The sequence below is a fragment of the Mytilus trossulus genome, chromosome 6, assembly GCF_036588685.1.
Source record: "Mytilus trossulus isolate FHL-02 chromosome 6, PNRI_Mtr1.1.1.hap1, whole genome shotgun sequence".
NCBI lineage: Eukaryota > Metazoa > Mollusca > Bivalvia > Mytilida > Mytilidae > Mytilus > Mytilus trossulus.
The window spans coordinates 84,515,332-84,587,420 of NC_086378.1; the positions used below are offsets into that span (position 1 = coordinate 84,515,332).

General features: G+C 32.0%; 3 long non-coding RNA genes across 3 annotated transcripts; all 3 read left to right on the top strand.

The window, feature by feature from the left end:
• Positions 1-12,364: 12,364 nt before the first annotated feature.
• LOC134723831 (uncharacterized) lies at positions 12,365-15,752 on the top strand. The gene is made up of 4 exons (XR_010108191.1): positions 12,365-12,452; positions 13,223-13,316; positions 14,521-14,598; positions 15,682-15,752. It is a non-coding gene; the product is annotated as an uncharacterized LOC134723831 (long non-coding RNA).
• Positions 15,753-27,027: 11,275 nt separating this feature from the next.
• Positions 27,028-30,372, top strand: LOC134723832 (uncharacterized). Its single transcript, XR_010108192.1, has 3 exons — positions 27,028-27,117; positions 27,771-27,864; positions 30,320-30,372. It is a non-coding gene; the product is annotated as an uncharacterized LOC134723832 (long non-coding RNA).
• Positions 30,373-39,630: 9,258 nt separating this feature from the next.
• On the top strand, positions 39,631-42,619 carry LOC134723833 (uncharacterized). Its single transcript, XR_010108193.1, has 4 exons — positions 39,631-39,721; positions 40,638-40,746; positions 41,275-41,345; positions 42,551-42,619. It is a non-coding gene; the product is annotated as an uncharacterized LOC134723833 (long non-coding RNA).
• The last annotated feature ends 29,470 nt before the right edge of the window (positions 42,620-72,089 follow it).

Sequence of the window (72,089 nt, forward strand, 5' to 3'; positions counted from 1 at the left end):
AAAATATAGCGGCAGTAAGAGTTAACACTTTTTGTTGATATGACTCGAAATATATACTTTATTGTCAGGTCATTAAAGATTGCATATTTTGGCGTTAATATTGATTTACTTATAGGGTCTTTGCATCGGAACTAAACACATTTATTCAAAAAACAGTTTTTGGTATGACACGGGTTATGTTATTCTAATATATGTTATGATGGTATGATACTTAACCCCTAACGGGAAGGATTGTGTCTGATGTTCATATGATGAAATCATAATCTTTCAGTCAGTTTTATTGAAGTCTGGAGCTGGCATGTCAGTTAACTGCTAGTAGTCTATTTTTATGTATGTATTATTGTCATTTTGTTATTTTCTTTGGTTACATCTTCTTACATCAGACTCAGACTTCTCTTGAACTGAATTTTAATGTGTGTATTGTTATGCGTTTAATTTTCTACATTGGCTAGAGGTATAGGGGGAGGGTTGAGATCTAACAAACATATTTAACCCCACTGCATTTTTGCGCCTGTCCCAAGTCAGGAGCATCTGGCCTTTGTTAGTCTTGTATTATTTGAATGTTGGTGTCTTGTGTACAATTTGGAAATAAGAATGGCGTTCATTATCACTGAACTAGTATATATTTGTTTAGGGGCCAGCTGAAAGACGCCTCCGGGTGCGAGAATTTCTCGCTACATTGAAGACCTGTTGGTAAGCTTCTGGCGTGTGTTTTTCTTTGGTCGGGTTGTTGTCTCTTTGAAACATTCCCCATTTCCATTCTCAATTTTATTTCTTAGTACACTAGTTGTTAGCTTTTCAATCATTGTTACTTGATTTGAGAGTTATCTCATTGGCACTAATACTTCATTTTTGTATTCATATCATAATATTGAAAATAGAAAATGTGGAATGTCAAAGAGTTATCTACACACTCAAATGGCAGACATCAGCCGAAGGCCATACATGTATACTTTTTTGACTATGAATAACGTTTCTATCAAGAAAATTGAAACCGTCCCTTGAAAACGGATAGCCTAATGCAGGAACTGAGTAAATTGGTAGTTTGGATTAAGTAATTCAGTCTTATAACATTATGTCTTTGTCAGAGCAATTGGTATGTAAGGAACACTTTCCTTCTGTGTTAGAGGGTATATACGAATTCAACTACTTTATACAAGTTAGTGGTTTAGCTCGCAATAAAAACAATGGTTTATCCACCATTGTCTACATAAGAAAACGCCTTTACCAAGTCAGGAATATGACAGTCGTTATCTATTGAGTTGATAAGTTTGAGCTTTTGGTTTTTTCATTTGATTTATGACTTTCTGTTTTCAATTTTTCCCAGTGTTCGTTATTCTTTTTTTTTTTACTTTTAATGAAATTCAATTCAAGAATGTTAATTCTGTTTTTGCTTACTACATTTGTAACATGACATGTTCAATGACAACGTTCATAATTGTATATTGTACTATGCCGGATGTGTACTATGAAATCGGTAGGAATTAAGTAAATGATGTATACAACAAATATAAGCAACAGTAATATACCGCTTTTCAAGGGTTATAAATCGATTGAGAGAAAACAAAACTGAGTTACATACTAAAACTATTAGAGGAAAAGAACGGACAAACAGAAACACTGAAGTGGAGCAAACAGCACCGCCAACATACATAGAAACGAAATACTTGATAGCAGCTGCCATATTCTTAACATGATACAGGACATTTTAAGAAAAAAATTGTGGGTTGAACCTGGTTTTATGGCTAGTCAAACCTCACGTTTTTATGGCAATGTTAAATAAAATCGCTAGAATGGCATCACTACGCGAATGAAATACACAGACAAGTTAGAACACTCATCACAGAGAACGTTAAAAACAAATAACATAATAGTCGAAACAACACACAAACCCTAGAACAGCAACGAACTCTTCGATCAACGACATACAGCACATGACAGGACATTACAAACAGTGACGCACTTATGTAAAGAATATGTTTTCTTGATTTAATTATTTTCACAATACCAGCCTAAACAATTATCATGAAAATGACAGTATTGAAACGCTGTTTTATAATAATTTGGACTACGAACAATAAGATATAACACATTATTCAACAAAAACTTCAACAAAACACCAAAAGTTAAATCATGAATGTTGGATGTATAAAATACCGAGACAAGTCGTATATCAATACATTTCCACACTGGTAAACAGTCATATTCAGCAATAGGTCACGTTCGGTACTTAACAGACCGACGAAATAGATGATAAACCAAATACGAAGACGTGGAAAATATGTCGTCCTGTTTTTCAAAGATTTTAGTTTGAAATGCTCAATCTGTGTCCAAATTGAGGAAAAGATTAAGTTGTGAAGCAGTCCTTTTAGTATCAGTATTATCCCTAACTTCATATTCACCTGTACATATGGTTTGTAAGAGCTGACTGAACTATAGTTTTTTCAGTGAAAAGACATAACCATTATATATCAAAGTTAAATTCAAGAATTTCGCAAGATTCTTCTTCTTTTGGCTTTTAGAAGGTTCTTAATGACCTCTGCTTTATACAAGTACATAAACAAGTCGTCCAGAAGGAATACACAATTAGTACTTTTTTGGAATACCGATTGTCTGTTGAAATATTAATTCTCCAAACTCAACAAATATATTGTTGATTAAAAAGTCTAGCATTTTGCTTATACCATCTTCATTGTATTTTCTGAAAGAATCAGTGTGGTTCTTCACACAACAAAATTATTATAATTCAATACAAGAAAATTGTATCTACGATTTCCATTTATATAGAAAAAGCTCTGTTTTATGAGATGGTGAAGTCCATTCAATTCAGCATAGTAGTGTAAGAGTAGAAAAAATCAAAAGTTGTTGTAATGTTGCTGCAAAATTGCAGTGTTTGTGATATAACATTAAACAATAGATCTTTCGTTGCTGTAAATATGTGATATCAAATTCAAAGATTTGAATAATCATCTATAGTTTTGTTACAAATAAATCCTACATGTATTGACAAAAATGTATCAACTTTTTCATAAATGTCTATACGCACATCAATGTATCTTTGATCCAAGATTACTTATCAGATTTGTGTGTTTAAATAAATATGATTAGGGTTTTTGTTAATGCATGTTACTGCTGAGAAATGGAAAGATGAAAATTGGAAAGTAAAATGCATTCTATTAGTACTAGATTTTGCTCTCCAGTATTCAATATTCGTCAAGATTAATAAAAAGATGTCGCGAGATACAACGCAGACACCCTCTAGCTTTGGTAGCCGCTTAATCATTAAGATCTATCAAAATCCTGACAGGTCTATATCATATCATTAAAAAAGGATACCAAGGGGCCAACTAAACATGTGAGTTGAAAAAAAACGTATATCATTACTATAAAAAAAACACCATGTCATGAAACACTACACAATCCGTAATATTCAGCAACACGAAAAAGACAGGCAAAAAATAACAGAGATATGAAAATTATATTCATGCATCAAAACAAAAACGACATGATATGTTAAAAGTTAGAGTACAGTATAGAAAATGATACAGATATCACAATATCAATAATCAACCGTAATTAAAGGTACTTTCTCTGTCAGAAATATGAATTAATATTTAATAAAGAAAAAAAATTTTTCCGCAACAGTGATCAGCATTTTTGCCTTCGTGCACAGATTATAAATTTGTATAAAATAGAAGTCTTCAGTTTTGAACCAAAGAAATAAGTATAAATCTGCTATTTTGTTTTGTGAAATAATTTTCTTGTCAGAAGGGTAGTTTGCCAGAAGTGTGAATTTAACGTGACTGTAAATCTTTTTGTTTTCCAATTAGGTTATTCTTTCACCTCTTATATGCAATTGTAACCCATTCAAGATGAATTATGAGAATTTCATTTCATTTATTGTGGAATGATAGATAACAATAAATTATGAACAGTTTTTCAAATAATGAACAATAGTATGTACACAATGAATTTATCTTGTTTTCACAATTTCTGCAGGACTTTTGACAAACTCAACCTTCTTAATCACATTAAACAATTTTTACATTACTAATAATATTGTTAAACCGTAACATAATGTATTCAGATCGAAAGCAATATATTAAGTGCGATTTATTTGTATAATTATAATTTCATTCGTTTAAACGGGCAGTGCATTAGAGTGAAATTAATTTCTCCTGGGTGTTTCATCATATGTAGCATAGAGGGCGTAATGTTTTCCCGCTTCAAAATTATTTTCGCGGTATTTTACTGCCTATGTTATCATTCAGCACGACATCGTCAATCTGAGCAGTCGAATTTTCTTGGTACGCTGCCTATCTTGAATTTGACAATGAACCCAGATTCTCCATTACTTGAGGAATCTCCTGCATGGTGTTTCACAACAGGACATTTTCAACACTAGTAAACAACAATTAAAGTTCCAACAGCAGCCCTTTCGAGAACCTCATCCCGGTTGTATATGCCGTTTTCCCGTTATATTGCAACATGTCCAGCATGAGCGGAAGTCAGTCTTAAGTTTCAGGAAGGAGCCTGCTATGGTTGTGGATAACCAATATTTGAGGAATAGATGCCTATTCAACTCGAAAGCAGTCTATGGTCCAAATCAGGAATTATTTATATAAGATGAGTATTTAAATATTTATATTAGTAGTCAATCGAGTGCACACATTTCTCACACACGACTACATTAAATATGAACATGGTCAGTCTAAAATTATCGTCAGAGATAGATTATAGAGATATATTGATTTTTGGTATAACATTGGTTGTCATGATTTCATTACCGACAATTTTAATACCGATACCATTTTACACGCATATAAATACTCTTTTGTTAAAAATTGTACTACACGGCTGTCCGTTTGTTTACAAAACATTATTCTGCTATTACATACAGTGATCTTGTTTTATAAGCTATTGCAGATCTTTTGTTTAGAGGACTTATTATTGAATGTACTGATGTAAACCATTGGTTTGCTTATTCACTTGCCACCACTTGCTACCTCTGTTCTAAACAATGGTAATCAAAGTTTTAATTTTAGATATATATTGTAGGTCATGTCATTTAAATCTATGGAAAACACCTTTGTGAAATTTGAAGATATCTTGGTAGATATGCAATCTAATTAAACATATTTTTATTGTTTTACGTTTAACATTCAGCTTATCGCCAGATAGGTATATATACGATCTGCATTCTGATCATCTTGGTTTTTACTGAACATATGACGAGGTATAATAGTTAAGACTACTTATCATTGGATGGAAGTTCATATATATTTTTATTCTCGTTCTCCTTTTTGGGATGAAGTTTTGCTTAATATATATTTACTGAAGTTACGTGAACACTAATTAAATTGATGTGAATGATAAGAAATTTAAATTTTATGTATATAGATTTATGGATTTGTCACCGATTCTGATATTAACGTGTGTACAGATTTTGCCACCTGAGTTAGACAAGACCTTATTGATCAAAGTGGTTGTATCCACATGGTCTCCCAGTTATACATTGACATATTTGGTTACTAAAGTATTTCATTGATACAGACAAAGCTATCATAAGCATAACCGGATGAGAGACTCATAACTGTTTGACACATAGTTAATTTATCTTCAGAATATTGAGGGTAATTTTATGGGAGAACTGTAGCTTCCGTTGGTCAAATTATATCCATTTCGTATATATGTCATAGGAATGTGGCTATACTATGATTGAATCATTAGTTTTGATGTTATATCAGCCTATATGAATCTAATATTGGACTTTCAGTTCAGTAAGATTATTGCTCAAGGTATGTGTCATGAATACGATGTATACCATAGTTCTATTTGGAAGAACTTGCAGCTGTTAAATATATATGGCTTCTTGGACGGATTTTATGAGAGATAAACGCATTGATGGTTTACGGATAACCAAAACTTTTTGTTATTGTTTATATAAGGGCAGTATGAAGCCTTATTTGCAGATATTGCGTATGTCATTTTTGTGACTTGTTAGAAGCACAATTAAGTCTTGTTATTAGAGGTTGAATGGATACCTAGGGCATAGATAAAATTGCAGACTATATAAGTTGTATCATAAATACTGATGACTGCCGTTTTGCAGTACATAATTTTGAATATTTGGATTCCCTGTTTGGGTCCTCATGAAATTAACTGGTTTGTTAGTGATCATAACCATCGATTACCTGTATTTTACTCCAGGTATTGGAATGTACATTCATATTTATTGATGCGTTCACTATCTATTGGCAAGGTTTTAAATGGGTGGTATGTTCCCACAGTTTGCCTATTATTGAAAGTCCTTATGTATACATGCAGCAGTGTAAGGCATATTTTACTATTATTTTACCATTTGAGGAGATCGGCGTATTATTAGCCGTTTTTATGTATCAAAGGAGATAGAATAATTTATCAGAAGGTATAAATGGGTGGTATGCTCCCCCAGTTTGCCTATTATTGAAAGTCCTTATGTATACATGTACAAGGCATATAGAACTATTATTTTACCTTTGTGGAGATCGGCGTTTTACTGGCCGTTTTTATGTCCCAAAGAAGATAGATTAATTGATCAGAAGGTATAAATGGGTGGTATGTTCCCCCAGTTTGCCTATTATTGAAAGTCCTTATGTATACATGTACAAGGCATATAGAACTTTTATTTTACCTTTGTGGAGATCGGCATTTTACTGGTCGTTTTTATGTCCCAAAGGAGATATATTTATTGATCAGGTGTTGGGTTTACATTACCTACTAACAAAGCTAATTTTTATTTGGTAGAGGGAATAAATCGGCTTTTGGTATATGGATTTACCATTTACGGTGTTGGCTATTAGAATGGATTTTAGGGTGACATTAAATTAACTAGTATTAACTTGGTGATAGTTTTCATGTATTGGGATAATTTTTATTGCATATGCTTTATTGTAATTTTTCATTTTATTGGTGTATAATGTATTGTATTGATGAACTATTTGAAAACTTGGAAGGAACCACATATCAATTTAAATTTATGTTATTTAATATGTTTTTTCCAGGTGTTCAGAAACGATATTGCTTTGTCTAGTCATGTATGTATCTGCATACTATAGTATAGAGGGGTGCACTCGATTACTGATGTAGATTCTACAACAGATTCTCAATTAGTGAAATATGTTTTTGAGGATGTTGAAAAGAAATTAGGCCCACAAATCTGGAAGGAAGAGCCGATGAGTTATTACAGGATGCGTATAATAAGTTATTTTGTGTATATAATCGGTTTACCCAACGTACCATTGGTGCGTGTATATTGGGATATCTATGTTTTAAGTGTATCAGAATTGTTGAATCTGCGTTATCATGCAATTATAATTGCAAGTCAATACACATTTCAATTTGTATCGGAAAAACGGATATTTACAGAGATGGAAACTGGTTTATTGTTGTGAAAAACGCGCAAATTTGCGTCCAGTCCTAATTTGGTATTATATATGCATAGAGTAGCATTTAATCTGATTAAAATTTGTATTCATTCGGGAATTGTCACAAGTGAAAGAACTTTTTGTTTTTCGTTCAACAAATTAGCCTTTAAACTATACAAGGATGAGGGAATTTACTTTGATGCAATTTGCTCCATTTGTTACCGATATAAAAGCATACGGATTATATAGTTTACGATCTTGTGGTGCTATAACCGCTGCAAGGTTTGGTTTTTCAGATAGACTTTTTAAACGTCATGGACGTTAGAAGTCGGACACTTCACTTCAAAGGATGGCTATGTGAAAGAAGATTTATCAGAACGTAGGATTGTTTCTCAGAATTTGGGAAATGAATATCTTTTTTGTTTTATTTACATTTTGGACTCTATAATATTCCATACATAGTACTAAATAGCTTCCCGTTCTTTGGGTTCAGCATCGGCGTTGTCGTGCGACTATCCACTTTACAAAGTCTTTGGTATTTATTATAGCCTTTTATGGCGTTTATATGCAGAGTGTGTACATATATATACTTGGATATTTGGTACAAGTATTGGTTATACTTGGATATTTGGTACAAGTATTGATTATACTTGGATATTTGGTACAAGTATTGATTATACTTGTTTATTTCGTGCAAGTATTGGTTTTATGTCTACATTGATGGGTGGTTTATACCAGGAGAATTATAATTTCATTCGTTTAAACGGGCAGTGCATTAGAGTGAAATTAATTTCTCCTGGGTGTTTCATCATATGTAGCATAGAGGGCGTAATGTTTTCCCGCTTCAAAATTATTTTCGCGGTATTTTACTGCCTATGTTATCATTCAGCACGACATCGTCAATCTGAGCAGTCGAATTTTCTTGGTAAATTTCAATTCTGGTTTAAGTTTGTTAAGCTTTTTATTTGGAGAGTTTTTTGTGTCGATACTGATGTTTGAGTTATATATTATATGTGTAGATATATATGTATGTATTGAGATTATTTATCATTAAATATAGAGCATCGGCGTTGTCGTGCGACTATCCACTTTACAAAGTCTTTGGTATTTATTATAGCCTTTTATGGCGTTTGTATGCAGAGTGTGTACATATATATACTTGGATATTTGGTACAAGTATTGGTTATACTTGGATATTTGGTACAAGTATTGATTATACTTGGATACTTGGTACAAGTATTGATTATACTTGTTTATTTCGTGCAAGTATTGGTTTTATGTCTACATTGATGGGTGGTTTATACCAGGAGAATATACAGATACATATTCTAATTATCACTAGGTTAAACCGTATAGCAATATCCTGATAATTAATGCTGTTAATTCTAAAGCTCAAAATCAAGAGTGCCTGCAATTTTTATTTCATTTTCTGTTGTAGTTTTACCAGCAGAATTTATATTTAAAATTTTCAAGTATTCAATTTGAAACATTTCTCGTTAAGCATGTTGATGATGACATGAAGTAAGCGATGAATCGTGTTTACGGTGTATTCAATATTTATTTATTTAGTCCATTTATCTTGAAATTTGTTATTTAAAACATTGTATGTTTCCTTGATCCTGGATTTAAATTGAAACTTTGTTACCCATACTGCTACCACAGTTCCTTCTAGTTTTTACTTCATGACTAATCTAATAAGTAATATATCACGTGTAAAATACTATTTTGTTCAAATTTATGTTATTACTAAGTAACTTATTCTCGTGAAATCATGTATCATTAAGTGTATTCTTTTACGTGTAATATGGATATAAATATCCCAACCATGGTCAAAAAAAGATTAGTAAATGACTTTCGTAACGACAGTTGATGTCTACTGAACATTTACTTTAAACAAAACAAGAAAAAAAACTGTGCACGACTACAAATTATCAAGAACAACCAAACAGAATGTCTTTGACTGCTTAAGATAAGACAAATGAATAATAAAACAACAACTTTATTTTGTACACAGCATCTACCCTTCAATAACACAGGTCTTGTCAACAGTACAGTAAAATTTATAATTACACTGAACATTTACGTTTCATAAAAGAAAAATAATACTGTCAACTGCTACACATTATCATTGATAAACAAACAGAGTGGGTTTGACTTCTTATGATCAATTAAACAACGGGCTAATTGTGTACAAAACATCTACCCTTCAATAAAACAGTTCTTGTTCATAACACATTTAAAAGATGCATAATTACAAGCACAGCTAGAGCGCCAAAATCATCTATTAACAATTCTGCACCAACAAATGATTTTATTTAAAGCGAAACAACAGATAAGCTTTTCCTTCGCGAACTTTCATATTATTGACCCTGTTCAAACTTAGAATCCTTTTTTGGTCATGACGTTGTCAGTTTGTTTACGATTTTTTTAGTTTGAATGTCCCTTTAGTATCTTTCGCCATCTTTTTAACAGTTATTGCATATTGCTATTTCTTAATTTGGTTATTTCGTTTTGATGGCAGGTCTTTTTCAACAAATAAAGGCAACAATAGTATACCGCTGTTAGAAAAACAAAAATCAATAGAGAGAAAAACCAAATTCGGGTTACAATCTAAAACCAAGGGCAACACATCAGCTATAGGAGGTAAACAAAGGAACAACAGAAACTCTGAAGTGCAACAAAAACAAAATCCATCATACATAGAAACGAAATATTTGATAACAACTTCCATTTTCCTGACTTGGTTTAGGCCTTTTATTAAAAAAAATGGTGGGTTGAACCTCCTTTTATGGGGCGTGACAAACCTTCCGCTTTATGACAATGTTAAAATATAAAAACACTACGTGACAGAAATGTAGCACACATAATAAACATATATATTCAAATTCTTCAACACATCAGGTACATTATATCCTGTCATACCAACAATGTGGTTTGAACTTATCTTGTTTTGTAGCTTTGTGTGGTACTTTCTCAGGCCAATCGTTTCTGGCAATGTAATTGTATCATCAAAACCATCATTTTCATTTAGTATTAGGATAAATAAATGCTACATTCTGTGAGAAAAGAAGTCAACGTTTAAACACTGCTTACGTCAATTACCTTTCTGATAATCAATATAGTAGCAAGTCATTTCAAACGATGATCATTTCATATCCAAGATAAATAAATCATTACGTGCCTTCTTTATAAAAAACAGGGACACGGACCTGTCATTTTTCTTCTTTTATGTCCGTTATATATATGTGTTTACAAACATAATATGTAGCAGTCTTTTAAAAAAGGCATGTCATCTTAAAAAACGGATGCGAACATCCTTAATTATTAGAACTCTGGTTTTATATTTTACAATATTTTTTTTTATCTTGCATCAATTTGTAGCAGCGTTTAGAAAGGCATGTAATTCAAAACAAAAAAAAGAGAAGCAAAATCCTTAATTATCAGAAATTCTGTTTTATTTTTTATAAAACAATTTCTTCATACATGTATATAAATGAAGGGATGTTTTATTGTTAAACATTTAGTTCAGTTACATCTCAAGGTAAGTCTACGCGTACAATTTAAAGTGAATGAAGCTCATGTCAGCAAATAAATGCAGAATAAAAAGAACTTACATTCATAATACATTTGTAATTATAAAGTAAAGTAGATTCGTTCAAAACTTTGCAGATGATTTTCTAAAGTTTGTATTTGTTTGTATTCTTCACGTTTTATCACATGAGTGTCGATTTTGTTTTGGCGTTATATGCATGAAAATACCAGCTCATGTTTTAGTAGTTTGATATATCTCGCTTGTCCGGCAGGGTAGACATAGTTATCAAAGAAACCAGGATTATAATTTAGTACGCCAGACGCGCGTTTCGTCTATATAAGACTCATCAGTGACGCTCATATCAAAATATTTATAAAGCTAAACAAGTACCAAGTTAAAGGGCATTGAGGATCATGTGGTCTACCTAAAAATCAAAAACCTGCTATAAAGTTATTCAAAAAAGGCATTTTAAAATAGTGAAATTAATTACGTTCGAAGTGTAAAAAATTAGTTAGAAGTACTTGATGGATGACATTGTAGACGTTATAAATCTATATATATGTGTAAGGTATTTTGTGCAATTTCGTCAGCCAGTATGTAGTTGAAACTTTCATTGTATTTGTTTCTGCTTGTATAGAGGTAGCTTACAGATTTTATTTGTTACAGAAAATGAAATCAGTTTAAAAGTTAGTGAAATTCATGATTTCGTTTTGTAGAACATCAATGTAAAACTAACGTCAAACGATGATAGTATTGACAGCCGTATCAGCCGGAACGACAACTATTCCGTTGGCGAGTTCGTTCAGCTTGTATTTGTTAAAAGGGTTTTATGGTTGTTGTTAGGAGTAAAATGGGTTTTTTTAAAGTTTAAATACGTTTTATCCATTTTAAGTACAGAGTGAGTCGTGTATAATGTAACGACACTTATGTTCTCCTCTTATATTTAATGCGTTTCCCTCGGTTTTAGTTTGTTACCCCGATTTTGTTTTTTGTCCATGGATTTATGAGTTTTGAACAGCGGTATACTACTGTTGCCTTTATATAACAATTAATAATTGAAAGGGAGCGATATTTAGGTCCTTTACTGAAAAATGATTTAAACTGAATATTTGTCAAAAAAAGAAATTATCCTCAAAGCGATCAATTTTAGAAAACAGCTTAGAATAACAATATTGAATTATGATTTTAACGACTTTAACTATTTTGTCATTCTTAGTAGTATCATAATCATTACTATCATTATGTACATGTATGTGTTAATATTTTCATTTTTTATTCATCCAATTATTATAAAAAATAGTATTATTTCATTTGTAATTTTTTATAAATATATTTTACTATAATTATTTTTTGATTATATTATCATCAATATTATGACTTATCGTTCTTGTTATCTATGGCTCTCACTGTTCTATTTCTATTGTTAAAGGAATTGCTGTGTTTACTAAGGCGATATAAAGAAGGCACCATGAAGAAGCTGATGTTAATTGTCTTAATACTGTTCATAACTATAGGTAATATATCTTGATAAACTCATTCGTTTTTAGGTATGTCCATATCGAAATATTCGTAAAACAACACGAGGTTGTACGTGATGTCTTTAAAAGTATGCTCGTTCTTAGTCGATGACAGAAAAATGTTGAGAAGGCATAATAAAACTAATTATTGTTCATGAATCTAAAATCTTGTAATCTGATTATTTAATTACCCGGGTGTAAACAAGATCCGATCTCAGTTTCCCCGAGGATATTACAAATTACAATTTTTTTTTGTATGACAGATTTATAACTTCCGCACCAAATCTCTTCACTCGGAATAAAATTCAGTAAACGTGTTAGCCAATAGATTGTATTGCTAAGTTTCTTTTAACGTTGCTATTTTAACTAATTGATAACGTTAATACAGAGATATTCAGCTAATATGACTTTTGTTTGCCATGAGTTTCATGTGTTTGAGCTTTTGATAATTCCATTTAATAAGGTCCTTTTGGATTTTTTTTATTATTTAACTTTTTTCACACACAACAATTCAAGTAGCCATAAAAGGCTTCTAGATAGTTTAAATAAGATCACCGAATGCTAAATTTGTCATTGTAGACCAACATGATTCATTGATTCTTTCTAGTAACGATAAACAAGCATACATTATTTACAGTTATTTATGCGATTTTGTCCTTCTCCTCCTACTCCCAATAAAAAGCTTGTGAAGATACATAAACTATGCTCAATTAAATAAAAAAGAAAACCTTATTATTTAAGTTATTATTGGATTGTTTTCACTCCAGATATTGTCTATCCTTGTGGTTGCCTTGCTGTATGGGATCCAGTTTGCTCCACTGCTGGTAAAACACACAGTAATGTAGGATGCATGATTTGCGAGTAAGTTTTATCAACAATTCAGACAAAACTATTATTAACTATTATTAACTATCGTTTTCACATAATAGGTTTGTATTCGATAACTTCGGTAAGACGTGACACATATTCCGTTTTGAATTTTCCTTGGAGTTTCGTATTCTTGTTATGCTTTTTCAAGCAACCAGGGAACAATTGAATGCTGAATACAGAAATTAATCAAGCCGAATTCAGAAAGGAGTCTTCGATTCACAAGAAATTATAGATGACTAATTGTAAAAAAAAAGAAGAAGATTATTGCCAATGAGACTATCCTCCACACGAGACTAAATGAAACAGAAATTAATAGCTGTAGGCCTTCAGCAGTAAACCACAAATCGCATAGTCATATATTGAAGGCACCAAATTAACAAATGTTCATCAATATAAAGAAGAAAACTAATAGCCTGATTTATGTACAAAGTAGTGAGTACTTAATGTCCCTTGTCGATGTAATTCCCTTCATTTTTGTATTTTACCTTGATTTGTGACTTTCCAAATTAGTTTATGAGATTTGAACATTGCATTGTAAACTTATGTTGCCGCAAATTAAAAACGATTATGAACGCTAAATCAAACTCAGGTCACTTCATTGCAATTTGCATCACACAATGATCAAATAAATTATAACTTTAGTTAACAGCTTTGAACACCCGACCAAACCCCATCTCAACAATAACAACTAATACCGCAGATTGTTTTATGGAGGAAAAAGACCTTGGCGTATACGGAAATTGTTCTGTTGAGATGGATATCACAACGAACGTTATCGAAATAAAGGTCAACGATGTAACAAAAACAGTGAATCAAATTTTGTTAATGCTTGGTTGTTTTACCCTCGGACTATATTCTTGTGTCTAGCACGCATTAAATCCTTGCTCTCATCATGAGGATTGTTTTAGCTCCAAACAAAGCCAAATACAGTACGCAATTGAAGTGCATTGAAGACTAAAATTTGCAAAGTTTTTATCTTTCGTATGGAGAGAAGCTCCTTAGTATTTCGAATAATTTATTTTGTAAGTATGACCATGTCAATGATAAATCATGTTAAACAGAAGTGCTCACTACTTGGTCAGTGATCAATAAACTATGCTATGTATATTATACAAATCGGAAGCATTGATCTCAAAACAAGAAACAAATAAGTTTCGTCAAAAATTTGAAATTCTTTAATTATTATTTTTTTCAGCAAAGAAGTTTTAGCTTGCCACCATGAATGTCCATGTTAATACTAACAGTTATAAAAGCAAGAACAAATGGGACAGAAGTAAGTCTTAACATTGTAGTGACAGTTTTAATATTAGATTGTGTTGCACAGGTAACATCAGTTCTAAATTACAGAGAATTTTTACAGCACAAAACAAATGAAAAACAGTGTACGCAATGAGAAAAAAGTTCTCAAAATAGCACACACTTCACACTATTTGTTTGTTCAATATGAACTTTCCTCACATCCGGAATAATAAATCTACTCTAGAACTTTTAGAAGGGAAAGGTCTGATAAGCCATCTTTAGCACCCAGTTTTACAATCTACTCATTGTGGTATCCTCCAATTTATATAGAAGATATGGTTTAATCTTTCAGATTTCAGTGATAACGTATATATTCCTTTGTACAATCTTGCAATTATCAAAAATAAAACAAAAAAACTTTGGACAAAAAAATACTTTCTGAAGTTAATATATAATGAATGGATTGAATCATTATTGACGATGAAGATCAACTAATGTTGTTGAAGTGATCGATCTGGTGATAACTGAAAACTTTTTAGTGCCTTTTCCTATGAAACTTAATGATAAGGGTTGATTGATTGAATAATTGACTCATTGGTGTTTTACGCCATGTGTAGGACTATTACCCTTTTTTGAGGCGGTCAGTCTTTATTTGCGGAGGTATCCGAATTGTAGTCGCTAATCACCGACTTTCGGCAGAAAACTCACATTCCTAGTATATTGCGATCTAGTCGAGCACATCTATTACGTGCAGAACTCTAACTCACAACAAGCTGTTGACAGGCTAGCAATACAGTAGTTCGATTACTAAAACTTATCTGCCCCGGTGTTGATGTTTGTTCAACTATGGAAGAAGCAAATGACCATGTTGCGTCGTGTGTAAAACAATCATTTACGTACGTTTTAGACCTTTTTCCAAATGTAACAAGACTCAAAACCATTGAGAACGTATCTCTTGTTTTGTGAAGGGTTTTATTTGTTGATTCTTTTACTTTTTGTTTTCAAGATATTTTATTATTTTTCATTTGAGCAACAACTATTTAGTCATTTAATCGACAGTTATAAGTTGTGCAATGCTATTTTCTTAAAACTAATTCCTTTTACATTTTTATTTCAGCACTAAGTGAGATTGAATTATATATTTAATATATACAAAAATATCAAAGAATAAAACAAAATTTCACTTTACATTGTTGAATATTATTGCGAGAAAAACTAATTGTATTTAGTGACTTTTTCATTTTGAATATAAAAAGAAGATGTGGTATCATTGCCAATAAGCCGACTATACACAAGAGACCAAATGACACAGAAATTGATAAATATGGGTCACCGTTCGGCCTTCAACACTGACCAAAGCTCATGCCCAATAGACCACTATAAAAGACCCCGAAATGACAAATGAAATTTAACTCAAAAAAGAAAACTAACGACCGTATGTATGTACAAAATAATGAACGAAAAACAAATATGTTCCACATCAACAAACGACAACCAATGAATAACAGGCTCCCGAGTTTGAAAATTCACATTCACAAAGATTGTGGCGGTGTTAAACATGTTAGCGGGATCCCAACCCTCCCCTAACCTGGGACAGTAGTGTAACAGTACAACATAGGAACGAACAATTACAATCAGTTGACAGAGGCTAAACTCATTAGATAGATACAAATAGAAATACATCATCTAACATGAACACAGAGTGGACATAGGAGGGTACTTGTACATCCAAGCAACACAAAGACAAAAGTATTGTTTTGAGAGTTCTGGCAGTTACTGACAGCAAGTTTAAAAAAGAAACAATATGCATCTGAGACTAAATGCTACCTTTTCGCTAAGCATGCGGGGTTTAAAAGAACAATAATATTCATTTAAATTGCTTCAGGATGTTACACAGTCGTACATCCTCATCATCTGTTCCAGTTTTAGGTTGTTGTTCACAGTTTTATACAATGTTTCTTAAACATCTTGCTGCACATGTCCACACAGGCTGTGCCTGACACATATATATATATGTTTAATCAAACAAGTTTATGGTCGTATTGGTCGCAACTTTTTGGAACTTTTGGTCCTCAGAGATCTTTAAATTTGTAACTCGTTTTGGCTTTCAAACTTTTTTCATCAGAGCGTCACTGTTTGGTCTTGTGTGGATGTAACGCACGTCTGGCGTATAAATTCTTTTTAACCTGGTACATTTTGTTGGCTATTATTCGTTTGTTTCTCTGTTCTATAATTATTTTCTCCCATTTATTTATTGCAGTCCTGTCGTGTTATGTTGTCATTTTAATATTATAATTAATATTGCCATTAAAGCGGGAGGTTTGGCATGCTACAAAACCATGTTCAACCCGGACCACTATTTTTTTCTGACAATGCCTTGTATCAAGTCGGGAAATTGACCATTGTTATATTATAGTTAGTTTCTGTGTGTGTTACAATTTAATGTTGTTTTTCTGTTATATCGTAGTCCTCTTATATTTGTTTTTTTCCTTATCGATTTATGAATTTCGAACAGCGGTATACTACTAATGCTTTTATCTAATCGTTGCTGTATCAGTTTAAAAGAAGATAACGCAAACCATTTTGAGTAATATTCAATTGGTCTCCAATAAAACCGAAATTTGGCATGACGTCAAATATCAGATGGCAACCTTGTTGGTTATGCGACGTCACCAACGTGCAGCTGACGTATTGTTAGCAAACAAATTGCAAGTATATGAATTCAGCGGCGCCAAGAAGATTAACACTTTGTGTTGATATAACTATATTAAAATCATTGTTAATATCATTGTTAAACACATATGCACATTCAAGGTACTAAAATCTGTCGATAAGTATATTTTGGCATTGGACGTGTTGATCATTTGTGGACATATACGTGTGACCTGACACGTTCAACATCTGAATCATTACGTCGGTCTTTTACAAATCAGTGATCATATTGAGATCACATAAGTTTATGTGTTTCTCTCGGTTTTAGCTTGTTAAACGGATTTGTTTTTGCTTAACCGAATTATGACTTTTGAACATGATATCGTCCAGAATATTCATTTAAATTGCTACGGGACGTTACACAGCCGTACTTCCTCATCATCTGTTCCGGTTTTATGTTTTTGTTCACAGATTTATACAATTTTCCGTAAAGAAAGCTTCACGTGTCCACACAGACTGTGTTCCGTCGTGCAAATTTTAAGATTATTGTCTATATATATTATTTTAACTGTAAATGCTATTTATAGATATGTTACATTGAAATGAATTTAATTATCCTCCACACAATATGACGTATATAAGAAAATAGAATAGTAACCCTTTTTATACACAATACATGTCTTATTATATGATGTTTGTATTGTCATTTTAACAGTATTTTGAACATTGCCATATAAGCCGTGGGAGTGGCTAGCCAAAAAGACATTTCAACTAACCATGACCTGTGCATATTTAGGAATATGACAGTTATTGTCTACCGTCCGTTTATATGTATTTTGATGATTGCTTTTGCTGTAGTTCAGAATTTCTGCTGTTTAGTTCTTATAGATGATATGTTTCCCGCGGTTTTATTTTTTTAATTTTTTTTAACAATACATGCAGCAGTTGCCAAGTTTTATTTTATTTTATCAAAATGATATGTTAATAATGTCTTTCTCTATTAAAGTTATACTACAGATATAACTTTAATAACTAGTACCATCAACATTATCAATGTTCAAATGCAAATACTTGTATTTACCATAATAAAATATTGTTTACACCAAATGCAAACATAAATTTTCTTGAATCATTGATCAATTTTTCAATTGAATAATGGCAGGAAAGTTCTGAGATTTTAAATTCATTATGAATTAGAGGAGACGGATATGGGATACACTTTAATGACAAAGCAAGTCAATAAACAACTGTGAATTCAACAAGAAACCAAACCAGATGACTTATAAAATCGAAAAATAGTAAACCCAGCATCTAATATAGTAATAAACCCATATACACGTAGTGAATCAATGTCAACACACAACGATGTAACCGGTTACGTATGAGGATTTTTAAAGAGGATCTTTAAATATTAATTAATAATTTGTATTAATATCCATAATTTGATTTTCCATTCTTTTAAATTGTAGAAGCGTCTTAAAACCCAATTTTTTCAATAAAATTGAGATTGGAAATGGGGAATGAAGTTTATATCTGTTTGAGTCTGTTTTCGGAATTAGTTTTATAACTTTTGAAAAGTGGTATACTACTGTTGCCTTAATTTATGTCACTGGAATAAAACATTTTTCTGATTTCAAAACTTGTACTTGTTAATCCTGACACTGACAATTAAATCAACAAAATGTATAAAAACATAAAATTTCCTTGAAAATCAATCAGTTTATTTTTCAGTCGTTTTGATACTCTTTAAAAGGGGAACAAAAGATACCGGAGAGATAGTCAAACTCATAGATTCAAAATAAACTGACAACGCCATGCCTAAAAATTAAAAGACAAACAGAAAAATTTTTGTTCAGAAGGCAAAACATTGAAAACTGAAGACTGAGCAAAACGAACCCCACCAAACACTAGGGCTGATCTCAGGTTCTCCGTCGTGTTACTTATGATATTACAAATCTAGTAAAAAGTATAGTTCGATGGTCCACAATCACGAAAAGGGAAGGGTATTGTACTAACTACATAAGAAACATTGTGAAACGGTTATTCCATAACGGTCAACCAACTCGTGATGGCGTCCTTAAAAATTACGAAGAAATGAATTCAACTTCAACATTTGGAACTCTTGGTTTAGTAGCTTCCTTGTGAGCACCAATTCTCTATCACGTTAATCATGATACGAAGTACATGCCCGGAAATATCGTATCATTGGGAGATATACACTCAATATGCATGCGATGCTGGAACGTTACTACATAGAAATGGAAAGTTCACAATTGGAAAGCTGAAACTATTTCTTATGTCGTAAAGTTTTGTTTGCACCAGACCCTCATTGTCAATTTCTAGATGTAAGTCAAGATATGAGTCAGACTTAACTGTATCTGTAGTATCATTTATCTTTAGTTCGATGGGACAGAGTCGGACATCATCTATATAGCGGAAGATAAAGTTAAAGGATGTTGCTAACTTCTTATCTTTTTTCCCAAGAAGTTCCTGTATGAAGTCAGCCTCATAATAGTAAAGACACAAGTCGACAAAAAGAGGGGAACAATTGGTGACCATTGGAATTCCGACAGTGTGTGAAAAAAACACGTCCTCCAAACGATACAAATATGTTGTCAATCAGGAAATTTAGCACCTTGATAATGAAATTTGTTTGTTTGAAACAGAGTGATTCTTTACAAAATAGGATTTTTCCCTCCCCAAGACCAGATACTTATATCTACGTTCGCCATTCTTGTTCATGAAACAAAGTAATACCAACTCTTTCCAGTTGTCTTTTAGTTTTGAATGGGGAATACTTGTGTAAAATGTAGAAAAGTCAAATGTTTAATACTATTGCAAGATGAGATAGTCTTTTTTGTATGAACTCGAAAAGTTCATTGGATTTTTTTTTGTATCCACACATCTAATTCACGCAACCTCTAGGATAGACAGTTTCACAATAACTTATTAGAAGTTCAATAATTAGAAAAATGACAGACCATCACTCTATTCTTTCAAAAGACGTGTCGCAATAGTCTTATAGGTCACTGTGTAAACAAAAAACGTCAACGACAATTTTCGACTAAAGATGAAACTTTAACCGAATTTAGTTTCAAGTTCTTTGTATCAAATATTCGTTATTCATTTTGGAATTGTACTTTGTTGTTTCAAAGTTTTGTTGGCTTAAACATAAGAAAATTTTGACAATGTAAAAGAACCTGACAAGTTAAACAATTCTTCGATAAAGTTGTTGTATTTTTGGAAATTTATTATGATAATTTTTATAACTTTTAACAAGTTACCCCAAATTTTCAATCCCGTTTCTTGTGTTTTCTTCAAAGCATAATGAAGATACTAAATGCTGGAATATTATTTGAACTAGATTAATATAGACTTTTCGCTGAAAAAACGACATGAAATGTGCAATGCAGCGTGTTTATCGTGTATTCATTGTATTTATTTTTCTTTCTTATTTTGCATTTTGTTCTTCAAAATATTGCATGTTTCCTTGATCCTGTATAACAATTTATATTTTCTTTTAACTAAACTGATCTTACAATCTTTCCTTCTCGGTTTTACTTCACGATTATTTTAATATATCACGTGTAACACAGTTTTGTTTATATATTCATGTTTTATTATGTAACTTATCCTTATGAAATCCTGGATCATTCAGTATTTTCTTCTACATGCACGTACAATATGAAAGTACATTTGCATTTTGTTATTCAGAATATTGCATGTTTCCTTGATCCTGTATATTAATTTATATTTTTTGAACTAAACTGATCTTTACATCTTTCCCTCTCGATTTTACTTCACGATTATTTTAATATATTACGTGTAACACATTTTTTTTTTATAATTATGTGTTATTATGTAACTTATGAAATCCTGGATCATTCACTATTTTCTTCTACATGCACGTACAATATGAAAGTGAATTGTCCCATTCCTGGTCAAATATATAATAGTATATGCCATGTTTAAGGATAATTGGTGTCTATTGAACATGTATCTTATGTTTATTTATATTCCGTCAGTGAAATGGACACTGAAATAAGAGAAGCAATCCCAGTCAACTATCTAAGGACAAAATACTGTCCACTACTACAAATTATCATGGACCAACAAATTTTATTTTTAAGATATAAAATATGAAATAAGATAATAAGTTAAGTTAATACACTATTTGCGCCATTCATGTACACATTGCTGAAACCAAATATTGCCAATGTAACTGTAAGATGGCTTGTTACAAGTGCAGATAGAGCGCAGAATTCATCTAAAAATGTTGCACCAACAAATGAACTAATAGAAGAGCGATACAGCAGATAATTTGTTTCTACCGTGCACGAACACATGTATATCATTGAGCCTGTTCAAACTCAGTACCATCAGCAGTAATTGTTTTCTTAGTATGGTGGATTATTTAGAATATTTAATTTTGATGGCAACCTTTTAACAAGGGTATCTATTAGTTTATATTATACTAGTTTTTTTGTGGGTTCGTGTTCTTTATTCTTTAGTTTTCTATGTTGTGTCATGTGCACAATTGTTTGTCTGTTTGTCTTTTTCATTTTAGCCATGACGTTATCAGTTTATTTTTGATTTATGAGTTTCATTGTCCCTTTGGTATCTTTCCCCCTCTTTTAAAGTATGTTGAACATCATAAATAATATCATGTCATACACACATGTGTTTTGTGTTTCTCCTGCTTCTGTAGCTCAAACAGTACTTTATCAAGATAATAGTTTCTAGCAAAAATAACAATAAATTCTTCATTAAAAGGGGGTAAAAACAGCTAGTTACAATTTCTTATCTTCCCTGATGCCCTCGGAGCAATATCATAAAAGATTCGCAGAATTTTGTTTTAAACTTTCACATTTTCAGTCAGTACTATGATAAACACTTACTTTAAGAACAGATTTCTGCTACTATCAAATTGGAAACATACCTTAGAATAACGTTTCTAAACGATCATCATATACATAGTGTATGTAATTGTAATATTTAGTAATTGTAATTGTAATTGGAAAATTAGCTTGATTCCATTGATTAGGTTTAAATTACAACAAAATACTGTATGAAAGATTTAAAGGCAAATCGTTAAGATAACCATTTGTTTATTTATTGTTATTACTAGAACACACCCGTGATATCGCGGGTCCGTTACCGAATTAAAGTATATCACTTTGCGTCATGCCCGCTAACAAATTGAAAACTGTACCTATACGCCTTATTTTTAGTCCAGATTTTTAGTATTCGTATTGTTATCTTAGAAAGTCTTACTGATTAAAATACTACAATAGGTAACAATTTGACAATTCAGTAGTGTCAATCCTGTGATTATGACCCGTGTATATGGCATATTAATCCTGAATACACCGTTTGGTGGTGCGCCTGTCAGATGCGGAACGTACAGACAAAGTAATAGGTAACAGGTGAATATACTATTGGTATCGATATCGGAATTGACCCGGAACTTCTTAATTATTGGCAATATTAATTACGTGGAAAACAAAAGGACCGAGAGTGATGTAATTTTTAATCTACACCTTTGTACTATATTAGTTATATATAAAGTTGAATTCTTTGATTCGTCGTATTTACGTGATGACGGCTGACAAATTGGACCTCGTAATTTTAGTATTATAGATGAGGCATCGGTGGCCAAGTGGTCTAAGTAGTTCTACTACTGTAATAACTAGCCAGTCAACACTGAGGTAGTGATTTCGAACCCCGCGGGTGCGCTCTTCTCCAATCTTAATTGATAAGGATTGTCAGTTTCCTATCTATATAAAAATTACCGCAACGAAATAGACCCAAAAGTGGCGCTTAAAAGTGGATCAATCAATCATTGTTATTATCATTATCGTTCTCTTTATTGTTTTATATACATTTGTACATGGACGTCTACAAGGTGTTCATCGCATACATGTATATCGAAGCTTTAAATTTACGTGTCAATAGGGAAATAAAAGAAATGTAATCAGAAACATTTTTTCATCCTTCAGTTTTTCCTTTAAAATATGTTTGTAATGTACCAATAGATGTACTTTTGACAATGGTCATGAATCATTTCCTTGTCAATAGATTTTTCCTTAAGGATGTTTGCAACAATTTATTTTTTTACTTTTTGTCCAATATTCAGAGTCCCCTATTGTTATCGATGTAGTGTCATTACATATGTTACCTGAAAACCCCTACTCTTCTTTTCATAATTTTATATCATATAGTTAAAAAGCCATTTCATTAAATATTGTAAAATTCTTGTTATTTTCTTCATAGTTTTTGAAATAAGACAATGCCAATGTGAAATGCTGGAAAAATCTAGAGAGAATAATTTCTAGCAAAGTGTTCTATTGATTGTATCCCACAAACAAGGACACGGATCTGTCATATGTTTTGCTTTTATAATTTTTATATTATTTAAATACAATCAATCTTTAAAAGGCATGTCATTAAAAAGAAGAACTTACATCCTTAATTATCAGATTTTTTTGATATTTTATAATAATTTTTCCTCATACATGTATATAAAAGTGGGGATGTTTTATTGTCAAACTTATCCTTTAATAATACCCGAAGGTAAGTCTACACGTACAACTTTAAGTGAATGTAGGTACTGTCTACACGTACAACCTTTAAGTGAATGAAGGTACTGTCTACACGTACAACTTTAAGTGAATGTAGGTACTGTCTACACGTACAACCTTTAAGTGAATGTAGGTACTGTCTACACGTACAACTTTAGGTGAATGTAGGTACTGTCTACACGTACAACCTTTAAGTGAATGTAGGTACTGTCTACACGTACAACTTTAAGTGAATGTAGGTACTGTCTACACGTACAACTTTAAGTGAATGTAGGTACTGTCTACACGTTTAACTTTAAGTGAATGTAGGTACTGTCTACACGTACAACTTTAAGTGAATGTAGGTACTGTCTACACGTACAACTTTAGGTGAATGTAGGTACTGTCTACACGTACAACTTTAAGTGAATGTAGGTACTGTCTACACGTTTATCTTTAAGTGAATGCCTGTACTGTCTACACGTACAACTTTAAGTGAATGTCGGTACTGTCTACACGTATAACTTTAAGTGAATGCCTGTACTGTCTACACGTACAACTTTAAATGAATGTAGGTACTGTCTACACGTATAACTTTAAGTGAATGCCTGTACTGTCTACACGTTTATCTTTAAGGGAATGTAGGTACTGTCTACACGTACAACTTTAAATGAATGTAGGTACTGTCTACACGTATAACTTTAAGTGAATGCCTGTACTGTCTACACGTACAACTTTAAGTGAATGTCGGTACTGTCTACACGTACAACTTGAAGTGAATGTAGGTACTGTCTACACGTACAACCTTAGGTGAATGTAGATACTGTCTACACGTACAACTTTAGGTGAATGTAGGTACTGTCTACACGTTTATCTTTAAGTGAATGTAGGTACTGTCTACATGTACAACTTTAAGTGAATGTAGATACTGTCTACACGTTTATCTTTAAGTGAATGTAGATACTGTCTACACGTTTATCTTTAAGTGAATGTAGATACTGTCTACACGTACAACTTTAAGGGAATGTAGGTTTTGTCTACACGTACAACTTTTTAATGAATGTAGGTACCATCTACACTTACAACTTTAAATGAATGTAGGTATCAGTTTAATTGAAGTCTGGAGCTGGCATGTCAGTTAACTACTAGTAATCTGTTGTTATTTATGTTTTATTGTCATTTTGTTTATTTTCTTTAGTTACATATTCTGACATCAGACTCTGACTTCTCTTGAAATGAATTTTGTAATGTGCGTATTGTTATGCGTTTACCTTTCTATATTGGCTAGAGGTATAGGGGGAGGGTTGAGATCTCACAAACATGTTTAACCCCGCGGCATTTTTGCGCCTGTCCAAGGGTAGGAGCCTCTGGCCTTTGTTAGTCTTGTATTATTTTAAATTTAGTTTCTTGTGTACAATTTGAAAATTAGTATGGCGTTCATTATCACTTAACTAGTTAATATTTGTTTAGGGGCCAGCTGAAGGACGCCTCTGCGTGCGGGAATTTCTCGCTACATTGAAGACATATTGGTGACCTTCTGCTGGTTTTTTTTTCTATGGTCGGGTTGTTGTCCCTTTGACATATTCTCCATTTCCATTCTCACTTTTATTGCCTACACGTACAACTTTAAATGAATGTAGGTACTGTCTGCAAGTACAACTTTAAATGAATTTGAGTAGATCTACAAATGTACTGTTGATATAATTATGCAGAACCAAAAGAAATTATATCCATAATGTATATGTGATTGAAATGTTAAGTAGAAACATTCAAATTTTTTTTAGATAATTGCATAAAGTTTTTTTCAATGTAATTGTCGTTTGTATTCGTTCTTCTCATTTAATCATACGAATGTCGATTTTGTTTTGGCATTATCTATATTCTATGTATCTGTTTCTGCAATCCTGTCATGATCCAAATAACTGGATCATAAGACGTTTATTTTTTAATAGACCAGTTCGGATTTAAATATTCTTAGCCTGTCCGGCTGAGTTGACATATGTTTAACTTCAAGATTTAATTTTTGTTTAGTTGGACATGTTGGAATGTTTATATTTTAATTATGATTTTGTTATTTTACTTTTTAAATATTCTTTTCTGTCAGTCATTCAATTTGCAGACATATCCACAGCGGAAATACAGTACGATTGAAACAATTTTGCTAACAGTCAAATAAGATATGTTCAGTCTATATTTAGACTGTTAAGTAATTGCTATTTACCTGTATCACTAACATCATACAAAATAGTTAACGTTTAAATAGCTACTGAACAGTACTAATTTTGCTGGAATAAATTAAATGCAGAGTGAAAAAAGTGATTCATTTAAAAAGAATTCTCTTAATTAAAGCATTCTTCCGAATAAGCCTCCCATGATACGTCAATGCCGAAAAGGGATTAATATGAACTTTTTACTGTAATTAGCTTTCAATTCATCCGCCCCATTTTGTCATCAGTTGTCGATGGACGCATGTAATTTTCCTATTTTAGCCAAGTAAGGATAATTGACCGAAAATTTCATTCGATTTTCTTTAAATTTAATTTATATAAGTCATTTCTATATGTAGTCAATCATCATCATCATAAATAGTATATAATATGCTATTATTAGTACTATCGTAATTATTAGTATCATTATTTATATGTTACTGCAGGTTAGGGGGGGGGGTAAATTAAAATCCAGAGAATATTTTAAACATTTGTGAAAATTTAGTTTATATCATGCTCATTCAAATATATAATAAAAAGTATGGGTCACTTTTTTTATGCTACAGATTATGTATAGATTGTGCATGGAAAATCCAATTATGCGTGATAAAAAGAAAAAAAATGCTTTCGAATTACATGGTACTCTCGACATTTGCACATTTCATGAAAGATCAAGACCGATTAGTATCTGCTCTTGCAAAATCGAACCTGGAAGAAGACACCCCAGCTACCTTAACATTATAATCATGAATGGTATCATTTAAAAAAAATGTATTTTGTTGATATTTTTATGATTATTTTTGTTATTATTATTATTACAATATTATTATTATTATTATTATTATTATTATTATTATTATGATTATTATTATTATTATTATTATTATTATTATTATTATGATTATTATTATTATTATTATATTATTATTATAATGATTATTATTATTATTATTATTATTATTATTATTATTATTATTATTATTATTATTATTATTATTATTATTATTCGTCATCCATGACTCTCAGCATTGTATTTTTATTGTTAAAGGAATAACTGTGTTTTACTAAAGCAATATAAAGAAGACACCATGAAGAATCTGATGTTGATTGTCTTAATACTGTTCATAACTATAGGTAATATTAAACTGTAGAAATGACATATACATTTTAAATAAGTGATGATAACATTCTGCGATTAAAAAAGTTCGCAGTAGCAGAATAGTTATAACCTTGATGAATAATTTTGTTTCGACCAAAAAACAATTCATAAGGCAACTCTGAATCTTAGTGGTAAATTGTTTAATAATATTTAGTTCCTAGTGTTTGAAAAACTTTATTTACAAAAAATAACCGACTTTCAAGGTACATTTAAGCATCGGAATTCAGTAACATGACAAATTCAAACGCTGGACTATATTAACCAACGAATGACTGAAAAATAGAATTCATATTCTTCACTTGGTACAAGCATTTACCGAAGTAAAAAGTTGGTTAAACCTGTTTTTAAAACATGCTGCATCTCAAACTTGTATGACGGGATCATTCTACTTCCACAAGAATCTGTATATTTGTTATAAAAATTAATAAACGTTTTAACCTTGTAAAGATATTTCTTTATTTGACGTTCTAACTTTATGATAACATATAAAATAAGGGGATAACATAAACACTCTAAAAATAGCAATTAAGGTTAAAGATAGAGTGTTGACAATTTTTACAAATACTTTATTTTGTTACTGAAAGGAAAGCCAACTGATTTTTTTGACATTGCATTGTTATCACTTCAGATACAGTCCATCCTTGTTCTTGTACTGGTGACAAGGATCAAGTTTGTTCCACAAAGGGTAGGACTCACAGAAACGACTGTGAGATGTTTTGCAAGTAAGTTTTCTTCACAAAGCATATACATATTCATCTAGACTGCATATTGTTTAAATATTGGACCGATTCAGTTGAGATCATAGAAAAATAGTAGTCAACAAATAATATACCTTGCAATTACATGTTATAGTGTACTGTGGATTTGTCACAATACCTTATGTAAAGGCAAATATGTTTGTAATAAAAATCAAAAGCATTTGTCTCAAAACAAATTAAAGTAGAGTAAGCCAAGAAACGAATAAATTTCCTCAAACTAGTCTTGACAGATGTCGAACATTTAAAAATTTTAAGAATTATCAAAACATTGTTGTGACGTCATTCTATTGTTTTACCTGTTCTTTATTTAAGAAGTTGGACTATCATTTACCTGTAAGGAACCATATGTTACCTTTATCTAATATTTTTAAGAATAGCCGTCTTCTTTCTTAAAAATATTGGACACACTAAAGGTAGCAAAACGGATTCTTACAGGTAAATGATAGTTCAATCACAGAAATAAAAAAAAACATATTACAGCTAATTTCCTACGGCTTGTAGAGCAAGACTTTGGTTAGCTTGATTGCTTTGAGCAATTGTAATTGGAATAACGTTCAATCACATCATAACATATTAGACAGGTTAAAATATGCCTATATATATAGCATAAAGATGTCAATCTTTATTACAAAGCGTAGGTTAAATTTTGTTCAAACAAAGCAAGCAATCCAACCAAAGTTTTAGTCTACTAGCATTAGGAAATTAGCTGTAATTACCCCAATTGTTTTTGTCATGTAATCAAACATACAACCAAAGAACAAATGACAATTAAATTATTTTTTTTTTATCAAAGTCGCCTTCCAATACAACATTTTTGTCACTCATCAAGACGGTTTCTTGAGGAAGAAAATCATTTTCAAATTGATTTTTAAAACTACCAACACTTATATCACAGCCATTTTTCTCATGTTTTTGGGTTGTCTCTTTAAGCACTAATTTAATAAGTTACTACTGATTATGCTCGTTGTAAGTCTTCTTTTTTTGTGCCTTTATGAATATCCTTTTTGAAAAGATTTATTCTCGGCCGTCGTTAGGTAATAAAAATTTACCACTGGTGTTGCTCTTATTCTTCTTAACATCATTTTCAACTACAATTAAAATGAAAAATGCCATCAGTTGTGCTTCTAAAATTTGATAGATCGTGCCGCAATACAAGGGGCATGAACAACCTAAACTTTATCCTTTGTACAAAATGCGAATCTAGAACTTCCTTCATGAACTAGGGGACTATAATAGTTGGTTAGTTTTTTTTTATAATTTTTTGGTTTTGGAGTTGAGTTACAAGTTAACCAATGGTGTGTCCGATTCGCACTTTGTTCGCTGCGATCGTTTTATAAAAGTTTTTCTAAAAGAAAATCGAGACAAAATAACGTTTCGGTAACATTTAAAAAATACAAGTTACTCAATACACAAATAATCGACACGACTTTGCAGGAAAAACAGATTAAAGGGGGCAATTAAGGTAATACTGTTTGGGTAGACAATAACAGCTTCTTGAAAATTCTAGCAAAATACTATAACTGATTGCATGTTGTTATTTCTTCGTTTGCTTATATTAATTATATATTTGGAATAAAATCGACTGCGGTGCACTCGATATGGTTCAACAAGAACCTTTCTTCATTTGCTATTCCTTTTTTTTCTCATTCACCAATTAAAAAATAAAACCATAGAAGAAAACAGGAACTTAATAGGAGAGACATACATTGTGAAATATAATATATATAAAAAAAACTTGCCATTATAAGCTTTCTGTATTCTTTCTATAATTTCTGTTGCCATTATAAGCTGTTTTGACTATATACTCATAGTAATCCACGCTGAAATAATATATATCTGAATAGATTCTGAATACACATTTGATTTTAATCCAAAGTTTGAAACTACACAATCACTAATAACGACATCTCTTTCTTCGTTTTTGCATTAAGAAATACCTTAATTACTTTATCCATTTTTAAACACAAAACGCATGTAAAGGTATTCACGGAAACTAAGAGCGAAAACTATGAGTAGTCCTTGCGCAAGCACAAATCATGATACGCATACCCTGTGTATTATTCTTCATGCAGCAATACATGTTGTTTACCTTCAGATGTACTATCTTTTTGTTTTGTCTTTTTTTAAGTTGAGCTACTGTTTAAAGGGGCCAACATGTAGGATATATTTTAATGTTATGTAAATGTAAATGTAAAGGAAGTTTCTTCATAAAACAATTTACATACTTGATGAAAATAATTTTTTGCTTTCGTTTTCTTTTAGTCTACCTTTTTCGTCGTGCTAAACAATGTTTTAAGTGAGATAAAAGCGCTAACAGTCCATTCTGTAAAATATTGGACAGAATGGACTGTTAGCGGCTTATATCCCTTACGTCTTTGACAGACTTTAAACATTTGAAATTCTTTAATTATTATTTCAGCGAAGAAGTTTTAGCTTGCCACCATGCATGTCCATGTTGATATTAACAATTGGGTAAGTAATAACGAATGGGACAAAAGTAAGTCTAAACATTGTAGTGAAAGATATTTTTAGATAATTATGTATGTAATTGTGTTGCACAGCTTACATCAGTTCTAAATCACAGAGGATTTTAACAGAACAAAAAAAATAAACACAACAAAGGCAAAGAGAGAAATGTTCTCCATATAGCAAACATTTAACACTATTGTTTTGTCAAATGTGAACTTTTCTGACATCAAGAGTAAGTAATCTACTCTAGAACATTTTAAAAATGAAATGAGTATGACAAGCCATCTTTAGCACAATTTGAAATATGAAATCACACAGTTTTATGATATACTAAGTGTAGCATCCTCCAGTATACATAGAAGATATGGTTAAATCTGTTAGATTTCAATTATAATGTATATTTTCCTTTGTGAATTTTTGCAATAATCGAAATTGGAGCTAAAAAACGATCTGAAGGAAATATGTTATGAATGAATTGAATCATTACCGACGATGAAGATCAACTAAAACAACAGAATTTTGTTGAAGTGATTGGTCTGGTGATAAGTGAATATTTTATAGCGCCTTTTTCTTTGGAACTAAATGATTGGGGCGGATTGATTGAATAATTGACTGATTGGTGTTTAACGCCATGTGTAGGACTATTACGATTTTGTGGCGGTCAGTCTTTATTGGCGGAAGAATCCGGATTGTTCGGCGCTAATCACCGCCTTTCGGCAGAAAAAAAACTCATAATCCTAGTGAATTGTGATCTAGTCGAGCACATCTATTCCGTGCAGAGCTCCAACTCACAACCTCGGTGTTGACAGGCTAGAGATACAGTAGTTCGATTACTAAGACTTATCGGCCCCGGTGTTGATGTTTGTTCAACTATGGAAGAAGCAAATGACCATGTTGCGTCGTGTATAAAACAATCATTTACGTACGTTTTAGACTTTTTCCAAATGAAACAAGACTCAAAACCATTGAGAACGTATCTCTTGTTTTGTGAAGGTTTTTTTTTTTTTTTTTTTCAAGATATTTTGTTATTTTACATGTAAGCAGCAACTATTCAGTCATCTATACTAAAACTAATCCATTTTACTTTTTTATTTCAGCACTAAGTGAGATTGAATTATATATTTGACTTTTCATTTTGAATAGAAAAAGAAGATGTGGTATTATTGCCAATAAGACGACTATACACAAGAGATCAAATGACCTAGAAATTAATAAATATGGGTCACCGTACTACCTTCAACACTGACCAAAACTATAACAGACCCCGAAATGACAAATGTTATGCAATTAAAAAGATCACCGACGACCTTATGTTTATACATAATAATGAACGATTAAAACAAATATGTTCTAATTCATAACTTCAAACGAACATATATTATTTACAAAATAAACTCAACACCTTTTTATTGGATCAGCTCGCCTGACAGTGTGCAGCAAAGCTTTAATTTTATTAAAGACAAATGCAACGTAAAAAATGTTCATCAGTGTTACTGTCTGCCTTGGACGCTGCAGGTAACAAACACAAAAACCAACCTACAGAAAATAAAAACAATTTTCATTAAGTACGAAAATACATATTATGAATCAAATAAAGATTCTGTTCTTACACACATTATTATTCACAACAATAAAAAAAAACACAAATAAAATACATTAAGTCGGGTGGAAGGGTGGGAAACTTTACTGCACCAAAAGCGAACCTCGAATGACAATATCTTTAATTTACAAAACCGCCAAAAGTATAGCTCGAAATATCTGAAATTACCTTTTTCAAATATTATGGTCATTTCTAACTCGAACAATGAAAAACATTTAAACTATTATATACTTTCAAACACGTATAATTTTATAAACACATACACGTGGTAATGTTTACATACCGGTGTACATAACTTTAATAAATATATATATATATATGTTTCACATCAACAAACGACAATTAATGAATAACAGGCTCCTGACTTCGAAAATTCAAATTCACAAAGATTGTGGCGGTGTTAAACTTGTTAGCGGGATCCCAACCCTCCCGTAACCTGGGACAGTAGTGTAACAGTACAACATAGGAACGAACTATTAAAATCAGTTGACAGAGTCTAAACTCATTGGATAGATACAAATAGAAATACATTTAACATAAACACAGAGGGGACATATGAGGGTACTTGTACATCCAAACAACACAAAGACAAAAGCATGTTTTGAGAGTACTCGCAGTTACTGACAGCAAGTTTTTTTTTTAAAAGGAAAAACAAAACAATATGCATCTAAGACTAACTGTTACGTTTCCGCTAATCATGCGGGATTTAAAAGGACAAGCAAAGACTTGACCGGCCTAGAGTGGACATGTTGTGTCCGTTAAGGATGAAATATCTTTTTGTGTACATTTACCTTATGACCTGACATGTTCAAAATCTTAATCAGTGTGTCGGTCTTGTAGAAAACAGTGTTAATTTAGATCACATTAATTTATGTGTTTCGCTTGGTTTTAGTCTGTTAACCGGTTTTGTTTTTGCTTAATCGAATAAGGACTATTGAACATTTTATCGTCCAGAATATTCATTAAAATTGCTACAGGACGTTACACAGTCGTTCATCCTCATCATCTGTTCCAGTTTTATGTTTTTGTTCACAGTTTTATAAACTTTCCTTAAACATCTTGCTGCACATGTCCACACAGGCTGTGCTGGACACATATGTCTATGTTTCTGGCCATATTTGGTCACAACTTTGTTAAACTTTTGGTCCTCAGTGATCTTCAACTTTGTACTCGTTTTGGCTTTCAAACTATTTTCATCAGAGCGTCACTGGTTCGTCTTGTATGGATGTAACGCAAGCCTGGCGTATTAATTTTTTTAGCCTGGTAAATTTTGTTGGCTTTTATTCGTTTGTTTCTCTGTCCTATATTTTCTCCCATTTATTTACTGTAGTCCTGGCATGTAATGTTGTCATATTAATGTTATAATTAATATTGCCATTAAAAGGGGAGGTTTGGCATGCTACAAAACCAGGTTCAACCCGGGCCACTATATTTTTTCTGACAATGCCCTGTATCAAGTCAGGAAAATTACCATCGTTATATCAGAGTTAGTTTCTGTTTGTGTTATATTTACATATTGTGTTTCTGTTGTGTCGAAGTCCTCATATATTTGATAAGTTTCCCACAGTTTTAGTTTTTAACCCAGTTTTGTTTTTTTCCTTATCGATTTATGAATTTCAGACAGCGGTATACCACTGTTGCCTTTATCTAATCATTGCTGTATTAGCTTAAAAATGAAAATAACCAAGACCATATCGTGTAATATTTGTCTTCAATTGGTCTCCAATTAAACCGAAATTTGTCCCATGTAGATTTGGTCTATAGGATTACAAAGCTAGCACTTAATTTTATAAATGTTTCAGAAACTATATCAAATTTTAATAACACAAACAATCCGTATTTTCATGCCAGTACCGTAGTACTGGCTACTGGGCTGGTGATACCCTTGGGGACTAACAGTCCACCAGCAGAGGCATCGACCCAGTTGTAGTATATCTCATTTGTATATCTAAAAGTATAGTTAAAATTTTGCATTATACAAAATTAACAAAATCAGCATTATTGCCTGTGTATAAACTTTCCAAATTTGTATTAAATAGAAGTCTTCCATTTTAACCAAAGAAATAAGCTAATAGATGTAAGAAGATGGGGTATTAGTCACTAAGTGCCAATGAGACAACTCTCTATCCAAGTCACAATTTATAAAAGTTAACCAGTATATGTCGTCAACTCGTTGCTTTTGCTGACACCGCACAGCAAGCTCTAAAAGTCTCTAAACACAACTATAGTAAAACCATTCAAACGTAAAAACCAACGGTCTAATCTATATAAAACGAGACACGACAATCAATTACGATTTAAGAATGGTTATGCCATTCTTTGTTTTATAATTATAACTTTCTTGTCGGATGGAAATTTTGCAGCAATGTGAATTTAACATTACTGTTCAATTAATGTAATTCGGACATTTGTTATCTGCAATTGTAACCCTTTAAAGGTGAATGATGCGAAATTCATATGATTTATAGAGGATTCGGAGATAACAAAAGATTAAGTTTACATATATTATTTGTTTATAAAAAATATTAGAATATTATGTTAACATTAAATTTATCCAGTTTTCACAATTTTTGCAGAACTTCTGCAAAATTTAACCACCCTTTATTTGGCCTTTATTTGGCCTTTTTATTTTTTTTGGATTCGAGCGTCACTAATGAGTCTTTTGAAGACGAAACGCGCGTCTGCGGTACATACTAAATTAGTCCTGGTTCCTTTGATGAGTTTATTTATCATCTAGATCAGATATTTAAACCATTGATAATGATGTTAAAGCATAACACAATGTTCTCAAATCGAAAGCATTCTATCAAGTGCGATATGTTTGTATTATATACATATATATTCTTATAGTGCATCGATTTGTTAATTTGTAAAACAATATGCTGGTAAATCGTGGTCCTAATTACAGTAGCTCAAAATCTAAAACGAATGCCTTTAACTTCTATTTTATGTCTTGTATTTTAACAAGAAGTCTTATCTAAAATATTCAATCATTTACTTTTAGACTCTTGACTTGAAGTATGGTACGATATAAGCGATGAAACGTGTTGAAAATGTCTTTATTATTTATCTATTATATTTACTTTGCAGTTTGTTATTTAAATTATTTTATGTTTCCTTGATCCTTATATAAATTTCAAAAAAATTAACAACACTATTCTGACCACCTTTCCGTCAAGGTTTTACTTAATGATTAATCTTATACATTAATTGGTACACTGTTTTCCGCTTAAAAGTAAATAAACTCATCATAAATACCAAGATTAAATTTTGTGTTTACGCTAGACGCGCGTTTCGTCATTCAATGCATTCTTTATCGTGTTATATGAATGTACTTTACTCGTTCTCAGTCAAATTTCCAATAGTGAGTGAATAGCTTTCATAAGGACAAATAATGTCCATTGAATAATTCTTTGTTTGTATATCCATCATCTTTTTGTGGTTAGATATTCAAACATTTAAGTTTATCTATGCCATCAAAGTATACATTCGAATATTAAATTGTTATAATATTCGAATTAATGCTCGTCGCGATAAAGCCTTTCTGTGCTAATCACGTTAAGCAAAAACAATCCTTTAATCAAAGTATATATTCATGTGTTTTCAACAATAAGTACCGGTATATACTATCATAGCATACAAACAATGAGTTTTGCTCTTTAACTGTTTTAGTATGGATTCTATTTATACAGGATAAAATTGAGAATGGAAATGGGGAATGTGTCAAAGAGACAACAACCCGACCAAAATAAAAAAACACAACAGCAGAAGGTCACCAACAGGTCTTCAATGTAGCGAGAAATTCCCGCATCCGGAGGCGTCCTTCAGCTGGCCCCTAAACAAATATATACTAGTTCAGTGATAATGAACGTCATACTAATTTCCAAATTGTACACAAGAAACTAAAATTTAAATAATACAAGACTAACAAAGGTTACAGGCTCCTGACTTGGGACAGGCGCAAAAATGTGAAGGAGTGTGCTTCTAGTGCAGAAACTGCTACAACAAAGTTATGAGGAGGACAGATTAAAAATGACACTCCGTAAATTTTATGGACACCATCACGAATTGGTTGATCCATACGATGTGTCTTTGTCCAAACTAAAAGAGGGACAAAAGATACCAAAGGACATTTTCACCACATGTTATATTGTGGTTTGTACCGAACGTGACTTATTCCCGATTGTGACTCTTTTGCTGAGTGTGAATTAGCATTACTATAAAACGTGTCACGGTTCTTTGCAATTCAAAATTCATGTATTTAGTTTTTGTATTCGTTTTTATTCTGTAGTAACCACTTCGATGTTTACATGTAATCTATATTATAAAGTCATTTTTATAAATTTACTGTTTCCAAAAGTAAGAATTATTCTTATTGCTAAGGATGTTCTTATCCCAGGCAAATAACCTTGGCCGTATATACTTTTTGTTCTCAATGCATTTCACACTCTGTACTTGTTTTTGGCTTTCGAACTTTTTTTTTTATCTGAGCGTCACTGATGGGTCTTATGTAGAGGAAACGCGCGTCTGGCGTATTGAATTATAAGCCTGGTACTTTTTGTGTGACTGTCTGTCCTGTATGTTTTCTCATATATTTGTATTGTAGTCCTGTCATGTATTGTTGTCATCTAAATGTTATATTTAACATTGCCATAAAAGCGGGAGGTTTGGTAAGCCACACAACTAGGTTTAAATTTATCATTATATATCTAAATACAATTTGAATTGTCTCTAGACCTCTACAAGGTGTTCATCAAATAAATCGAAGTTTTAAATCAATGTAACTTTTCAGTTTTAATTACAACGAAATTCCCTACAATCGTTCATGGACACATAGCAATAGTGAAATTGCGGGGGGAAAAGTTAGAAACATTTTTCATTTTTCTGTTTTCCTTTCTTATTTGTTTGTTATGTACTAATGAAGGCATATTTGATTAATGCCAAGCTAATATCAGTTGTCAAGTTAAACTTCCTTAATTATCAGAGTTGTGTTGTTAAATTTTATTATAATTTCCATTCATCCCTGTATATAAATGAGTTGTTGCTTCATTTTTTAACATAAACTTCATTTACACCTCAAAGGTAAGTCGTCACGTACAATTTAAAGAACATGTTACTAATGTCGTTAAATGTAATCAGAACAAACAGAACATTAAACATTTACCATTTTGGGGCCTTTTGTAGCTGACTTTGTAGTATGGGTATTTCTCATTGTTGACGAACGTACGGTTACCTATAGATGTTAACATATATCTCATTTGGTCTCTTGAGAGTTATCTTAATTTAGAAATAATTCATGGGGGCTTGACTATATCGTGATTTTAATACGGGTTGGCCCTTAATGACAAATATTTTACTCTGAACGATAGCGAGGGGTAAAATATCGGCATAGATAAACTCATTATAGATACCAGGACTAAATTTAGTATACGCCAGACACGCGTTTCGTCTACAAAAGACTCATCAGTGACGCTCGAGTCCAAAAGAGTTAAAAAGGCCAAATAAAGTAAGAAGTTGCAGAGCATTAAGGATCAAAATTCCTAAAAGTTTTGCCAAATACAGGGAAAACCTGTAGTAAAGTCTAGATATATTTAAGCCCTCATGAAATATTTCAATTCTAATAGGACAAATACGTCAATTTTTTGGGATCGAAGCGCTCTAGGTTGAGGCAAGCATTTGCCGTTCCCATAAATAAACGCACTATTAAACTGGCATCAAAGAACGGATCTAACTGAATTAGTGACATGCTTAAATTTTTCACAATAACGTATTTAGATCGTTTTGAATGATGATTTTCTTCTATGTCTTCTACGTTTAGAACAAAAAGGCTGATATCACATTTTAGCATTGTTTCATTATGGTTCCATGTTGTGATGATTTTCGGTTTCAGAAGCGTGTATTTTCCCGTAAAATGCTTATATTCTTACGTCAACTTTCTATGACGTCGGACAACTGATTCATAAAAAAAACATATGACGTGGGAGTACGATCAGAACAGCCCAGGAAATATATTTATAATTTACTACGGGTGTGTATATATATGCATGTATATAACATTTTCTTATAAACATAAATCGTTTATAAATGAAAAGAAAAAATATAATTATCCAAGACTTTGCAGATGATGTCTTGACTTTTTCTTAATTACAGGTTCGTCTTTGTTCTTCTTTTTAAATCACACGCGTGTCAATTTAGTTATGGCGGTATATGTTTTTCTCAAATCCTATCTTGATCTGAATTTGTTGTTCATGAAGCGATTTAGTTTTTGAAAAGACCAGTTCAGATTTTCATCATTCTTATATATATTTTGACTGTCCAGCTGAAATATGTTTGACTTTGTTTCGCAATATACAAAGTTTGTTCCTCCAAAAATCTGCAGACTGAATTTTGTCAACTCAAAACACAATTTGATCTAAAACGGTCGTGTTGATTTCAACTGCTTAAATAAGTACTGTTCAAACTATGTGCTTGCAGTCAACTGAGATATGTGCGGTATAATTTGCATACAAGCTTTTTATTCAACTAAGCAATTCAAATACCTCGTAAAAAAAACCTTCATGTGATACTTTCAGATATGAAGGGTTCAAAAATTTAGTCATTCAACTCGTGGTTTGTTTTTCGTTTGTGTCCATTCAAAAATACTCATCATAGACACAAGGATTAACCTAATAATATTTTTAGGCGCAGGCGGATTTTTGTAGAACATTATGAAATTATTTTTTTTATATAAAAATGCCCTTAATATGTACGACAGTTCTTTAAAAATAATTAGTTTTTAACAAAGTTTGATGAATTAAGGGGAAAAACGCTTTTTTGCGGTATATAAGCAAAATAGTCAATGACATCATTATTGTCCAATGAAAAATAAGCATGAAAAAGTACGGGAAAGATGATAATGAAACTATTAACCGGGGTAAAAGTCTTTGAAACTATTTACTGGCAATTAGTGTGTGGAATGAAATAGAACAACTATTTCATTATTTTTTATATAGAAAAAAACATACTAAGGTATAATAATATTCATCTATTGACTGGTTATAAGGGTAATAGCAAGTTTGTTATCCTGAGATACCAACTTAATCATCATCATCATTACTATTACTTTTGTTAATGTAAGTACCATCATGATCAGCATTGTCATTATCTTAATGTTAGCATTATCATTTTTGTTAATGCTATTATTTTTATTAGATGTAGTCTTTCTTTTTATCTTTAACTCATCATGAATATTTTATGATATTAAATAAAAAAAAATGTATAGTAATATAATCTTTCCTGCAGAAAGTAACCAAAAGTTAGCGTGCAAAAAATTCCAATATTGCACTAGTGCAATAAATCTTCAAAATTCATGACGTCATCAACGACAAAATATTAGTTAAACAAATTTTAACTTTCAAATATTATATTGCTCTACAATAAAAGGGATATTGCATGAATATTGTGATAAATTGTCCCTCGTAGAACTTATATTGCACTCGCAAGCTCGTGCAATATAACATTCTACTCGGGACAATATTCCACAATATTCATGCAAAAACCCTATATTATTATAATTATTATCATTATTTTTATTATTATTATCATTATTATTATTATAATTATGATTATGATTATTATCATTATCATTATTATTCTTATTATTATTATTATTATCATTATTTAAATGAATAACTTGTTTTACTAAAGCAACCTATACAGAAGATACTATGAAGAATCAGATGTTGATTGTATTTATGCTGTTTTTAACAATAGGTAATATTGCTATATAATCTACCTGGGTAACTTTTTGGTTTGTATGCATATTCACATCGAATTACTGGTACAACAAGTAGCTGCACGCGATGTCTTTAAAAGATTGCACTCGGTATTGGGTGTTGACTTAAGAAACAATTCTAATATACATGAAATCTTTTGTTAATTTGCGTTTTATTAAACAAATATTAACATAAGCATTGTATTTTGCAATATAATATTATTTCACTGACATAAGAATAATCATGATAAAAAAAAAGATCTCTTATATTTTTTATAGGAAAATGAATTTGTAGAATTGATTAGAAAGAAAAAATATAAAAAGACAAAAATGCTGTGCCAGCATAATCAAAATTGAGGACTTCAAAGAAAATATTTATTCAATGATAAGAAGAACAACGAGGACGAAATATAATGAAGTATGAAAAAGGAAGTCTGAATAAATGATTTTCTGTTTTTCTTTTTACAAAAATGTACATTGTTGTGTTACGTTGTTTATTTGGCAAAGTATTTCAACGTTGTTAAGAGCGTAGAGATTTCTGATCTCATTGTCTCATTGATTTGTAGATAATATAAACGAGTTCGTGTAATAAGAGAACGTCTTACATACATGCAGAATAATTTTGTAATGGAATCGATAGGTTAGAGGCATACAATGAAGGGCATGGATGACTTATGTCATGTGGTCGTATTTCGTTCTTGTATTCATGAAAATTTGTTATTACTTTAGTTTACCATATATTTCAGGTAACGAAAAACATCAAAATCTTGGATGAAGTGCACCTATTTTGATTGATGTTTTTTTTACAAAAAAACTTTGAAATCATACCAAAACCTCTTCGATATACTGCACGGGAAAAATAATCTCATGTTTTTTTTAATAATGATTTCAATATTGTATTTTATATCATTGTAGATAGTGTGTATTCTAATCCTCCTAAACCTTGTATTTGTCCAGCGGTTTGGGACCCAGTTTGTTCTACAACTGGTAGAACTTTCAGTAATTCATGTCATCTCGGTTGCAGGTAAGTTTACTTTTCAAAAGAAGGCCAATTCCTCACTTACATAGTAAAGCATGTCATCCGACTTGTTTTTGTTGTTTAAAACATTCAACATCTAAAGCAAGATTATGTTCTCATTTTATACAATGCTTATACATTTCAATATAATCAAAAAATACACTTGTGATACCTGATATATTTATAATTTGATAAAGTCTGGTAATAGGCTGTCTCATTATCGTTTATTGCAACAAATAATCTGGCTATTGAGTGATATTATTAAATTACACGTTTTTTTAACACATGTTGCAGTATGCACTAAATTACAAAAACAATACAATGATATCAAAACTATAAAAAAAAAAAAACAAGGTTTAATAGTATTATCTTTGTATCATTGTTACAATGTAGCGTATAATACTATTACTGAGACGAATTGATTTGTCAAAGAAATTTAATTAATTCTATATATAAAAAAATCAACAGCGTTTATTTAAAGACATTTGTACAGTCATTTTGGCAAGACAGATGTTATTTCAATTTCTATTTCAGCCGTGCGGTTGCAGCTTGTCAGGGGGAATGTCCGTGTTATTCTTAACACCAATGACATGAATTGTACAGAAGTAAGTGGTTTTTTTTCAATTTGAAGTGAAGCATTTGTCTAAATAACAGATACAAGGTAACGAACCTACTGTGTTAAAAAAAAGCCAAATATACCAACGATACATTCAGGTTGAAAATAACATCATTGCTGAGAAAGGTTATACACCAACAGACAGATAGCAGTACTTATTGGCCATTTGATTAGGGGCTTCTTTTTCTTTTTTTTTAATTTTCCTCGGAGTTCTGTACTTTTGTTTTTTTTTTATTTTTCAACCACAACGCAACAAAGAAAACTAAAGAATGACCAAACCTAGGTATGATCTCAAGGGATCTGGACGGGTACGAAGATCCTGTTCCACATATTGCATCCGTCGTGTTGGTCATGCAATCATAAAACCTGGATTCTAGGTCGGTTATTAAAACTCTTAGAAAAAGAGACGGAATTGTAATTGCGACAATTTGCAGGAACCCGCAACCTCTTTCCATATTTTGCAATATAAAAATCACGACTTTTTATGATTTATCAAGTGCAGTATCATCTCTATTGTTGACATTTTTTATAATCTGATTTATTTAAGTAAAAAAAGTATATGAATTCCACATTCTGGCAATAAACGAAAAAGAAACTGCAAAGCCTTAAGACATTGTTCAATTTCAAGATCTCGTCTTTTATATTTTAGGACAAACAGAATTACTGAAATGGAAAATTTGACACAAGATCTCCAATATAAGGATGTCGATTTTCTTCTTTCTGATCATCATATCCCCTCTTTTTTGAATTGGGTCTTATAAAGGTTTGTCAGTGTCATCCATTTGTCCTTCCGATCCCTTTTGTGTCCGCTACAGTTTTCGAATGGTTTAACGGAATCTTGGGATTATCACAGAATCTAACTCCATAATGTACTTTCACATTCGTAATCAGCATCTTCATTCTAATAATTATTGGGGTTTATAATGTATTAATATGGAATTTGGTATGTTTGCCCACAACACTTATACATTCCTATCCTATTGTGCTGCATAGAAAGAGGAAGAAATCAAGTAATTATTTAGTAAGCATTATGAAATGTTTAAAATATCTTTACCCTTTTTTTTTTTTGGCAATTTGAACCTCCTGTTTTTTTTCTTATATCAGATTTTGCTTAACTACTTTTTATTAACATGTAATGATTTTTGCAAGTAGAGATTTTTTTCATAAAAACTAATCTATTTTTTTTAATTTCAGGACTAAGTGAGATGGAATAGTATATTTAATATATTTCAAAACATCAAAGAATAAAACAAAATTTGGCATTATGATTGTTGATTATTATTGCGAGAAAAGCGTTGTATTATTATGTTATAGTGTTTGTGTGTGTCTGTTTTATCATTCGAGACTTTCTAATATTTACGAAAACTTACACCCATCTTCTGTTGACTTTTTATATTCTCGACCTGCCAAAAAACTTGAAAATTTGTATATGCTATTTTTCTGCTAAGCACGCGAGTTCACGAATTAATATAAAATACTGGACGGTTCATGCAGAGTCAAAATGATGTTTCCGGTGGATGACATATCTTTCTGTGAAGTTATACTCCGTGACCTGACGTGTTCAAAATCGGGTTTTTACAATCAGGGTTTATATTCAGATCACATTATCGTTGTATTGTCCTGAATTATCTTGTAATTTGCTATAGGACTTTACACATATTTACAAACTGCAATCAAGGAGACAGTAATCAAGTGTGTATTTATGTGGGCTGATCAGGATTCATTAAAATCAATTTCTTTACCATTTATTGACATGGTGAACCGCATATTTTATTGTTTACTGAATTATGCTTGGAGTTTCCGGTAACAATAATACGCTCTTTGAAGAAAGCTAGGAGGTATCACAATTGCTCAAAATTATCGAGTATTAAACGCTCCATAGGTGTAGACTTAAGCTTTTGTTACAAATAATTGCAGTAACAAGACAATAATCCTTAATTTATCAAATTTCACAATATCAGGGGGCAAAAACATTGTTTTTATCAGCCTTCTTCATTGAGTATAATCATAATAGTAAACAAGTGCAGGCAAGGTAACTAATTCAAACCTTGGTAATTGGTTAAATTATTGATTTTAAATACGAAATGGATTTCGTTTAGATTTATTAGGGGTATTCGGACACAAAAACGTTCTGAAGGAAATTCATTATGAATCGAGGTAAATATTACCGACTTTAAAGATTAACTAAAGCAACAAATTTAAAGTTGTGTTGAAATGACTTTTTCATCACACAGAATGTCAAACATCTCAGTAATCAGAGTCATCGCCTACCCAATCGTATGCTGCCAACATTCTTAGGCAACATTTAAGAATGGCTCACCACCTGGGACTCCTATGAGTGGGCTGTACATCTTTTTAAAAAAAACTGTCACTTACAAATATACAAACGTATTTTACTACATTACATGTCTTTTTAATGGTAGGCATACGAAAACTTATAGTATTTTTGCGTTTGTCTTATTTATTACTAATCGAATTAAGAGTTAAAATACTAAGATAGGCGAGAATCATCAAGAAAAAGGTTCACACACAACACGGAACAGATGACCGTGATTAAAGGCCGTTTAATGTGCATTTGCAAAAAAGCTTCCATATTCAGGAAAAGAACAATATAATGTGTCATTTAAAAAATACCTGCTTTGTACTAGACGCTAAAATGGTTTTTAAACGTGTTAGATAAGACAGGAGATGTTCATAAAAAATATGTCAACATTACCAGACAAATTATTTTGACTACGAACCCACCATTTTTGCTCTAACTCAGATCTTGTAACGCGCTAACCGCAGAAGAAACAACCACAAATGTTCACGTCTTTGTTTTGACCAAGTCGGGTTAAACTCAAGGCCTCTCTTACTCGGTGCCAGCAACAGAAATAATAACAGACAAATAAAACAAACAGAAGGCATCTAGAAGGTAAAAAGTCATCAACAGAAGATAGAGGTTAAATTTTGTGGTAACAACGCTGTTCCCCGAACTGACTGATTTCAATCTTTTGAGATCCAATGGTCACGGCACAATAAATATAGATTATTGTTCAGACAATTTGTACTACAACAACTTATCAGCCATTATATTTAATATAAAAGTGTTTTTTTTTAGTTTCTGCCCAAGGCACCGTTACTGACAATACGACGTCGACTATGGACAACTACAAATATTACTGACAAAGTGTTCCTGTCATTATATAAACACTAATCAATACTAGTCGATATATAAGTCAAACTTATAGCAAACTGAAAAAATCCAATAGCATCGAAATTTTTATTTGTTTTACGTTCTGACTAATAAAAATCATTTGCAATTTAAACAACTGCCACATTTATTTTAGTCGATGCAATTCGTACTCCTCTTCAAGACAAAAGCTGGTGTATATAGCATCAACTTCTCGTACTGATTGTATGAACAATTTGTATTGTTGGGTTTTTTTGTTGTCTAACCTATTTACAAAGTGTAATGTACAATTCAACTTACAATAATAAATGAAAAGTTAATGACTGTCTTTAATCAAACTGGATAACTCTTTCAACATAAAAAATAAAACGAAACGCTTTTCCTAAAAAACAAAGTGATTTCTAAAGTAAACAATGTGTTCTATTGTTTGTCTGTTTGTCTTTTTTCATTTTTTAGCCAGGCGTTGGTAGTTTATTTTAGATTTATGAGTTTGACTGTCCTTTGGTATATTTCGTCCCTCTTATTCTACATATACATGAAAAACATTAATGATATGTTTGTGTTATCCATCACACTCTAGATATGTAAGTGAAATTTTAGCTCAATTTGTTTAAATGAAAAATAGTTATGAAAATAAGAGTTGAAATTAAACACCAATTGTTTAGAGTACAACTAGAGGTCCTTCCACTTCAATTTCAAAGTTATTGAAAAGAATCTACTTCCGGTTTACCCAATGTTAAAACTGGCATACAATCTTTATAATGACAGAATCTATAGATGAGTTCTTTATACTTATGAGTAAAATAAGGCAAATAATGTGCTACTTCTTGGCCAATCAAGGGTCATTTCTAGTATTAAGTGATAAGTTGATGTATCTTTATTACAGAATGTATGGATTCCGATTACTTTTTCATGAAAAGGGTGCAAAAATAGCTACTTCCAGTTTCCTCAAGGTCTCTTCCGGTTGTCATTTTTCGAGGTCATCTGTCACACAACTTTTTGAAATTTTCATATGGCTTTATAATGAACCAAGTTAATGTTATAATCTAATTACCTTATATTTGAACATTTCGGTTTATAAGTGACTGCCAAATTTATTTGGTAAAGGTAGATAACTCTTTCAAAGAATCGCTTCGATCTAAATTAGCCAAAAACTCGTGAGGATATAACGAACAATTTAGAAAAAGAATTTTGTCGATATTTTGTTTGTTACGAAAGAGATGCACACAACCGATAAATAGTAAATAGGGAGATAAATCTTACAAAGAAAAGTGTCTGTCTTATCAGGGTGAGGTTTAAAAGCGCAAAAACTATACAATACAAAATGAGAAATCTCTAAGCGACACATTGCAAAACAAATATTAAGTGCAGGAACACAATTACGAAGAATAAAATAAAAAGTTATTAATAATCAGAGCAAATTCAATAAGTCTTTGCCACAGAATGTGGGAAGATCTAATTAAGTAACCTGACACTTGATACTGAACCCCTATGTTTGCTGCAAATGTGCTGCAGGTATTTCGCGGAAAAAAAAAGAAAAAAAAAGAATCAGCAGTCGAATCCAAAAAATTTAAAGAGGCAAAATAAAGAACGAAATTGAAGAGCATAATGGACCAAAAATCCTAAAGGTTTTGCCATATTCAGCTTAGGTAATCTATGCCTGAGGTAAAAAAAAAGTCAAGTATTTCAAAAGTTATAAATTTTGTAAACAGTTTTAAATGTTAAATGAGTGATTTACAAAAAAAACATGTAAATCTGCAGCAAATATTATTGTGCAAAAGTGGGACGAAAGATATCAGAGGGACAGTCAGACTCATAAATCGAAAATGAATTGAAAATTTCTGTCTAAACATGAATGAAGACAAACAGACAACAAGAGAACACATGACACAAAATCGAAAATTAAGGAATAAGCAAAACGAACCCCACCAAAAACTAGGGATGGTCGCAGGTGCTCCGGAAGGGTTAGCAGATCCTGCTCTACATGTGGCATCCGTCGTGTTGCTTATGTGATAACAAATCCGGTAAATAGTCTAATTCGGAAGGTCACATTCGTGAAAGGGAAGGGGATTGTAGTTACGACGTAAGGAACATATCCGATATCATTTGTAAAACGGTAATTCCATAACGGTCAACCAAATCGTGATGGAGTCCTTCACATTAACGAAGGAATGATATCAACTTGTCTATTTGGTACTGATGCTTTAATAGCTTCCTTGTAAGCAGCAACCCTCTATCAAGACAATCATGATAGGAAATGCAAGTACGGAAATATCGTATCAAATGGAAGATATATACTACGTATGCATGTGCTGCTGGACTGTTGCTACTAAGAAATGGAAAGTTTACAATTGGAAGGCTGAAATAATCTTTTTTATCGTAACGTTTTTTTTTCAACCGACCATCATTGTCAATATCTAGATGTTAGTCAAGATATGAGACGTGACTTAACTGTATCTGTAGTATACTTTATCTCTAGTTCGATGGAATAGATGCGTTCAGTATAGTCACAAATTTTGAATTATTTAGTGAAAGAACATCATTTATATGGCGGAAAGTAGAGTTAAAGGATATTGGTCATTTCTTATCTTTCTTCATAAGAAGTTCCTGTATGAAGTCAGCCTCATAAAAATAAATACAAATTTTGGCAAGAAAATGAGCATACTTTGTTCCAATTGGAATGCCGACAGTCTGTCGAAACACACGTCCTCCGAAAGTTACAAATATGGTGTCAATCAGGAAATCAAGCATCTTGATAATGTCAGTTTCATGCATGCAAACGTAAACACACCTACTGATTTTAATATTTCGTCTATAATGTCTTTGTTATATTTGCGATTCATTTTAATAATGACCAAACGCATGTCTCAGAATCTATAACAGGTACTTGTTCATCAGTTTTTTATTTATTTCTTTTCTATGTGTTTTGTATAAGAAGAATTGAAACGTTTATTAGGAATAAATCCTTGGAGTATATAACTATTATTATAGCCACTTCATTTTATGTAGCACATTTGATATGCGACAAAAATGTTAACCATGTCTGTTTATATCTATTTAAGTATCCTACAAATGTATTTATCTTGCACAGTGTTATTAAAAACATTGTATGTTTCCTCGATCCTGCATATAAATTAAGAATCTGTTTACTATACTGATCTTCCCACCTGTGCATCTCGGTATAACATTATGATTAATCTTATACATCAAGTGTTACACTGTATTCTTTTTTAAATTAATTTTGTTGTGTAACTGCTACTCATTAAATCCAAAGTCATTCAATGCATTCTTTTACTTGCAATATGGATGTACATTTATAACGTCTTCCTCAAATATTGAATAGTGCATGCCTTTTGTAAGGACACTTAATGTCCACTCAATATTTTATATATATATATATATATCCATCATCTTTTTGTTGTAAGACACTTAAGCCCCACTCCCACTAGACCACGATCGCACCACGCTCACCGCGATCTTAAATAAATTCAGATCGTGGTGAGGTCACAGTGTGAGCGGCATGAAAATGTAAATATTCGTTGCTTTCACGACGCTACTACGTCCACATTACGCTTCTACAATGATCCCACTACGATTATACCACGTTCTCAACGTGCTTATTCTGCGACTTCACTACGCTTATCAAAATCTTTCTACGCTCTTCACGTTCTCACTACGACCATTCCACGAGTTATCCAATTGCAATACGATCTTACCATGCATCTACTGCGATTATAGCACTTTGTTACCACGATTATACTACGTTCATACCGCGATCTTACTACGTTCTCAGCAATAACATCGTGTTCCATATCAATACAGTTCCATTCCTTCTATTTCTGATTAATACGTAGATTTCTCGGAAAAAATACAGTGATGCCACCAACATCTACTAGAACACGCGGGCGTGGTGGTAGGTGTTTATGTAGAGATAGAAGGAGTTTTGAAAGTAACGAATTCTGATCAAGCAGAGCTGTCGGACCGACTATTTCAACCTAAATTACCTATTGCTGGTCCATAAAGCTGAAATGACGATACATAAATGAACGATAGCAGAGATGAAACAGATATGTCAAAGGATATTAGAAGATGTGGTAAGAGTGCCAATGAGACAAATCTTCATCCAAGTATAAACAGTATATAAAAGTAAACTACTATAGGCAAATGTACGACCTTCAACACAGAGCTCATACCGAACAACAAACTATAAAGGGCCCAAAAAATTACTAGTGTAAAACCATTTGAACAGGAAAACCAACGGTCTAATCTATATAAAAACGAGAAGAATGGTTAAGCCGTTAGGGCTAATGGATAATTACATACAGACAAACAAAATCTAGGGAGCTTTTTATATATTTTATGTGAAAATGACAATGAGAATGTTGGTCGTAGTATGAACGAAGTCAGGTCGTATGAAGAGTGTGATGATGACGGCAAGGTAAACAGCGTGGTAAAGTCGTAGTAGAAGCGTAGTTGGGTCGCGGTTAGACCATGAAGGTCGTAGTGGAAGCGTAGTTGGGTCGCGGTGAGAACGTGATGGTCGTAGTGGAAGCGTAGTTGAGTCGCGGTGAGAACGTGTCTGTCGTAGTGAGGTCGTGAAAACGTCGCTGTGAGATCGTAGCGTAGTCTCCCCGAAAAGAATCACGCGTTCGCTACGCTCGCGCTACGATGGTACAGCGACCTTTGCTATCTTACTGCGCTCTCACTACGCTTCTACTACGACCTGATTTTGCCACGACCGCACCACGACTGTTTTGAACATGTTCAAAGTTGGCCACGCTCATCACGATCATCAAGACCTGACCCCGACCGGACAAATTTAGAATTCATTCAGACATTTTGCATTATTCAAAATCATTAGCCGATATGTGTTCTGTAAGGATCTTTCATCATTTATTCCTTATTCCAACATGACGTCCTTCAAACGCTTTGAGTACACACCCGTGGTAAAATATGAATATATTGGTTGGGCTGTTCCGATTGTACTCCCACGTCACATGATTGTTAATAAATGAAGTACACGACGTCATAGAATAATGACGTAATAATTTAAGCATTTTACGGGAAAATACACGCTTCTGATACCGAAAATCATCACAACAAAGAAACGTAAACAAACGATGCTAAAATGTGGTATAAGCCCTTTTTTTATATACATGGAAGATATATAGGTAAATTATCATAAAAATTCATCCAAATTTATCTAAATATATTACTGTAAATAGTATGAGCATGTCACTAATTCTGTTTCATCCGTTCTTTACCGCCAATCTAAAAGTACGTTAATTTATGGGAACGGCAAATATTTGCCCCCACCTAGAGCGCTTCGATCCAAAAGAATTGCCGTATTTGTCTTATTAGAATCGAAATAATTCATGGGGGCTTGAATATATCTAGATTTTACCACGGGTTGTCCCTTTATGCCGATATTTAACCCCTCGCTAACGCTCAGGGTAAAATATTTGTCATAAAGGGCCAACCCGTGGTAAAATCACGATATATTCAAGCCCCCATGAATTATTTCTTAAATAATCAAACTATCTTATACATATATTTTACACCTATGCGCAAGTAGATTTTGTTTCAAATTTATTTTACTTTCCATTCTGTTCCTGTTATGCCGATCATGGTTATGTGGTGTTATCTTACAAAATCTATCAAAATAATTTATTCAGAGAATTCCGCATTATGCGGTGTCAAGACTGTCTTGAACTTGCAGTGAGATGAGAGTTTTCTGCTCCGTGTTGAAGACCTCGCTATGCTTTAAAGATACAGAAACACAATACAAGCGACGTTCCTTAGCTCTTTGTGTGTTTGCTAAACTGGTTGGATACTGATTTAGTGTCATTGATGAATACCCCATATCCTTTGTTGTTCAATTATATGCATAATAACAATCACATCTTCCTAAGTCAATGATCAAGGTATAAAACTTTTTGTCTGTTTATTTAACGCATCAATGTAAATATAACGGAATTTGATGATACTGTCATTAAAGTTAAAGGGTTAGCGCTATAGCACCAGGTTTAATCCAACATTTTCTTCATTTGAAAATGTATGTACCAAGTCAGGAAAATGACAGTTCTTGTCCATTCGTTTTTGATACGTTTTGTTATTTGATTTTGCCATGTGATTATGGACTTTCCGAATAGATTTTCCTCTAAGTTTGTATTTTTGTGATTTTACTTTTCAGTTTTTATCTTCCTATTCATATTATAGTTGTTGATGCGTTTCCCTCGGATTTAATTAGTAACCCGAGTTTGTTTTCTCTCAATCGATTTATAACTTTTGTATCATGTGTAAACAATAACAATATACGGAACTTTTTGAAAAGTTTGTCAACCATTGTGATGTTGCTGGATTTAGCTCAAGGCAGCGTAATGACAAGTATGTCACGAAAATATAGGTTAATATCAAGTAATAACAGAGTAAAAAAATCTGTTAGAGCAAATGGAAAATTGGAGTAAACTTTGTTCGAAATAAAAAAAAAAAAAACATTCTACAGAATTTAGAGATTAATTCTTCGTGAAATAAATGTATGACATCTACAGATAGGTATTTCAATGTATTCTGAATAAAAAGAAACAAAAAAAAAAGGTTGCAGATTTGAAGCTTCTAAAGTATCTCCATGAAAATGTGATTAAACAGCATAACAACAAGATGAAGAATAATACATAACAAAAATGCTGAATTATTATAATAAGTTACAGGCTTAATTCTCTATTGAAATTAGATAGGTGCGTTTACTATATATAAACACAGTGTAAACTCATTCGTAGACGACCTAGCTCTCTGTCGGGGTGTCGTATTTAGAAGAGCAGCAACCTCACTGCGATCGATTGGTTATTAGCCGTTTGGCTAGTATATTTGTCCGATTCAGACGGACACATCTGCTGCTGCTTCCTTCTCCGCGGGGCCCAAAGTCAATAACTGCTTACCAGGTTCAACCCACCATTTTTTCATTAAACGCCCTGTACCAAGTCAGGAAAATGTCCATTGTTACATTATAGTTCGTTTTTTGTGTGTGTCACATTTTGGTGTTGTGTCGTAGTTCTCTCGTATTTGATACGTTTCCCTCAGTTTAAGTTTGTAACCCGCATTTTGGTTTTTCTTTTCAACCAAGCTTATCATTGTGACTTAAGGAGAGTTGTCTCATTGACACCCATACCACATCGTCTTATATCAAATTAAACCATAATTTTCTAAATAAGAAAATGCATGTACCAAGTCAATAATATAAAAGTTATAACCTATTCGTTTGATGTGTTTGAGTTTTTGAATTTGCATTTAGATGTCTATAAGAATAATTGCACATTGTCGTGACAATTTTTTTTTCAAATTAAGATGAATCCAGTTTTTCTTAATTTTTACAGAAGACCAAAGTCATATTAGAATTGTTTATGAATATGAAAAGCATCTTAATTTTTCTAAAGTTTCTATTCAAGCATACTTTTAAAATGAATATTTGATTTTCCCCTCTGTCTCTTTTACGAGATGATAAAGATGAGTATAAACATAAATACTTTCTGAATCCATTTTTCAATTTATACATTTTGTACCCAAAAAGTCTTCAAATATTAAATTAATTACATCAATTTATTTCATACAGACTTTCAGATCAGCAATTTTAATTTCCATCTCATTCCTGTGCGGTTCAATAACCCTTCATGTTGATTTTAAAGTTTGATCTTCAAAGCATGGCGGAGTTCTTGTATAAATATTATAATTGAAACTCCACTTTGTATAGAGAATTATAAAGAAAAATCCAGAACTCCAAGGAAAATTCAAAATGTGTTCATCCAAAAGATGATTTTCTGAAGTTTGAAAATATATGTTAAATCTCTGTAACTTCGCGAACTAGAGGAAAATTCAAAATGGAATGTCTTTTATAAAAGTTAAAGGCAAAATCAAAATCTCAAACAATGGAAAACAACTTTAATATTCTTCAGTTGGGTTAGTACACGATATTACATGCGAATCAATTGAATGCAATTTGTATGCCTAAACTTTTCCGTTACATGATGTCTACCTTCAATATAAAAGAAAAATCAAGATATGGTTTGATTAACTATTACACTGAAACGTGTCAATTGATATTTGATTCGAACTTACATGTTTTCTACAATTAATGAATAGAGTCCATATAAGATTGAATTTGAGATGAACAACCAATCATTTTTCACAATATTTATAAAGACAGAATATTCCACGAAATAAAAAAAACTATGTACCAGACGTGGATAGGTTCTGCTTACCATTCCATGGCACATGATTTAGAAGAGGTGTGTGTCGATCTGTCGTCTTTGATTTGCATTCTCTCATGGTGTTGTCTGTTCGATTAACACTTGCATGTTCTTGTTCGCATATCTTTTTCTTCACCAATACTGTCAAAAAGAAATATAAGTTTTTACAATTTCTTAACTATGACTTAGGAGTATGGTGCGGAATGCAATCAGATCAATTTCCTAACTATGAATTAGGAGTTTGGTGCGGGATGCACTCAGAGCAATTTCCTAACTATGAACTAGGAGTTTGGTGCGGGATGCAATCAGAGCAATTTCCTAACTATGACTTAGGAGTTTGGTGCGGGATGCAATCAGAGCAATTTCCTAACTATGACTTAGGAGTTTGGTGCGGGATGTAATCATAGCAATTTCCTATCTATGAACTAGGAGTTTGGTGCGGGATGCAATCTGAGCAATTTCCTAACTATGAACTAGGAGTGCGGGATGCAATCACAGTAATTTTCAGATAAGAGCTGGTTTAAGTGTAATAGTTAGATTTACGACCGATAAATGCATATTATAATTTAGTCTCTTAGTGCCAATGAGACAACTCTCCCTTCAAAAAACAATTTATTAAAGTAAACAATTATAGCTCAAGATACGGCCTTCAACACGGAGCCTTGGCTCACATCGAACAACAAGCTATAAAGGGCCCTAACATTATCAATTTAAAACCATTCAAACGGGAAAAAACAACGGTCTTATCTATATAAAAAAAACTAAAAACAAGAAACATCCCTTAGGACAGGTGCAAACATTTGCAGCGGGATTTAACGTTTGAATTGTACCAAAACCTTCTCCCTTTACCTGAGACAATAGTATAACATCCCAACATAGAAAAACATACGATACAATATCAATTGGGAGGCTTATTTCAATAAAAAAAAACGTAGATTAACACTCTTTATAATAAGTATAAATTTGAGATGCGATACCTGAATGCATATACATAGTAAATAAAGTTATTAGAGATAAATATTTAAGGTCAAAAGTAAAGAAACAAGTTTAAACAAAACTATGGTAAGATATAACTGTGAAATATTCAACAATTGATACAAAATCCGCACTTATGGAAAAACCGCGGCACACTATGGAACCCGAAGAGCGCTACAAATCATAACCTTCATTCCTTAAAGCAGCAAACTTAAAAGTAATGTCATAATGTTAAGTAAAACTGAAGAATTTTGTCAAGATTATTAAATTCAATTAAAAAATAGTAGAAAAATATAAATTAGTATTTGCAAACAAGAAATGAGTGTCATACATTTCTGACAAACGGTACTCGTTGCAAAAACTAGTTTTTGTAAACTTATTCTTTTATTTGTCTTTATGAATATCACTCTTGCTGTTAATATGTTATGATTGATATCAATTAGACGTGACTTTGTACTTACTTTATTTTGTACTTATACATTCCGCCATTTTGCTCACAGTATAATATAAAGGGCTCGAAAAATGACAAATGTAAAACCATTCAAACGTTAACAGCGGTTTTAAACGTGTTAATAGGAAACAACCTTCATTCTCACTTAACAATAGTGTAACATCAAAAATACATAGAACGAATCAAGTTGATCTATGACACAATGTAAATAGCATACCAATAAAAATAAGGGGTGAATAAAGTTGAGCAGCAGTAGGATACATTTGCGAAACATTAAATAATTATATATAGAACGTAAATAATAACCTTCAAAAAATCACCTTGCCGCCAAATTTTGTACACAGGTAGAAGGAAAATGATTTGTTTCGGTATACAGTATAAATGGAGAAAGGAAATATTTGTGTGTTCATAGTACAAGAACAGAATTTAGAATTTGTATTCATACTAAACATCTTTCAAAGCTGATCTATATTGAATATATAGAAACATTTAACAATTTTATCATCGGGTCAAATTAACCTGGAAGTAAGATTTGAGAGTTAAAATTTATATAGAAAAAATAGAAAATGTTCAAAGATCTTGTAACAACATTTTTAAGACTACCTTTTCTTATATGTTTGTTTACAGGTTTGATCAGTTTAACCGGATCATACCGGATCTCTGCGCTTTACGTACTATATTACCATAAAATTTAGGATGTAATATATCGTTTTCAATAATCTTTCTGCAGGTACAGTCAAATTTACTTCTCAAATCTATTTATGTATGAAAGAATTAATTAGAAGTTTCAAGCAATTTTTGGTAACGAAATTTGTGACTTAAGTGGCCGTGCCAATAGAGAATTTTAGGTTTTTGACGTACGTAATACGTAACATACCTTAACATTTCAAAAAATGTTCATTGTTATCTCCCTTTGGCCATTTAACTTGTAAATTAAACAAAAATGATATATTTTGACGTACGTAAAACACCTTAACTTGGTCGTTGTAAAATTGTGTTTGTCTCCCTTTTTCCATTAAGTTCAAATCTATTTAAAAAAGCGTATTCCACGAGCGAGAGTTTACACTTGTCTTGTATATCTGAATGTACGTAACGAAAAGACAAACTTTGCTCGCAGGGGACACAGATATATTTTGAATGATATACAGTTTAAGGCATAAGAAACGAGTGCACGGTGACAAATAATGTTCTTCCAATTCTTGAACCAATGCATACAAACATCATAAACTTAGTCTTCTGTGCACGAATTTATCAAGTTTTTCGAGTAAATTTCGTATAATCGTCAATCGGTCAATCAGTAGGCTGGCACTTATCAATAAACGTATAAATTAGTAAGAGAGAAATAATAGAAAGGGAATTGTAGCAAGTCTAACATGTAGGTTGTAGTGTCTGCATAATATTTAGGCATATTAAAATACCTGGATTATTTGATCGTTTTGGGTGTTATTTTATTTGATTGCCATTAACATGAGTAAGGGCTTTTGTAAATATTTATAAGAATAAAAATCATATTTTTTTTGTCTTATTGATAACTCAGCTTTTATTCCATTTTCGATGAATGATCTGTGTCGTTTGTGCCACAATCTATCAAAAAAACTTTTACTTGGAAAATTCATTATGGCAAGTGAAAAAACACATATCGCGGTGTTTAGAATCTCTTGAAGGATGAAGATTCAAGAGTGTCAACATGGGTGTTACAAACGGACGAATCCTCCGGACCGACAGCGCGATTGAAGGTATCATTGTGGTACTATTACTATTCGAAGCATCCCTGATGAAAGGTAATTACTCTGGAAAAAAGAAAGCTGTCGGGGGAAAAGAAAAGATCGACGTTTCGACAAAAAAAATCCAAGCAACATTTTTGTAATGCAAGGCGAGATACGGTATCAAATGATGCAGAATGGGTTATAATATCTAAACCATTCATGTCAACGAACGTGACTTGATGCTAAGACTAGTAGACCCTTTGACGACAATCAGCGTATAAACTTAAGAAATTGACTGTTACATATGGCAAGCCGTTTTGCTATTTATTCTTACTTCAACATATCTCATAAACTTTATAAGATAGCTTATATAGTTTATAAGATATCTTATATAGTTTATAAGATATCTCATATAGTTTATAAGATATCTTATATAGTTTATAAAATATCTCATATAATTTATCAGATATCTTATATAATTGACTTTATAAGATATCTCATAAACTATATAAGATATCTTATAACCTATATGAGATATCTTATAAACTATATAAGATATCTTATAATTTTATAAGATATCTTATATTAAAATTGTTTATAAGATATCTCATATACTTTATAAGATATCTTATAAACTTTACAAGATATCTTATAAAGTATATCAGATATCTTATAAAGTATATCAGATATCTTATAAAGTATATCAGATATCTTATATAATATATAAATTATCTCATAAAAGAGAAATTATAGGCGATATCTTATATATTATAGGCGATATCTTATAAATCATAGGATATATCTTATTTAGTTTATAAGATATCTTCTAAAGTTTATAAGATATCTCCTATAATATATAAGATATCTTAAATAGTTTATAAGATATCTTATATAGTTTATCAGATATCTAATAAAATTGTCTTTATACGATATCTCATAAACTATATAAGATATCTTATAAACTATATGAGATATCTTATAAACTATATAAAAGAGGGACGAAAGATACCAAAGGGACAGTCAAACTCGTAAATCTAAAACAAACTGACAACGCCATGGCTAAAAATGAAAAAGACAAACAGAAAAACAATAGTACACATGACACAACATAGAAAACTAAAGAATAAACAACACGAACCGCACCAAAAACTAGGGGTGATCTCAGGTGCTCCGGAAGGGTAAGCAGATCCTGCTCCACATGCGGCACCCGTCGTGTTGCTTATGTGATTACAAATCCGGTAAAAAGTCTAATTCGGTAGGTCAAATTCATGAAAGGGAAGGGGATTGTAGTTACGACGTAAGGAACATATCCGATATCATTTGTGAAACGCTTATTCCATAACGGTCAACCAACTCGTGATGGCGTCCGTAAAATTTACGAAGGGATGATTTCAACTTCACCATTTGGAACTCTTGGTTTAATAGCTTCCTTGTGGGCAGTAACCCTCTATCAAGAAAATCATGATAGGAAATGCAAGCACGGGAATATCGTATCAATTGGGAGATACATACCCCGTATGTAGGTGCTGCTGGAATGTTGCTACTTAGAAATGGAAAGTTAACAATTGGAAAGCTGAAATCATCTCTTTTGTCGTAAAGTTTTGTTTTCAACCGACCCTCATTGTCAATTTCTAGATGTAAGTCAAGATATGAAGCCGACTTAACTGTATCTGTAGTATCCTTTATCTCCAATTCGATATCTTTTAAATTATTTAAGATATCTTATATAAAAGTTGTTTATAAGATATCTCATATACTTTATAAGATATCTTATAAACTTTAGAAGATATCTTATAAACTTTAGAAGATATCTTTTAAACTTTAGGAGATATCTTATAAACTTTAGGAGATATCTTATATAATATATGAGATATCTTATAAAAATGAAATTATATTAGATATATTATATATTAAAGGAGATATCTTCTATATTATATAAGATATCTTATATATTATTTAAGATATCTTAACATTTTACTTTCGTTCAGCTAAATAGATTGTTTTTGATAAGGATGCAACCTATGTGTTTGTAGGGGAGGGGGTGCATTGATAAACTTTTAAGGCGAAATTTCGATTGAGCCTATTTTGTCCAAGCTTGCCAACATTTTTCTTAACTCCAATAATCTTGTTTTGCGGCCATTTTTTGGTTCTGCCTTTCGATTTTGTAAATGCTCTTCCAAAATTGGTTTCATCATAAATTCGGGGGTCCTGCCTATTTATTTCAAATTTGATCTAGGCCCCTCCCAGATAGATACTTTTGTATGATTGTTATGAAAAAAACCTTATGTTTCACACATAAATATAGAATAATCATATATTGTCTCGAAATATCAATGGTCAGAAACAGCCTTGCTTTCTACCTGTTTTTAAGCCTTGTACAAATAATATTATTGAGGGGGGGATACTCTGACATTGAAATTTTGTTTTAAAAATCATCTAATGGGCAGAAATATCTTCATTTTAAATTCCTACAACCCGCCTCCCAAAAATCGAATGGTCCGTGCCTGTTACATGAATGTCATTTAAGAGTTAAAACAATATTATAACTATCAGACTGAAATTTGAAATACAGAAACCGGCGACGGGAGACAACCCCAATTTTATTATGTATTAAGTCCGTATAATTGTAAGCCTAAGTTTCTTTCGTTAACGTACGTGAGTTTCGTTTAAAACATAAAATTCTCTAATAAGCACTGAGCTTCGTTCTGTACAAACATGGAATATGCAAAAATTCAGATTCAGTTTTAAGTGTTCTTAATTGATTTGTTATATCAAACTAAACATGCTAGAGACCAAATTTGTTTTTCGATCAGATCATTACATTTTGTATTTTAGGAAAAATATTTCTTAGTTACAAGCCCAAAGAGCGTACCAAAAAAGACAAAAATCAGCAAACTTGCAGGCTTTCTAGAGCTAAAGTGACTAGGAGTGTGTTTGTTGTTACAAGGTCAAAGTGAGTGGAATTGGAAACATAAATGAATAAGACCACATTTGTATAATATGTATACAAAAATCTGGACTAACAGTAATATGATGTATTATGTAATATTAATATTGAATATCTATACTGTTAATAAAAAAAATTGGGTAGACTCTTTAGAGAAAGTTTTGCTGACGATTTTAAAATTGCATTTTTTCCCATTTTTATAAAGTTTTTCTTAAGTGTGCCAGCTATGGTGTGTAGACTGAGATGACCTGGTGCCATCCTACTGCTATTCTGCTAACAATATACTAGTAATGTTTTGTTTCATGATATAATTTTTTATAGATGAAATATGCCAATTATTATGTACAGGGTACTAACAAAATGTAAATTTTATAAATGATTTTGATTGTTTTTATTATTATTCATTCATTCATTCCAACCTTTCCAATTACAACAGATGAGATTTGTTTATATGTTCAACAGTTGATAACTTAAGCTTTGAAATGATAAACATTTTTTAGAAAAAACAACAATTACGGCTGTTATAGTTTACACATGTAAATAAAAAAAATGTTGTTATGCATTCAGTTCAAATGGAGAAAGCAAATATTTCTATTAAATGAGTAATTCTGTTGTTCATAGTATGAACATTTTGAACACTTTTTTCAATACCAAACACTTATCAAAGCCGGTATATTAACCAGATATAACTCTGCATGAATATGTATGCATTTAACGATAAACCAAACATCACAAATACTTTCAACAGGTCACATTATCACGAAAGTACAATTTGAGAGTACTCGCATTTACTGACAGCTAGTAAACAGTAAAACATCCATTTGATGAGGAATTATATGTGTAACATTTTCAAAAACTAAAATTGAACAAAATGCCGCCACATAGTTTGCAGATTATACCAAAATCTTTAGAATAATAAAACCACAGAATGACAGACAAATGACTACTAAAATTTCACACTGAAAATATGTAAAAAATCTAACAGCACTGACCATTCATTAAATTATAGTCTACTTCATCATACAATAGCACAGGTTAAACAGGAAAACAATATAGGAGTCCTTATCCACTCAGAACTCACCTTTGATAATTGCATACTAGTAAGTGAAAAATGAACAAGGCCAACTTCATATTTGCAATTCTTAGAAGAACATTTAGATATTGGGAATTAAGACATTAATGCCATTATAGAAAACCATGGTTGATTATTCCAGCTCAACTTGGTCCCCATACAAGAAAAAAAGTATCGAAAAAAAAGAAGGAGTTTAAAAAAATGTAACAAAACAAGAACCAGGTCTCAAAGGCATGATCTACCCAGAGAGACTTAAAAAACTAGGCTTACCGACATTATCTTATAGTAGAATAAGAGGGGATATGATTGAAACCTGCAAAACAATGAATGGATACTACGACAAAGAAAAAATCTCTTTTTTAAGAATGACAGACGAATCTCAACAAAGATATAGTAGCACGACCAACAGAAATAAAGTCATTCACCACAGATTCCAATATTATATCTGTAAACACTCTTTCTCTGTTAGAATTGCTAAAACCTGGAACAAACTATCAGATAAAATAACAAAGACCCCATCCATAAATGCCTTTAACAACCGATTAGACAAATATTGGTCAGATGAATGACTATAAAGCAGAAATATCCGGAAGTCACGGTCAATACAGTAAAAGGAAACCATTAAATTATGAGTCTGGTGAAGGGGAACCTTGGGGGATCCTGAACTGTAAACCAACTATAAGTAACTATAAGTATATACAGTTATCAGAGGTAAATGAAATAATTTTGTAATCAGGTATACACTATAAATTGAAAACAGAAATATTTAAGTCAAACTAAATAATTTTGTTTTTCATTCTTCAAAGAACAGTATTGAAAATTTATAGTCATCCAAACTCTTATCAAAACTGGTATATATTAACTAGAGGCTCTTTAGAGCCTGTGTCGCTCACCTTGGTCAATGTGCATATCAAACAAAGGACATAGATGGATTCATGAATGACAAATTGTGTTTTGATGATGGTGATGTGTTTGAACATCTTACTTTACACATTCTTGCTACTTCCAATGTTCTCATTTATAATAAACTTGACCTTTTAGTTACAGAGGCAAATATTTTGTAAAAAGTTTACAAAAATTTACAAAATTATTAAGAATGGTTTAAAATTTACTATTAAGGGCAATAACTCCATCAGGGGTCAATTGTTTCGATAATTTGACTTATTTGTAGATCTTACTTTGCCGAACATTATTGCTGTTTACAGTTTATCTCTATTTATAATAGTGTTCAAGATAATAAACAAAAACGGCAAAATTTCTTTACATTACCCAATAGGGGGGCAGCGGTGCAGCAACCCAACAAACAGTTGTCCAATTTATCTGAAAATTTCAGGGCAGATGGATATTGACTTAAAAAAAATTAACCCCATTTCAGATATGCTTTAAATTTTTTGGTTTCAGAGTTATAAGCAAAAATCTTCATTTTACCCCTTTGTTCTATTTTTAGGCCAACTTGGTTTGTTAGCCGGATTATCGGAAATATTTTTAAACTAGTTATCCTAATGATGATAATCCTTAAGTTTGGTTAAATTAGTTTTTCGAAAAATTCAAAGTTTTGTAAACAGAAAATTTATAAAAATGATCATATAATCGATATTCAAGTCAACACCGAAGTGCTGACTACTGGGCTGGTGATACCCTCGGGGACGAAACGTCCACCAGCAGTGGCATCGACCCAGTGGTGTAAATAGTTATCAAAAGTACCAGGATTATAATTTTATACGCCAGACGTGCGTTTCGTCTACATAAGACTCATCAGTGACGCTCAGATCAAAATAGTTAAAAAGCCAAACAAATACAAAGCTGAAGAGCATTGAGGACCCAAAATTCCAAAAAGTTGTGCCAAATACGGCTAAGGTTATCTACTCCTGGGGTAAGAAAATCCTTAGTTTTTCGAATAATTCAAAGTTTTGTAAACAGAAAATTTATAAAAATGACCATATAATTGATATTCATGTCAACAAAACAGTGAGTTCAATGCATTTCAGAAAATATGAGAATTTTGAAAAGGTTGTTTGTTTAAACTAAAAATGTGTGATAGTTCCTGAACAACAGAATATTAGTCAAATATTATTCATAACAATTTATGAGATAATTTCCTCAACTAATACTATAAATAGTTTGTGATTGTTTTCTAGCAATAGCATTGCATTGCATTTTACTTAATGTTTGTAACTAAGGGCCGTACACGTCCGTACGTAAAGAGTTGACACTGTCAACATGGGAATCCTGGGGAAGGCTGTACAATTGTTTTGCGGCCGCATGAATTATGACACAATGATCAAAACAAACTGCGCCAACATATCTAGAGTTATTTGAAAGAAAAATATCAGTAATGACTTTCCATTAATTTTAAGAAAACCATCATAAATTTTTCGACTCATACGATAGGTCTGTGTCATTACTAACTAATATCTTTTTTACTGCATCTTTGATTGTTGTCTTTTTTCGGCTTTCTGCTTCGGTATGTATTTTGTACATCCAATATTCCTGTATAGTTTCGGTTGGATAATGTATCATGACTTATTTTTGTAGTCCAGAAAAAAATACGTTTCAATACCATCTTTGTCATGAAAATTGTTTGACTGGTTTTTAAAAAAAAAATGTATGAAGTTCGACAATGCATGTTAAAAACGTAAGTCAGTTTGTCATAGTTCATAGTGTCTGTCGTTGATTTAAGATGTTCGTTGTTGTTCTGTGGTTTGCATACTTCTCCATCTTGGATTTTGAGGATGCAGATAACTGTTGTTTTATTCTTTAATGTAATGTGCAAATTTGAGAGAAGTATGTAATTCATGTGTAAGACTTATGACGCAAATGTATCAAAATAGTGTGTTTTATCATATTCAATGCTGTAATTTCTAAAACAAACCAACATATTTGTGTTAGTGTCTTTTTTTTCTTTCATGCTATCAGAGCTATCCTTACATTTTATCTTAAAATAGTAGTTTTCTTTTCATCAAACAAAATTGAATTTTCTATGCAAAATCAATACTAATTTCTGCGGATTTTTATTAAGACTCCCTTGCCACATTCAAAACACAGAAAACCAAGGCAAATCTTATAGTTGATTTGTTTGCCTCTGTTTGGAAGCCGGATTTGTTTTTTGTAGATCGATTTTATTACTTTTGAACACCGGTATAATATTGTTGCCTTTATTTAAAAATATTACAAAAATTAAAAAAAAGAAACATGAAATAGAACTTTTAAGGACCTTAAATGCCAACCGGCATGAAGAGGATAGGTGAGATACGGTGAGAATTTATAATCAAATATATCTATTTTTCTATAGGTACATTCAAAAGTATTAAGGCCAATGAGGTTACCAGATATAAGAATAGTTTCTGCTTCAAAAGTACGGAATGAGCTAACATTGGCCACAACGTACACTGTAACATTTGATGCGGACGAGTTCCCTTTAAATGTAGTAAAAGGTAGTTATACAATGCATTTATTGATATCTATACCCTTATCTTTCCTTTACTGGACTTATTTCCATGTATAGCATTGACCAGCATTCATTGTTAATATTCATTTCATTTCGTAATCAAATCAAATATCGCTGTTTCCTTTTTCATGATGTCAGCATAGCATTGGAATAAAAACTTTTATAGTTCAGTATAATTTTTTTTTTGTATGTTAACAAAATTAAACGTACCGGTAAAAACGTCTACGGCAATTTGAATAAAAAATTTGTTTACGATGATCATCAGGGCTAAACTAAAATGTTAATCGTATTTGTCAATTCCTAGTAAAAAATTAAAATCACAACAATACTGAACTCTTACTAAAATTTTAACAGCAATTCTCTTATCAAATGGCAAAATCAAATGATAATATACATCAAATGAATGGGCAACAGTCATATTCTGGACTTGGTATAGGAATTTTCAAATATAGAAAATGATGGATAGAACCTGGTTTTAAAGCGCTACACCTCTCACTTGTATGACAGTCGCATCAAATTCCATTATATTTACAACGATGCGTTAACAAAACACACGTAAAAGGTTAAACTGTCAAAATAGCAGTATTTGCCTTGAAATGCTGAAATGCAAAACTAATAGGTCATAAATACATAAAAAAAACTAAATGAACAAAAACATAACCACGCCAATTTTTGGTATGGAATTATAAAAACCTTAACGGTGACTATTCTACTGAGACTGATTCACCCTTTGACCATCGATGTCTCTTCAGTGATGCTCGTCCGATGTTTCAGGTATAGTTACCGTGGAAAAAGAGGGATAAGAAAAACCATAAAGGACTTCCAAACTCATAAGTCGAAAATAAACTGACCAACCCTGGACAAGAAAAGAGAGAAACTGACCAAAAGACAATTTGTTCCACATTTGACATCCGTTAACACACAATGTTTTTGAATGACAAAAACATCATATTTTGTACTGTTTTCTTTGTTTTCCATCATTTCAAATGGAAAGTTATTTCGTCTTTAAAGAAATTAGACTAAAATAAAATTGAGAATCGAAACAGGAAATGTGTCCAAAAAAAAAAACCGACAAAGAGCAGAAAATATTTCTGAAACACATATATAGAGTATGCATTGTCTGTTCATTTGTCGATTTTAGCAAATCTAAATAACACCAAACAAATCAAGTGAAATGATATTGATATTCAAACTGTTTTTGAATTCAAATACACAGAAATAGCTTAATTGGTCATGATACCTAGAATAAAATCAAATGACTGAATACGAAATAATGTTGGGTTTTTTTCTCAGATAAGACTAGTGATTTCTTTATTAATGCCCTTTTGCATTATACATAGTCTTTCTACCTTCTATAAAAAGATTCGGTGACATCCTTTCACCTGTATTAAACCCCCACGTATAACAGAACACTGATTTTATAATTTGTTTGTGTTAGTGGTTTCTTTAACATATCGTTAAAGGAAGACGTTGAGTTGCATAAGAGATTTTTCCAGGATTTGATTTTAGCACAGTTAGTGTAATGCTTTAAATTGAATGTTTTGTCTTTTATCTAGAGAACAGTGGAAATGTATTTGCAGTTAGTATAGATGTTCCGGTAAAAGCTTATTATCCAAGGATTATTGCCCGGTCGGCGACGGAACACATGAGCGTTAATTTTCAAACGTCAAAGGAAACGGAGAATATTCAGACAGATTTTTATTTAACAGGTTGTCAGTATCAAATAGTACAAAATATAACGCAGACACCCCACTCACATGTTGAAACTTATCAAGCAACAGTAACTGGATGTATACGTGGAGCTTACGGATTACATAATTCTTTTAGGATTGTTGTTAATGGTTTAGACTTCATTCCCGACGGAACACATCCGGCGGATATTGACAAACAGTACACTGATAAGTATTTCAACAAAACAGACACAAACAGCAGATACGATGAAAAGTACAAAAATGTGGAAACAGCTACTATCAATTTGTCGGCAATGGATGCTGATAATGTAGAACTAGCAGAATTTGATTTTAATATGATTGCCCTAACTCATAGACCTTACACCCTTGTCGGTATGATACGGCTTCAATGGGGTCAAGACTTAGTTAGAGATTAATAAGTCTAATGAATAAAATTCTGCATTAATTAATTGTTGTCTAAATGACCATTAGATTTATTTGGGTATATGTAATGTTTTAAAAATGAAGAGTTCAATTGTCAATGACACTATTCTGCACTGGTGATAAAAATGATATGGTTAGAAGAAATAACAAATATTAGGATGTTTTTTGTGGATATATATTAGCAAGCTATGAACCAGGTTCAATCCATAATTTTCTACATACGAAAATGCCTGTACCAAGTCCGGAATATAACAGTTGTTATCCAATCGTTTGATTTGTTTCAAATTTTGATTTTGCCCTTTGATTAGGGACTTTCCGTTTTGAATTTTCCTCGGAGTTCAGTAATTTTTGTGATTTAACTTTTCATTGTCTGTTATTATACCATCAATCCTTCAATGTAAAAAATGAAGACAAAAATAAACATAATTTTATAAAAGATCAAATATTTACGAAACATCCTATATACATATTCTTTGAACAAAATTTTGAATTATCTTTCTAGAAATTTGCAGGATCTTGATTGGAATATTTTTAAAAGGTAAACATGCTATTATATATAAGTATACACAGAAATTATAGGACTAACGTCGTTACTTGTTGAAAACATCAGTTTGTCTATTATCCTGTTTCGTATTGTTGTCCTCCAAATTAAACTATGTATGTACATCTGTAAACGTGTATTTTCTCCCTGCTATCCCCTTTTTTAATCTCTATCCCAATCATTATTATCTATAGTAATTCCTGTTTTGACATAATATTTAAACTAGATATATAACTGAAAAAATGTAGAAAATTATTCGTTTTAGCGTTTCAGTTTTCTTTAAATAATGTGTAGGGTGTAATATTTGTTCTATTCTTAAAAACTAGGTTGATGTTGATTTTGAAATAAGGCATAAAAATTAAAATAACAAAAATACCGAAATAGTGGAAAATTCAAAATGAAATGTCTTTCATCAAAATTAAAGGCAAAACAAAATCTAACACAATGGAAAACAACTATCATATTCTTGACTTGGGTCAATACACGATATTACATGGAAATCTTTTTAATGCAATTTGTTTGCCTAAACTTTTCTATTAGCTGATGCCTACCATCAATATAAAAGAAAAATCAAGATATGGTGTGATTGCCTATTACACTGAAACGTGTCAATTTATATTTGATTCAAACTTACATGATTTCTACAAATATTGAATAGAGTCCTTATAAGATTATATTTGCAATGAGCAAAAACATTTGCATAGTAATATATAAATCTCGTTTTTATAACCTTCCTTCTTTATTTGTCTTTATAAATATCACTCATACTGTTAAGTTTGTTATTAATGATATCCATTTGACTTTGCACTTATACATCCCGCCATTGTGCTCAAACCGAAGAGTATGCTATAACGGGCCCCAAATATGACAAATGTAAAACCATTCAAACGGGAAAACCAACGGTCTAATCTTTACAATAAAAAACGAGAAACGAGAAACACTTATAAACCACATCAACAAACGACAACTACTGAACATCAGGTTCCTAACTTACGACAGGCGCGGGTTTAAACGTTTAAATAGGAAATAACCTTCCAGCTTACTCGAAACAATAGTGTAACATCAACTACAAAACAGACATACAAATAAATATAGATTGAAATGGATTAACTCAATCAAGAGACACGAACACAAGTGAAAATACACAGAACGAATAAAGTTGATCTATGACACAATGTAAATAAAAAATCAATAAAATAAGGGGTGAATAAATTAAGGCAACAGTAGGATACAGTTGTGAAATGTTAAATTATCATAGAACGGAAACCAGTACCTTCAACAAATCACCTTGCTGCCAAAGATAATTTTGTACACAGGTAAAAGAAAATAATTGTGTTGCAAGGTAGACAGTTTAAATGGAGAACGTATATACTTTTATGTCCATAGTACGAGAACAGAAGTAAAGACTTATAGTCATACTAAACAATTATCAAAGCGGGTATACATTAAAAATAAAGAAGCATTTTACAATTGTATCATCGGATCAAATTAACATGGAAGTAAGATTTGAGAGATAGGAGTTAACCTCTATACAGAAAAATAAAAAATATTCAAAGATCTTGCTACAACGTGTGTAAGACAGCCTCTTCTTATAAGTTTGTTTAAAGGTTTGATGGGTTTACCTGGATCACACAGGATCTCCGCACTTAAAGTACCATATAACGTAAAATTAGGGATGTAATATACCGTTTTGAATTAGTTTTCTACAGGTACCGTCAAATTAATAATCAAATATTTGTATCTATGATTTAATTTATTAGAAGTTTCAAGTAGTTTTTTGTAACGAAATCCGTGATTTTATTATTGACCAGTGATGCATTGATTACGTTTGTAAAATGCTATGACATCAATACACACCTGGGTATAACGAACGAGTTGGTATATATGAATAAAAGCAACAGTAGTATACCGCTGTTGATAAGTCATAACTCGATTGAGAGAAGACATATCCTGGTAACAAACTAAATCCGAGGGAAACCCACCAACTTTTAGAGAAAAACAACGAAATAACAGAAAACAGAAGTTCAAATAAAACAATAAAACATTCATAGAAACGAACAATTGGAAAACAATTGCCATCTTTTTGACTTGATGCCAGGCCTTTTAAGGTGAGGCTAGTGTTACTTAGTCTTTTGTTTTATTTGTTGTATTTTATGAACTTATGATATTTATCTGTGTGTCTGTTTGTCTGTTTCATTTGTAGCCATGGCGTTGTCAGTTTTATTTTCGATCTATGATTTGACCGTTCCCTTGGTATCTTTCTGGTTTTGTGGCTAGCGAAATCTGATCGCTTTATGGCAAAGTTTAATTTATATACTGCTAAACTGACATAACATGACGGACAGAGTTCAAATAAATGCAAAACAAACAAAGACAGAGAAATACGTAAATAAATAATATAATAGTACATTTCGACATGTCAACCTCAAAATAACAACGAATAACTAAAATAATTGAGGACAGTACACAAAAAAGCTAAATAGAATCACGAAGTGTATGTATGTAAAACAAATGAGGCTTTGCAACACAAAGTAACGTCAAATATATATTTCTAAAAATTGGATATAAAACAAGATTAGGGTTATAATTATTAACACCGTATGATGGAGCCAAAAGAACAACGTCGTCTTAAATTACGAAAATTAACAATAAGGCCAACTACTGCTGTTTATGTTAGATAAAGTTAACGTAAGTCCATTAGATTAATTTTGGTAGTATATTTAGAGAACTTTAGATTATTTAATGAAAATATATCATCAAAATAACGGTAGGTTTTGTTTTGTATCAACCAAATTTAACAATGATGTGTCTTTACTAAGATTGGTCATAAACTGACATTTATAGCAATACAGGAATTAATTGGTTATTAAAGGCGAAAAGTCAGTGCCAACAGGAATACCTACTACCTGTCGATGTACTTTTTAAGCGAAACGTACATATATCTTGTCCAGGAGGAATATTTAAAGCTTCAATCATATCTTAACATTTTCAGTAAGAGTATTACCATAATTTCCTCTTTCGTTGCATACAAAAAGCTTTAACCGAGCAAATATCTTTGATTGATCGAGCTCAACCATTTGTGTTTGTGTGAAGAGCGGAATGCATACCTCCAATAGAAAACAAAATATTTTTCAGTTATTAAATCAGTACTCCTTAAGATTGATTCCAAAAGTATTTCTTCGTCAAATGAAATGTATACATAATCACTCCTATTTAGATTTTAATAACTTGCCACTATAATTATTATATGAGAGGTCCATTACTAATATCATGCCAGCAACTTATAAAAGAAATGTGCGTATATCAGACGCAAATACCCTTCAATTTGATCAATATAAATTGAACAAAATGCAACTTCAACATAATGAATTTATAAAAAAAAATAACGGTTCAGAGCTGCTGACCAAGAAGCAGGTGCTAACCACAAAGCAGGTGCTGACCACTAATCAGGTGCTAACCACAGAGCAGGTGCTGACCACTTAGCAAGTGTTGAACACTTAGCAAGTGCTGACCACTGAGCAACTGCTAACCACAAAGCAGGTGTTGACCACTGAGCTGGTGCTGACTACGGAGCAGGTGCTGACCACTGATCAGTGCTGACCACTGATCAGTGCTGACCACAGAGCAGGTACTGACCACAGAGCAGGTGCTGACCACTGAGCAGATGCTTACCACGGAGCAGGTACTGACAAAGGAGCAGGTGCTGACCATGGAGCTGGTGTTGACCATGGAGCAGGTGATGATCACGGAGCAGGTGATGACCACGGAGCAGGTGATGACCAGTTAGCAGGTACTGACCACTGATCAGGTGATAACCACTGAGTAGATGCTGACCATTAAGCAGATACTGACAAAGGAGCAGGTGCTGACCACTGAGCAGGTGCTGACCACGGAGCTGGTGTTAACCATGGAGCAGGTGATGATCACGGAGCAGGTGATGACCACGGAGCAGGTGATGACCAGTAAGCAGGTACTGACTACTGATCAGGTGATAACCACTGAGTAGATGCTGACAACTAAGCAGGTACTGACACAGGAGCAGGTGCTGACCACTGAGCAGGTGCTTACAATGGAGCTGGTGTTGACCATGGAGCAGGTGATGACCACGGAGCAGGTGATGACCACGGAGCAGGTGATGACCCTTGATCAGGTGCTGACCACTGATCAGGTGCTGACCAGAGCTGACTGAGCACCACTGAGCAGGTGCTAACCACAAATCAGGTGCTGATCACAGAGCAGGTGCTGACAACTGAGCATATCTAATATTTTGAATGCATTTTAAGTGTTTTCATGACGGTGAGTTTACAAAAGTTTTGTTTTAAAGAAAATTGACACTTGTTATCGATCCGATCCGATGTATGTGTTTGAGTGTTTGATCAGGGACTTTCCGTTAAAATTAGGGGCTCTTGTGGCCTAGTGGTTTATGAAGTTCTACTGCTGTAATTACAAGCCAGTCAACAAAAAAGGTGGTGATTTCGAAACTCGCTCGTGCCGCTGCACTGGACATAAATCTTTATTGATTAGAATTGTCAGTTTTTCCTGCCAAAGGTCGGTTTTTTTGCTGGCACTGCGGCTCCCTCCACCAAAAAAACCTGACCGCCACGAAATAGTCCAAAAGTGGCCCTTAAAGAGGGTGGTAAAACACCAACAATCAATACTTCAATTATTTTGAAATTTTTATCATATTACTTTTTTTCATGTTTACAAATCAACTAACTCAATCTGGTCTGATTCTTACCATTTTAACTTGTCAATAATCCAAATTATTTAAAATCTTGGTGTAAAGTTGTATCTGTCAATAGCTGGCCACTTTTAAAGAGATCCGAAAGTGTTCAACTCTTAAATTTTCTTTAAAAAAATTCCCAAAATGTAAATAATTGTTCATTTATGTTTTATAAAAGTTCAGAGCAATTGTAAACGGCTAATATAAAAAAATCTTGATGGTCTTACGTGGAAAAAAATGTGATAACTAGTAAGATGTAAGCTCTTTTAACAAAACTAGGTTCAACCCAGCATGTATTTCATAAAATGCCCTGTACCATGTCAGGAAAATGGCTTTTGTTATATTATAGTTCGTTTCTCTTTGTGTTACTTTTTATGGTTGAGTTTCTGTTGTGTCGTACTTTTCCTCTTATATTTGATGCGTTTCCCTCAGTTTTAGTTTGAAACACGGATTTGGTTGGTTTTTTTTTCAATCGATTTATGAATGTCGATCAGTGGTATACTATTGCCTTAATTTTTTCAACATTTGTTTTACCTTCCGCCCTACGTACAAAGTATGTGATATACAGTGTATTTTAAAATGAATATTTGAACCCTGATATGCCAAGTTGTTATTTTTATTACAACAATGGAAATTCTTTAAAAAGTCAATTGTAAAACAGAGGCGAAATATACTTAAAGAGCATTTAAACTCGCAAGAGGAAAATAAACTAACAACGCAATAGTTACAAAAAGACAAACAAAAACACAAAGCAAAACAAAATACAAAAAAACACAACGTAACTGCCTTAAGACAAGTTGTAAACTTTAACTGGGCTTTCAAGAACCGATTTCGATTTGACGGGCTCCGATTGCGACAATACTACCAGGAAAGCATCATTGCATGCCAAGAAAATGAACTAAATAAACAAAGGACGAAGCAGTTCTCATTCTATAACTTGTTTAACATGATGCCTTTTCTAGGCTATAAATCGTATGTTTGTCTGTCCTAGATTTTCTCTAATCTACTTGTTTTGTAGTCCTAGCATTAACATTGCAATTAAATCGGGAGGTTTGGAATGCCACAAAACCAGGTTCAACCAAATTTTTTTCTTTAATTGTCCTGTACCAAGTCAGTAAAATGGCCATTGTCAAATTATAGTTCGTTTCTGAGAGTGTTAATTTTAATGTTGTTTTTTTGTTCTGTCGTATTTCTCTTATATTTGATGCGTTTCCCTCAGTTCTAGTTTGTAACTCGAATTTGTTTTTCTCTATCGATTTATGAATTTTGATTAGCGGCATACTACTGTTGCCTTTATTTATTACCTCAATAGTGAATACTGTCAAGAATCATTGAATTGAC